Below are 72,089 nucleotides of genomic sequence, written 5' to 3' on the forward strand. Positions count from 1 at the left end.
ATAACATATTTATTATTTCCTGGTTTAGTCTGGGTAAACGGGCCAAGAATATCCAGACCACACTTCTCAAATGGGGATAGTGGTTCTATTGGTTGTAAGAGACCTTTATTACCACTATAGTCTCGTTTATTTATTTGACATATTTTGCAATTTTTAATAAATTGCTTAATTGCTTTATCTATTTTTGGAAAATAAAATCTATTTTTCATTTTAAACATTGTTTTCATTTCACCTAAATGACCTCCATAACTTGGGTCATTGTGAAAAGTTTCCAGTAATTGTCTTCTCATTTCAAATGGTATACATAATAACATTATAGGTCTATTCAAATTATTAAAAACTTTTTTGTATAATATTTCATTTTTTAATTCAAAATTTTTATTTTTATTAGTAGTATTTGATAAGGATTTTATTATTGCCTTACACCACGGGTCTGTTCTTTGTTGTTCCACAATATTTATATTTTCTATGTAATATATCTCGTCTCTGTTTGGCTTTTCTATTGGATTTCGAGATAATATATCGGCATTTTGATGTTTAATACCTGGTTTATATTTTATATACATCTCGTATTCTGACAATTGAATAGCCCATCTAATCAATCTACCATTAGGATTTTTAACATTCATTAGCCAAATTAGTGGATTATGATCTGTGAATAAACTGAATTTCCTACCGTATATAAAATTACGATATTTTTCTAATGCATACATTAGTGCACGACATTCCTTTTCAGTAACAGAATAATTCAATTCGGCCTTATTAAACAATTTACTGTTGTATGAAATGACAACATGTTTGCCACTTTGGATCTGTCCCAAGATTGCTGACATTCCATAATAACATGCATCAGTAAATATTTCGTTTTCACAATTTTCATCGAATTGTGCTAGTACCGGTTCACTTGTAAGTGATAGTTTTAGTGTTTCAAAGGCGCTGATGCAGTTACTATCAAAATCAAATTTTACATTTTTCTTTAATAAATTTGTCATAGGTGCGGCCACTAATGAAAAATTTGGAACAAAATCTCTGTAGTAACCACAAAGTCCGAGAAAACTCATAATTTCTTTTTTATTTTGTGGTATTTTGAATTGTTGTACAGAAGCGATTTTATCTGGATTCGGTTTAATTGTGTTTTGTGATATTACATGTCCTAAATATAGTACTTCATTGTAAGCAAATTTGCATTTTTCACTCTGTAATCGTAAATCATATTTTCTTATTTTATTTAAAACGATTTCCAGATGTTCCATGTGTATGTCAAAAGTTTGTGAGTAAATTATAATGTCATCTAAATAGACAGTTAAAAATTTGTATAACTCTTCCTTAAAAACTGTTTGCATATAGCGTTGAAACGTTAATGGAGCATTTTTCAGCCCAAATGGCATTGAAATATAGTTGTACAAACCATCGGCAGTTATAAAAGCTGTCTTATTTTTATCTTCTTCTTTGATTTTCACCTGATAATAACCACTTAAGAGGTCTAAAGTTGAATAAAATTTAGCACCTGATAGAGAATGTAAGGCGTCATTTATAAGTGGTAAAGGATGACTATCACTTATTGTGACTTTGTTAAGTTTTCGATAATCAACACACATTCTCTGTTTACCGTTTTTCTTTTTTACTAAAACAACAGGAAAAGAATACGGACTATAAGATTTTTCTATAACACCAGCACTAAGTTGTTCATCAATCATTTCTCTTATAAGTTTTTGTTCTTCAGGTGATCGTTGATAATAGCGTAATTTAATCGGTGTTTCTGTGGTCAACTTTATTTCATGTTCGACCCCGACAGCAGTTCCTATAGAGTCAATAGAGTTGCCAAATAAATCTTTATTTTTGAACAATAAATTTTGGCATCTGAGAAACTGATCAGTATTGTCAACGCCGATATCAAATGAATAATTTAAATTATTATTATCATTATTATCTTGAATTTCGACAAAGTTACACTCTTGTATTTCAATTAAATCATTAATAGTATATATCGTGCCAATAGTCATATCAGTGTATAAATAAATTTTAATTGAATTAGGATTAAATATTGGAATTACACAATTGGGGTCAATATTAATTATTTTATGAATTAATTTTAAATTGTATTCAGTCATTAAACTTTTATTAGGTTTAAAATAACCATATTGGATTGATTTTGAGGTATAAACATTGACAAACTTTATTGTTTTGGCGGGAATTTCAATATCATTTTGTAGTTTTACTTTAAATTTATTATCAATATTTAAATAATTTGGTGAAATAAGATCATCAATATTTACATCAAAATTGATTTGTATTTTTGCTTTTCGACAAAAATCTATTCCCAGTAATAAATCTCTTTTTGGCTTATCGATAACATAAAATTTTTGTAAATAAATTTCGTTTTCATAAGTAATTTCTAATTTAACAGACATGTTTAAATTTATTATTGATTTATCAATAAATGAAACTGGAGTTTTGTGTTTGTAGTTAGGAGTAACATTTAGTCTATCTACTATTTGTTTTGAAATCAAACTAAAAGTTGCTCCGGTATCGATTATTGCTTTTAATGGTATATTATTAATTTTGACAGGTATTTTTAATAGGCTTTGAGATTGAGGAGAGAGCGTTTGATCGGTTACGACGAAATTTAGCTCTCCTGATTTCGCCGGCTGTCGTTTCCCTGATTATTGGTAGTCTGTTTGACAGGACAATCTCTAATGAAGTGATTAGGATCTCCACACCGATAACATTTAAAAGCTTCTTTCTTGTACTTTCGTTCATAACTTTCCGAATTACTCTGTCTCTGATTATTGTTGTTTCGTTGATAATTATCTTGTTGGGTATTGATGCCATCGTTGTTTTTATTTAAAAACATTGATTTTAAATCCATTAGCGTTTTGTTAATAGTTTCTATTTCTGAGTCTCTTTTTTGACGATAGTTTTGGTCATAATTGTTTTGTCGATAATTTCTGTTATAATTTCTCTCATAACTGAAATTTTGTCGGTTGTGTTGTGATGTTTGATTGTTTTGTCCTTTATAAGTTTTGTTAACATTTGGAGTTTCAGTATATTTTTGCTTTTTATTGGCTTCAGTTGAATAGACGTGTAGATCATTAACACATTTTACGAGCTCTCTTAATTCTTCCCTATTAGTTGGTCGTTTTGTTATCATTAATTCCAGTGTTTTATTTTTTAATTCATCATTCAAACCATTAAATAAATGAGCCATTTTTTGATCTTCTTCTAAATCATCAGCCATTAAAGTAATAAACTTTTCCTTGTCTTCCCAATAAGTCATAAAATCTCTATTTCCTTGTTTATTTCTGTTTAATGCATTTTGAATCATTAAAGTGTCCAATGAGTTTGTAAATCGTCTTATTAGGGCATCCTGAAAAGTATCCCAGGTCATACTCTCGGTTGACACACTTAATGCCCAATCCAATGCGGGTCCTTCGAGTTCGCCAATGACTCTCAAAACTCTCATTTCATTGTCCCATAAATAAGCTGCTGCCGTCCTATTGAAATATCGAAGCCAGGCTCTAGGGTTTGAACGGCCGTCAAATTTCAATGATGGCATAAATGGGGTAAGAAATCGGGTATAATTTTCACGCGGCAGTGTTTGATATAGCGTAGAAGACTGAAATGGTTTAGTTTGAGATTGTATATCGTGTCTACCAACATCATCAACAGAACCAGCAAAATAACTGTTTGATCCCATATCTTCTAGATTTGGGTAAATCATTTTGTTGTCTTTATTTTCTGTCATTGGTTTACTAAACATTTTAATAAATAATTTAACTCTGATATTTGTTTTTTTTATGATTTTATTTTAAATTTTAATTCAAATAGTAGTACAGCATTGATTTATATTCATGATTCATAGAAAAACATTTATATAAAGGTATCTAAACTAAGTGTTTCTTCTTCAGCAATACTGCTTAGATTGGAGCGTGTACTTGGACCGGCTGGATAAGGTATGACTTGTAGGTAGGCTTTGTCATAATTATTAATTATTTTCAACGATTTTGGTGATTTATGTCCACTGTCCCAGTTGATGTTCTTTATGGGTACTTTCAATTCGTGATAGTTATCTCGTATTCGTTTTCCTTTATTATCGACACTAATTAATTTTAATTCTTTGATTCCTAAAAGAAGTGTTTGATTATCTTTTCTTATTGTATACATAATTTGTGGTGTGCTATCAACAATAATATGTGATACAGAATTGTTTTTAACTTTATTACTGATTGGTATACGGATGTATATATTTTCTATTGTTTTATGTGCAAAATATCTGGTTTTGTTTATTATGGTTAGTCTTAAATAAAATTTTACATTGTGTTCATTAGGATTATAGTTTATTTCGCCTGAGTGCACACTTATTACAACTTTACGGAAACATTTTGTAGTTAAGAACAAAACAAACAATATTGTAAAAATAATAACCATTACAATTTTCAATATCCATGAGATTGCCTGAACATCTTCGAGTACTTCAATTGTTACATCCGGAAAAATCTTTACATCAGGAATTAAATTAATAGCCCATGCATGTGCTGGTCTCGGTATTACAATAACACCGACACCCATAACGCCGAACATTCTAGTATAAGTGAAAGTACCAAATATAACTAATAAAGTAGTTGTTAATTGAAGAACATCAGTTACTAATGCAAACAAACTCCAAAAAGATGAGCCATACGAATATCTTTTTATTTTGCTTTCATGTTCTTTTAATTTTACTTGAATTAATTCAGTCATTTCTATTGTCTGTTTAGCAATTTTAGACAATTGGTCATTATTTAATTCTACTCTAAGATTTTCCCATTTCTTATTGTCTAATACAAAATTGTTTAATTTAAAATCTAATTGCATTGATTTTAAATATTTACTAATAGGTGTTATTATATTTGATTCATAAGAATATGTTTGTAGGTATGTATTATCGTTTTCTGGTCTTTTAAATGGTCCAAATAATTTTTGTTTCGTTGCTGGAACAAAAACTTCACATTCAGTTGGTATTGAAATAATTGTACACCATTCACTTAATAAGTGTTTTATTGCTTTATTTGTTTGGGGACATGTCTCATAATATTCCTTAGCTATACCTTTATGTATTGCGTATTGATGCGATGAGACTTGAATTACCTTATATTCTGAACTTTGTTTTTGTTTAAATTGACAATTTTTTATAATTTCATCTTTATTCCAGAGATGTATAGCATAAGTACATGCAGATGGTGCTTTTAAAACAGTAGATTTAAAAGTATAAAATAACTTAGCTTGTGATGTTTCATATACTGAGAAATGGCTTAGGTCACACTCATCAACGATCTCACCAGTGACAGTATTAACTAGCCATGAGTTGGCTGGTAGATCAAAAGAAATTAATCTACTATCGGAAGAACCGGAAATAAAACAGCTATCTGTTTCACAGGTAAATGGATGAGCTGTTGGTGTCATTATGTCATATATGTTCTGGTTATTTTTTCTAATTATTGGTACCTTTAGCTTAATAAATATTTCATATGTATTTTCTTTTTTTATTACAATATGTTCGACAAGTTTTAATTTATAAAATAAAACTCTTTGATTGTTAGGTATTCCAATATCGTAATCCACACCAATTGCAGCTTGAATTTTAGATATGATTTCATCTAATTGTTTTAGATCGATCAGGTCACGTGATAACTGGCCAGATGATAATTGAATTAATATTTGATCCCAAAACTGAATTTCTTCTATTTTTATGAATCCTATTGTTTGATAATAATCTAGAAGTTTCATGGCGTTTACATAGTCTCCAATTAAATTGAATCCTTTTTGTGTCTCTTTCTGTAGTTTATAAATTTCAGAATTCAAATAAGTTGACATTTTATCCAATGAATCCTTTGTTGTTTCTGTTATTAATTTTAATTTGTTATCAACTGCATCAAATCTCTGATTGTTTAGTTTTGCCAAACCCATTAAATAGTTAGATAGATATACAAATTTTTCGTTTGTAACTAACATCTGTTCTTCCAAAGCGGTGATTTTGTTTCTAATATTTTCATTATTTTTATTGCTAAAAAAATAACTTGTACCAACACTAACACCCAGGGCTATAAATGAACTAATCAAAACGGTAAATAATTCTCGTTTACCTCTACTGTGTTTTTCAATAAATGCCGTTAGTTTCTTTTTATAAAAAGTTTCAATGTGTTGTATTTGATCAGTGTACAATGTTTGGGTTTTCAAACACATATCAATTGTATTTGCATCATACTGGGGTTTACCATTGTCATTCGCTCTAAGACCCGATTCTTTACATAAATCTTCAAGTTCATTTTGAAAGTCATAAAATATACTTTCATCCATACTTGTTGAAAATTTTATAAACTGAGTAAAATAGTCATTTATAATTAATGCTTTTCCATTGTTTGTGAAATGTAATCCGTGACTTGCAAAGTTTACAACATTTGTATTGTTAGTAAATATTTCTATTGGTTTTTCATCGCTTTGTTTCCTAAAATACATAGAATAATCGTCGCCACTATCTCTTTTGTATCTTTTCAAAGGTAATAGCTGTGGTTTATCATTAATTTTTGATTGAATTTGTGTAATTTCATTAATAATTAACAGAAACAAAATAAACTTTTGTTTCAACATCTATTATAAAAAATAAAATAAATTAGATAAATAAATTTTTCAATAAATCATTTTTATTTAATATTAAATTCATGGGTAAGGGAATCTTTATATATAATAAATTTTGTGGTAATATTCTCGATGGACTCTGAAAGCGGCATTGGTTTTGGCTTCTCTATTGCTTTGTCCTATTCCGGTTACAGTGATATCGAGTGCGGTTATTGTTATGTTGTAATATTTCTTCCTACGTTTTTCAATCTTAGTTGATGTATAAGTAATATTATATGCTTCACATAAACGTTTGACAATATTCAAAGGATTAAATTTAAAGACATTTAGTTGACGTTGCCTGTTGTTTCTTATATATCGGAATTCATCTAATTCAAGCTCTTTTGGTGATATCCATGCAGGTGTTGGAATGCCATTTACACGTATGACTCGCATTCTGTAAGTATATTTTATTAGTATATTTTTATTAATTAACTTTTAATTTTATTCAGTATTGCTTTATTAAATTTTATGAGAACAGACATAAGATATCATATTGGGTTGTATATAATTATAAGGGAATTTTTCTTTAAACAGAGGTCGGCATCTGAAACAACAAGTACGGCCACTACGAGGAATTCTTCGAAGTGTAAGGTTTCCATTGCGATAACCGACTAACAGGTAGAGATGAAATTGGTGTGATTGAAGATAAGTGATTGCAGTAACCGGCTCGTCATTTGTTTGAATAATTGTCAACATCATAAGATCCAACTCACATGAGAAAAGTTGCACAAAACCATCAGTTTGAGTGATAACCAGGCAGCTATTAGATGTGTTTATGTCGGCAATAGTTCCTCCACGAATAGTTAAGAAGTCACGTTCCGGTGGTGTCAAATGCATTTTATCGATTTCAAACATAGTCACGTAATGTCGTAAATGAATGGAATCGAAAGTTCTTACTTTTGTGATGTATATATATTGAGATGTGTATGTTGACATCATTCCATAATTAGTATTAATCAGATACTCTTGTTTCCACAAAATTTGAATTTCCATATTGTTATGATTAAAGCGACTGACGTGAAATAATGCGCCATAATGTTCATTTGTCATATATAAATAGATGTGCCATCGATTATCAGGTACTGTTTGGTCGCCACAGAAGAAAAAACAACAATTTTCCACGGGTTCATTGAGAGTTATGCGTCGAATAAAATCAAAGCTGACACCAAATTGATGAGTCATTTCATAGATATTTCCCATGGTGTCAACAAATATTGCACCAATTGGTGTCTCCATAAGAGTAGATGCAATACGATTTGTGTGATGATACGTAAAATTGCGATCGTCATTATTCTCATGATAGGCGAGTCCACAAATGCTATAGTCGCTAACGGCAAAAAATATAATTTCACTTATATTAAAATCGCTTGTGACGTTCCACGGAAATTCGGCAGCCGGGCTCAGTGTTTTAGTATTGATGCCAATTATTGGTTCGTCGGTTGCGTTATATAAACGAAGCAAATCAAGTGTGACCCGGACGTAGACGGCAATTGATCCATTTTTGTAACCAACCACAAAGATTTCATTGGCGGGATATATGATAGAAACAGCAACTCCAAGAGAAAAAGTTTCCAAATCGGCTCTCGGCAGTTGTATTGGCGTCATGTTGTCCTCATTAATTGTCAGCGGCGTCCATTCGTCCTCAAAGATCTCTCCTATCTGCACTTCTGCCATCCACGCCATAAAGTCGTTTGTTGAATCAGCAAACGCGGTTGTGTTGTCGGCCATTTTCTGAAAAAATTTAAGCATTAATGCCACCCGCAAGATCACACTCGCAGTCGACACTAAAGCTAGCCATGGAGTGGGGTCGGGTCGTACTTCGATCCCTTTTTCCAGCCACCATTGTTATGGTTTGACGGAGCTTGGTTCTTTTTGGCACCATATATTGACACGTCTTGGTCCCAATCATCGCCACCAAACCATCCTTTTCGCCACCAGAGCCATCACAGGTTTATGTCTGCCGGTCCATCACATACACGTCCGAAGGGGGGAGGGGGGTTCACTATGCCGGTCTAACCGGGAGGGTGTCTATTGGCCCCCGTAGTCGGCTACCGCCGACTACGGTGGCCAATACCTACGGTACTACTACTTAAGAAAAACTTACGTTAATCAATCACGTCCAAAAATTACGTAAAGTATTAAAAGGTAAGTTTTATTAACAATTAAAAAGTTATTACAACTCTTCAAACTGAAGTGATTTTTACATACAACTGACTCCGACTTATATACCATTTTCACTTCCTGTGAAATGAGTTCATTTTAGATAATTATTAAAAATTACTTTTTTTGTAAAATTCATCAATTTTTTTTAATAACTAATTTAGTGCTAATTTTTTGTGAGGTAAGTATTTTTTAGTTTATTTTTGTTTTTTCGACAATATTTTTTTCTGTGTAAGTATTTTTTTACAAAATTTTAGATTTTAAGATAATAAATTATTTTAATTTTTTGTTTACTAATCATTTTTGTTTAGGTCAATTTCGGGTCATCTGGTCATCCTATATCTGTGGTCAGTATGTATAAAGTACAAGGTAAGTGTAACTTATTTGTATATTAATTTTTATTGTCATACTGTAAGTATTATTTATTTAGTGATGTTTTTATTATCTAATCAGTATTACTTATCTGTGATAGTGATCTGGTCAGTATATTCAGTTAGGCCTTATTTTTGTCTAACTAAATCTAAAGTTTTATTTAAATCTAGTCAGTGGTTGTCGGTCACTGATCAGATATCAATATTGTATATTTTTGTTATTATATTTGTTTCTAATGTTTTATAAATTGTGATATATTTTTTTTTGTGATAATTTATTTAATTTTAATTATTTATTTAAATACTAATATTTATTTATTATAATGTAATAATGTTAGGCCAATATTAGGCCTAATTTTTAAAATTATCCCGGTGAAAATCTGGTCACTAATGGCCAGACTATCACCGATTATGTGACACAAAAAAAATGTGATAATTGTTGTTATATATCTATATATTATACATTTTTTAATTGTTTATTTTTTTATCTTATCTGTGATATATCATTGTGATATTTTAAATCTTGATAACACTAATCAAGGCCTACGTAAATATATTTAATATGTGTTTTTCTAGTCAGTGGTGGTCCTAATTCAGGCTAACATATGTTAGCAAATTAGGCCACATATACAATTTTAGGTACATGTGTACCGGTGAGTTATATTTAATTTAATTTATTATTTGAAATTTTAATTATTATTATTAATAAATTTACTGTGATATAGTATCAGGTATTACAATATTATATATAAAATTTATATATATTATTTATCAAATTGTGCGCAACTGTAAAGTAATAATATTAGAAATTCAAGTAACGATAAAAAGGTTTACTATTAATATTTTTGTATTAGTATAGCCGGAGCTTATAAATACTTTACTAAAAATTTTACAAAATATAATATTATTATTATTATTATTATTATTATTATTATTACAAAATAATGTGTTATTTATAATAATTTTTTATACTTTAAAATCAATTAAAATCCAAGAAAAAAGACATAATAATTATATTATTTGTTGTATTTTATAAAAAAAAGTTTCTTATAATAACTTACTTTTTTGTTTTAAAATAAATAGATACTACTAATAATAATAATAACAAAAATGATAAAATATATTCAAATACCGTTTGGTTTGAACAGTGATTATAAAATATTGAAAATCATTTTCACTGGAATAGCATTGACAACACATTCAATGTTAATATTTTTAAACATTATGTCAATTGTTTTTCCACTAAAATCTGATGATTATATTCTAAAACTATTTTTTCTAATTACTTTGATTAGTATATTTATATCCTATATTTATGTACTATTAAATGCTCAACAAATTGATGAAATTAATTGTGAACTTGATGACATGTATTGTAAATATAAAATTAATCAAGCTAATATACCATCGTTGATCTATATAATAGCATCATGCTTGTTTTATCCATTAATTATTTACATAGCATTTATTGATAGATATATTAATGAATTATTTTTGACAAAATTGACATCAATTTTATTTACACATCACATAATGTTTTCAGTGTTTTATATATTCAATTGGTTAATATATATTCAAGTAATGAATTTGGAAATATACATGAAATATACGACAATATTACAGAAAATGTATCAACAATTAAATAATTTTGATAAAATACCGTCAAATTATTGGTTGAAAATTGCCGAATGTATCTACAATTTTGACCTGGACACTAAATGTATAAATAGATATTTATTTAAAATTCAATATATTGTTTATTGTTTATATTTAATTATGTTTACTGGCTGTTTAGCATTTTACTATTTTGTTAATAATAATAATATTGCTAAAACATTATTTTCAATTATTATTATATTTTTAGTATTATTTCCATTGATTATACGATTGTATATTAATTATAAATTAAAAATTAGAAATACAGTAATTAATAAACTTAATAATTTTATTCATAAATATTAAATATCTAAATATTTTCAGATGATATTTATTTATAATTATTTTTTCAATGCAATATTTATTTGATATTATTAATTTGATTGTAATTAAATAGATATATAGTATAGAACATTGTATATAATATATATATATATAAAGTGATTAATTAAATATAATCAATTATAACAACATTAATTTTATGATAATATTTGTATTTTTTAAAAACAAAATAATTTTTTAAAACTTTAAACAAATGATTGTTTTATAAATATATTTTTTAACAAATAAATTTAATTAATATAAAAGCTGTAAAAACTTAATAATATAATTAATTTTATAGATATTACAATAATATTACTAAATATAACTAAATTGTTTTTCACTTAAAATGATTTGTTAATAAAAAAATTAATAAAATAAAATTTTTATATAACAAAAATTGTTTTGCAAAAATATTATTCACTTATATTAAAATCTAATAAATAATCATTTAATTAACTTAACATTAAATTAAACTAGAATTGTATTCAATGTTATAAAATGTTAAAATAATATATAAATAAAAATGTTTACTATTATTATTATTATTATTATTGAAAATATCTAAATATTTTATAGCAATAAAACATTGAAATAATTTTTATTTTACTGTTCATTATTAGTTTTATTTTAGTATTTTTTGTACTATTAATATACTGTTATATTTGTAATTCAATAAATTATTGATAAAAATCAGAAACAATTTATTATTTATAAAAATCTAATTTATTTTTTTATTATCTGTTTATTATTAGTTTTATTATAATATATAAAATTATATCATATCTTAAAAGATATTTCGTTGTATTAGCTTTTATTAAAATGTACAATAAGTTTATTATATTTAATTTTAATTTATATATATATAAATAATAATAATAATAATTAAATAGATCTATAATCAAATGAAACTGTATAACTTTAATATAAATGTTTTATTTTGTGTGCCTATTAAGTATCAATGATAATATTGTATGATTTCAGATATATAATGTTATTATAATATTTTTATTATACAATTATTTCTAACATTGAAATATATAATATTCATTTATTTATTTACTATATATACAATATACATAAACTATATTTATAATTATTATAATAGATTAATAAAATAATTATATTTAGTATAATAGTTTATATTTAATAATATTGTTTTACAAAAATTAAATCATATTTTTTGTCTAAATGTTAAATATATTATTATACTGTTTTTAGTTAGTAAACTAAATAATTTTATTTTGATATTATAAATAAGTTGTTTTGCAATATTATTTTTTAATTGTAAATATATTTCTAAAATATCTTGCTTTAATAGCACAAAGAAAACTTTAATAATAAATTATTTAATACTGTATTTTAGTATTAGTATTATTAGTTAAGCTTATATATAAGTTATATAATTAAACATATTAAAAGCATATTATTATTACTGTATTTAAAATTGAAATTGCATTTTAAAACATTTATATTATATCTTTATAAACAAATCAAATTATAAAATATTTATTGTTTTAATATAAATAAATTTTATTTTATTTATTAAATATTTATATTATGTACTAATTTGTGTTAATTTTATTTAAATACTAAATATATTAGAATTATATATTTTTTTTAAAAATAACTAACAAAAATAGTTAAATAATAAAACAATAATAATTTATTTAAAAAATAATAATATTTATACAATAATAACTATAATTGCTATAATCTAATACAGTTATTACAATAATTAATAATATTAGTTGGCTATAGTGTTGGCAAAAAAGAGAAATTTATAAAATAATAGAGAAATTTCTAGAAAGTTTCTAAAAGAAATTTCTATCTATGGGATCCCCATGTTAATTTTGTTTTCTCGATATATGTTATTATGTAACAATACATTGGTTTTACAAGTAATAATTAAATATTAGTATTAATATTTTTATTATTAATTAAAGTAAAAATTAATTTATTTAATTATCTTAAATTCTTTTATATATAATAAAATGATTATTAAAATTTTAGAAAACTGATTATTATTTAATAATTATAATTATTTTATATATAGATATCGCATTTTGTATAGTAGTGTATAGTGTAATGTAATATGATTAGTAATATGTCTCATTATTTATAAATTTATATTATTTCAATAGCTATAGATATGGGGATCCCATAGTATAACAATAAAGTTAAATTTCTATAGAAATTTATTCCTGAGAAATTTTCTAGAAACTTTCTCAGGGAAATTTATTAGAAACTTTCTATTTGCCCATCTCTAGTTGGCTATCAAAAGTGTTAACTTGTATTCAAAGCTATATAAAATATATTTGTTAATATAATTCAATTGAAATTAAACTATTTGATAAAAATATATTTAATAGTTTATGTATAAATCAATCAATCATTTATTATTATTAATATTAATAAATACAATACAATATACGGTATATTTTGTTAAAATTAATTATATAAAATAAATATACTATTTGTTAAATACTTGCTTGACATTTAATTTGTTTGTATTTTGTAATAAATGAAAAAAAATATTTTTTATTTAAATAAAATTTTTCATTATTTATTCTATAAATATTTTTTTTGTATTTATGATAATAAGTTTATTATAGGCAATAATATATTAGCTAACAATAGTTATTATATATACTACTATATTATTATTAATAGTTTTATTATTCAAATAAACAGAATATTTACACAAATATTTCTATTAAATAAATTTATTATTTTTAGTTTACAAATTAATTTATTGTAAATATTTTGCACAATAAAAATACAAGATTTATATTTTATGTCAATTTAACGAATATATCATTTAATAATAATAATATTTATCAAATACATAATATTGATTTTGTTAGTAAATATTTTAATAGCAATACATATGTTTTAGCATTTTATTTGTAATAAAATAACGTAATAAACAGTATATTTATATTATATTTATATATTTAAAAAAATTATTTATTATAAGTATATATAAGTTTATTACTATTAAAAAAATTTATTATAGAGATAATACAATTGTAATATAGTATATGTTTTTTTAGTATTTTTTATAATAAATACTAACTATGATTAAAAATAGTGGATTTAAAATCTTAATTAATTATCACATAATTACTGGCAATACATACATATTGTTTGAATATATGAAAACTAAAGGCAAATCAATAGGAAAATTATTTTCACTATTTCTATGGAATCTATTATTATTGGCATTAATATTGCGAATCATTTATATAATGATTGCATTTACTATTAGTATGTATTATCAACAAAATAATGATTATAATTATTATAATAATAATATTAATAATCAATTTGTGGACAAAAAATCTAAAAATAAACATAATTTGATTAACGTATTACAATCGATAGCCTCTGTTAGCTATGTTATCGATGGTCTCATTGTTTGGTTAATATTGTTTGCAAAAAGTCGTCAATTATTGGAATTCAATGAAAATTTACTGAAATTTTTAGCTATTGATAGACAATGTGAACGGAAAATTGCGATTACTATTGTTGCGATACAATTGACAACAGTGTTATCAATTGGCGGACTATTTATTGGATTATTAACAATTAAGCAAGGTTATTTAATTAAAACAATCGATGTCTATTTAGATCAACTAAACTTCAGTATAGTATTCAATGCCAAACTAACTGTACTGTCGCTGATGGCATATACCAGTGCTTGTATGGCCCGGAAAGTCGATGAAACAACCGGTAATTTTAAATCGTTAAGACAATTGTATGATCTGTTCAAACAGTTAACAACACTAACCGTTTGGTGCAAACAATTTGATCTAACAATCAATTTCTATATACTATTTTCACTGTCGACTAATACAATAAATTGTATATCAAATATGTCGATACTGTTTCTGAATCCCGGATCAGCCTATTATCCTAATGTTGGCGTATTTTTTGAGTCACTATCAATAATTGTCGGCACATGTATGGCATCGGCACAGGTAGCTGTAAGTTATAGAAAATTATTGTCTAAATTAAATCTATTGGAGTCAATGAAAAAACATTATTATCATATTAATTGTGATAGTGTTGATGTTAACAATGATAATATAAATAATTATTATAATAATAAATTGTTAATTGAATTATTACTAATTAGTCGATTGAATAAATTAAAACATAAATTATATTATACGGCATTTAATTTATATGAAATCAATGAAACAACTATTATGTCACTATTGGCTCTAATGTTAACCTATTCTGTAATATTAATACAAACTTATTAAATAAATAAATTTGAAAAAAATAAGTTTTAATTATTTTTAATAAAAATGTATTTAATATTGTAATTATTTTTTACAAAATATTTTTTTCTAATTTATAATTTTTCTAAATTATTTGATAATTACAAATAAAGTAAATTAATTTTAACTTAAGTTTACAGTAATTACTTATAGAGTAAAAGTATAGAAAGTTTATATTAATACTATAATAGGTTTTTAAAAAAAACTAATTATTTTTATAATTCAATAATATTTTTATTAAAGTGTAAACAATGAATATTAAAAAACTATACTAAAATGCAACTAAAATTTTTTTAATTTCGGTGACTTTCAATCTCTAATGTAATGTAATTGAAATAATTTCAATTATTGAATTATTCATAATTATTACTATATTTTTTAATAAATTATTTTTTAAACATTTTTTAAAATTGTTAATGAAAATTAGAGTTAAAAATTAGAGTTATTTAACATAATCAATTTATTTATTATATATTTGAAATATATAATTTATTTAAAAAATATGAAACACTATAATATATAATAATATATTAACTTTTAAAAAAATTATTTGAATAAAAACTTAATTTTATTAGTTCTTATTATTATATTTTTAATACATAATTATTTAATATTATTTCATAATATAATTATTTTAATAAATGTAAACTTATTATTACAATTTGTAAAAAAATCATTAAAATTTTGTATTTTATTATTATTATTATTTAAAAAAAAATTATTTAAGTATTTATTAATTAATATTTTTTGTTAATTAAATAATTTTTCGGAAAATTTACTTCAAATTTCCCATTAATTTTATCAGTGATTAGTTGTCGTTGATTATCACCATTTGATAATACATTAGATGTTGTTTTTGTATTACCATTTAATTTAGCAAAACTTGTATTATTATTATTATTATTATTATTATTATTATTATTATTAGTGACATAATCGGCAATAATTTGCGGTAATTGTTGTAAACTATTATCCGATTGGATTCGTTGACCAATTTTCTGCAGTTTATCAGTCAGTGCGGTATCAGTCAAAAGTCTATCGATGGCTTCAAGCAGTTCATCGGCGGTACACTTGTAGACATCAAGTTTGATACCGAAACCTAAATCCTCGATTCGCTGCCCATTATCCCATTGGTCGCCAAACAGTGGCAACACAATCATCGGTTTACCGTAGTATAGGGTTTCGGTAACCGTATTGTTGCCGCCGTGAGTAATGACCAAATCGACCAGCGGTAACACTTGGGTCTGCGGTACCGACGACTGGCCCCACATATTATCCGTCGGCGGCAGTTCATACTCGTCGTGTTTCGGTCCCATCGATACGATAAACCTGTGCGACGATTGACTGAAAATCTGGACCAACCGTTTCATGTTAGCGACGTCTACACCGCCCATCGATCCCAACGAAAAGTATACCAGTTTTCCCGGTTTGTCCAGCAATTGTACCGGTAGTTCAAACGGCATACCATTTCCGGCTGGTGGTTCCTGACGCATAAAATTATCAAATCGGTACCAATTGTCGGCCAATGGCCGGACATCGACGTAGTCTAACTCTAGCGGATAGCCATAAATGTTGAGACAGTTTTGCGTATTTGTCAGACAATCGGTGGCCAACGGTTGACAGCCTTTAGAGACTACATACTGATTGAACTCTAGCCATACGTCATGGATGGCCTCACGCCAGGCGTTTCGGTAGTCTTTCCATTGGTTTTTGTCGCCATAAGCAGACATTCCTATTTGAATCGTAATATTTATTATAACAACTAATACTTTAATTAATAAGTTAATAGTAGACACACATACCTGAGCCGCACGGTGGCAGCCGATCGTCGCTCATCATTGTCATCATCAACGGGTTGGTACTCCACGACCACACATAGGGTATACCAGACTTTTCGATGGCCGGCAAATGCATGAACTGATCCAATATTATGATATCGGGTCTGAGCTCTGGTATCAGTCGTTCCAACTCACCATCCAATTCGATGGTCCGTTCCATCCAAACCCGAACTTTCGGACCGCTTCGTCGGGCCTTTTCTATCGGCGATATGTCGGCAATACTTCCCGCCTGTTTCATCATATCTCCGTGTTTTTTGACTCTATCCCTAACCGCTTGTTCACTGCCCGGCGCCTTAGCGCCCATAGCTTTGTCCGGTCGACTTTCCGACTCGATTATCACTTCATGGATACCGTATTTTACTAACAGTCCCGACCAGTCCTGATTGATGGTAAACGATACCCGATGTCCACTGGCGACCAACGGTTGGGCTAACCCGACGCAGGCATTGATGTGGCCGACACCGCCCAACGGTACAAATAATATGTTTAGTTGTTTAACCATTTTTTTCAACAACAAAAAAATAAAACAAAAAATATTAATTTTAAAAAAACTTTCAATAAACTAAAATAATAATAAATAGTAAAAGTTTTTTTTATAAAATAAATTTTTATTATTTTTTTATATAATAATAGTTTACTTAAATTTATATAAATATTTTGTAGTTTTTCTTACCTCACTATTTATATGATTTTATTTTGTACTTTAAGTACTTTATAATGTAATACAGTATATGGTATTAAAAATATTTTTTCAATGTTTAAAAAACATAGTGTTTTCAAATCTAATCAATTAGTAGTCTGTAATCAATTATTGTGATAATATATATATATAATTTATATATATATATTGTTTACTATACTACTGTATATAAGTTACAGTAATTTTTTTTAAAGGATATTTCAGTAATGATTATAATTATTATTAAATGTTAAAAGATAAAGAAACTTATGTTATTTATACTATAATATAATAGTAATAATAAATAATTTATACTCTTATCTATTTTTTTGAAACAATTATTTTTGTTTAGTCAATGTTTTTTCATTATTATAGTGTAATAATAATGTTTGATTAAAAAACATTTAATATTTGTTTTTTTTAAATAAATAACTTTATTACTAATACTGTACTATAGTTTTAAAAGTTTTAGTACATTAGTTTAATCTGTAATAATTCAATAATAATAAAAAAAAATTATGATAAATTGTTAATGAAAATTAGATTTATATATATATATATATAAGTTAAACGTTTTTTTAAATAAAAAAATTATTTTTATATATTTTAATGTTTTTTCATTAAGTAATAAAATTTAACAATTAATTATTTTGTTTTATTTTTGTGATAATCGAGACATACTGTACTTTAGATGAATAGACTTTATTATTACAATCATTGACATCACATTTTTGAATATTTTTGATGCCATTATGACTATTATTAGTATATCTTTTAAAAAAAAAGATTTGATTTAATGGCAATAACTGTTTGTTACAACCGTCCACTTCACACATAAATGGCTTAATTTTTTTTAAATTGGCAGAACTTTTAGGTTGATTTAGATTATTGATTGAAATAAAATAGTTTTTTTTTAAATTATAACTTTCATAATCACATAATCATAATTTTGTTTCAATTGAATGATCCCGTGGTATGTGTTGTCGTAAACAATGATTTGTTGTAAAAACACTTTTCAAACACTCATTTAACTGAACATTTAAATCGTTTTTTTTCGACAAATGTATTAATTTATGTCTATATAAATGGATTTTTGTTGTAAATGTTTGATCGCAATCATCGACATCACATTTAAATGGTTTGGAGTTTTAGATGTACAGCCAATTGATTTGATTTTTTAGATTTACTTTGAATGTGAAAATTTTTATTACAATTATTATAATTACAAACAAATGATTGATTATTATTATTATAATGAAAACGAGATTTATGTTTAATTAAGTATTAAGTTTTGTAGGAAATATTTTACGGCAATCGTTGACATCACAAATAAAACTTATATTATTTAAGTGTTTAATATTTCTATATAATATTTGTAGACTATTTGAATTAACAAATATTTTAATTGCAATCATTGACATCACATTTAAATTGTTTGTCACTTAAATGACTCGATTGATGTCAAATTAAATTAAATTTAGTTTTATACCGACATTTGGGCCAAAAGCACGTGAATCGCGTATTATCCACACGTGTGTTGTCATGAAGACAATTGTAATAATCCAACAATTTTTAATAAATTACAATTATTTGTTTCACTATTTATTTCACAATTAATTTGTTTACAAATTACATGAAATTTATCACTAATTTGTTGCAAACTATTAGCCGTTGATTTCAATTGAATTAATTGAATTAAATTCATATTCAAATGTGTTGTTTGAATGTCTTCACACAAAAATAATTGTTTAAAAAATGTCAATCAATTTCATCGCACATATAAATTAATAATATGTTTTGTATTTTATCATAAATTCAAAACATACTAAACAGTAAGCCATATAATAGAGTATTAATAAAGTATAGAAAAATAGGAAATATTTTAATCTCTAAACTTGTTTTTATTTGTTATAAATATAATATGATTAAGAAAAACTTAAATATATTAAAATTATTTTTCCATTATGTATTTCAATAATTTATAATTTTTTTTATAACTCCCATTATAAACTCACTATTAGTTTATATTGTTTACGATTAAAATTATAACTATAAATATTAACTATAACTAGTTTTATTTATAAATAATATATTTTTTTTAAATTATTATTTTAATTATATTATGTTTTTTATATACTGTGTAAGTATACTTTATATACATTTAATAATTATATATCATTTTATTAATATTATATTTTTTTAAATTGAAATAAATTTCATAATACAGCATAGATTTTAAACATTTAATATTATATTATTTATATATGTGATAATAATAATACTAAATACTAATACATTTACATTATACTGTTAATAAAATAATCCCAAATATTTTTTATTTTTTTCAATTGACTTGAATTTCTGGTTTGACAAAATTCAAGGACAGTTAGTTTTGTTTAATTAAAAAATATATATATAAATATAAATAAATTATATCCAATTATCTGATATCAAACATTATATAAATACTGCATTTATAAAAAACATTAATCAAACAGTTGGATATAAATTTCCAGTAAAAATACTTTGAATCTATTAGTCTATGAGTTAAATATAATTATATATATAACAGTTAATTAAATCTAATTAAATATAATATTTATTTCTAATTATAGTGTTTAATAAAATAAAAAATATTATTGATTAGTAGTTTATAATATAAACTTAATTATCAATTGATTGACTGATAGTGATACTGATAGTTGTAATTAAAAAATATATATAATATATTGATTTTATAAATTTAAGACATTATTTTCAACAGTTTTGTTAAACAGTATATTATATATATTAATAATTTAATATACAATATATATATTTTTTAAAAAATAATTACTTAATTAACTAATAATAATAATTATTATTATTAACACAAAAAATGTGTGATAACTTCAATGGCAAGCGAGCACTGGTTACCGGTGCCGGTAGAGGTATACACCATAAAAAATTAATTATTGTTATTAAATAAAAATAAATTAAAAATTTTTTAAAATAAATAATTTTATACTTAATTTTATTTTTCTGTAGGCATTGGCCGCGAAATTGTCAAACAGTTGGTTGCGGCCAACGCTCGGGTCGTAGCGTTGAGTAAAACACAAGAAAACTTGGATAGTCTTAAACAAGAGGTATATCTAATTAATTACAACTAATAATAATAATTAGTTTTAATTAATTAATTACTAATAAAAAAAATAAAAACAGTTGCCATCAATTGAGACGGTTTGCTGCGATATCGGTAACTGGGATGAGACCAAAACAAAAGTCGCTGCAATCGGTACCGTAGACCTGCTGGTCAACAATGCGGCCTACGCTGCACTCACACCATTGGGAACCATTGATGAGGCCATTGTCGACAAGTAATGTCATATTATTATTATATTTTTTTAATAAAAAATATTGTATTATTATTTTTTTATCAACAAAAAATAAAACAGACATTTCAACATAAATGTCAAATCGGTGATAAACATTACACAGATAGTGGCCACTGGTATGAAATCGCGGGGAACGGGCGGTTCAATAGTGAATATATCGTCGGTAGCCGGTATGATAGGCATACGCGACCATCTGGTATACGGTGCGACCAAAGGTGCACTGGATTTGATGACGAAAGTATGGGCACTGGAATTGGGCGCCGATAATATACGGGTCAATTCGCTGAACCCGACGGTAACACTGACAGAAATGGGTTTGGTTGGCTGGTCTGATCCGAAAGTCAGAGACCCGTGGCTGGCCCAGCATCCGATGCACCGATTTTGTAAACCACAGGACGTGGCCAATACTGTACTGTATTTGTTGTCCGATAGATCCGATATGATTACCGGCACTATATTGCCCATCGATGGCGGACTCACTTGTGTTTGATTGATAGATAGATTGAATTAATTAGTATTTTTTATATTAATTTAGTAAAATATAATATAATAAACCCAACAATTGACTCATAACTATATATTAATTTACTATTAATATATTATTATTAATATATAATATTAAATATTGATGTAATTTATGTGTCAATCAATAATATAATTGAATTTATTTTTAAAAAAGACATTTTATTAAATAATTAAAAAAATAATATTAACTATTAATTGCTATCAATATTATTTTTTTGATCAATAATTAGTTGATGGGGTTTTTTTTAACAAAAAAAAAGTTTTAAATTTATATATAGTATTAAAGAAAATAGAAAAGTTATAATTTATTTGCATATATATATATATATATAACATTTGTAAATGTATTGATACAAAACACATTAATAATAATTATTAAATAATAACTTTATTGATAATTATCACAGCCACTGGTAATTGACTGGTAGTAGACTGGGTATAAATCTATTGAGTTTAGGTCTATAGGTTATGCAAACATTGGTGACCATCGATTCAGCAGTAATCAGATTATCGATAATCAATTGGTCAGCAATAACACGGTTACAACAATTGGCTATTCGTACGGATTTCAAATTACGCAATCGGGACAGTGATTGCAGTGACCGGCGGCTGATGTCCGCATTATTAATGTCAATCAATTGAAGTCGCGGTAAATGTTTGGAAATATTGTGGAAAAATTGATCGCAAAAATTAATGTATCCTAAATTCAGCGACAAATGTGTCAATTGTTTCATTGGTATCAATGAATTACTCGTTAGTTTTAGTTTTTTTGCTGCAGTTTTAGTCAAAACATAACAATGAATGGCCAGTTGTTTCAATTGTTTAAGATCAGTGCACAATGTATTCATCAATTGATTGAATTGCCAAACATTGATGAATTGAAAGTTTGCAACAATTGATAAACTTTTCAATTTCAAACACCAACCGCTAAATCCATTAATTATTAAATTATAGTTAAGTATATCATAAAACATTATACATTTTAATCGTAATCGTCTTAATTGACAAAACTTTGATAATGACTTAACAAATAACGGGATAACTGTTTTGTTTGGAAAATTGACGACAATGTCCAGTGATGTCAATTGTTTGGCATAATTTGCGGCAAACTTATCAAACAGTGACTGACAATCAGATTTCAATTCAAATGCAACCGACTGTAGTCTAGTTGTCGACAAAATACAGTTTACTCCCGTGTCGTCAGTAAAATAGTGTCGAAAATCTATAAAATTATTGATATATCTATCGTTGATTACCAGTCTGTTGAGTTGCGGACAATACGACTGTACGACTTTGTTAATCATCACCCGATGATTGTCTACAATAATTTGATTCAACTCTAATGTCTTCAATTGTCGTCCAAATGCGGCCAATAATCGGTGGTCGATAATCAGGCTTTCCATACACTTTGATTGACCAGTCAAGTGACGCAAATACCGACAAAGTTTTACAAATAGGCCATTAATTCTATTGTTTTGCGGAACCAAATAATTGTGGTAAGAGATGAACACCGTTTCAATGTTTGGACACTTTAGGATAATCGCCGCAAACAACTTAACAGTTTGACTATAATTATGATAATATAAGTCAATCACGATATCTGTCTGTCCATTGAATATCAATCTTTGCCACTGTTTTGATACTAATTGTAATTTGAATTTGTCTTCAATTGTAATCTTCATCGACGACAGCAATAGTTCGACTAAATCATCGCCGAAACGATCAAACGAGTCCCTCATTGTTGTTGTTTTTGTCTTCAATTATTTATCTTCACATTCAAAGCACACATACTTTAACTGTAAGTCAGTTATCGATTGAATATATAAAAACGGAAATGCATTTTCAAAATATGTTTTTGAAAATTTCTAATCACTTAAACCTTGTAATCACTTGTAAACCTTAAATCACTTAATTATTGTATATTACAAAAGTTAGATGAAAAAAATAATAGTTTGAACCATACATACGATACAATTTATGAATTATGAATGAATGAGTTAAAGTTGAAATCAAATAAAACAATATATTGAATAATAGCTAATAAGCCGAAATAAACCACAAACTTTATATTAAATTATATTATTAAATAAAAATTACATAAAAAATATTTAAATACTCATGTAATTTTTATTATCGATTATAAATTAAAAAAATGAATATTAATATAATTTATGAAAATATAATTTATTTATTTATTTGGTCTCATTATCTAAAGCGATAATAGTTGCCTAACAATATTGTTATTATTAACCATAAAATGCTCCGGTTCTGTGGTTTGAACCAAATATTTATTTACATTAAATAAACTTTACATTGTTTTGTATTCAAAAACATACCTTAAAATAGTGTTTAAAATATTAATTATTAAAAACCAGTTGAGAATGCTAGAAAGCATTTCCACACGAATTCCTAATCATAATTAAAAATTAAATTCAGTATGATAAAATAAAATCAACTATAGTTATGTAGGGTATCAAACGATTTAGTATGACAAAATAAACAATTATAGTCATGTGGGGTATCAAATGATTCAGTATTACAAAATAAACTACTATTTTCCTAAAAAATAAACTTAAAAACAAAAAAAATAAAAAATCAATATTCAAAAAAATTCAAAAAAAATTCAAAATTTTTTTAATTAATTTTTGGACACCATTTTCTTCAATTTCCTAAAAAATAAACTTAAATAAGAAAAAAAACAAAAAAAAATTTAAAAAAAATTTGTAGCGGATAGTGGATTCGAACCTATGTCCTCGTGGGACAGACAGACAGACCGACAGACAGACCGACAGACAGACCGACTTATAGAATGCATATACGTATTCCTTTCAGGAGTTCGTGAAAATGTTTTATAAACTCAACAATCAATTAGTGTTAAACAAAATACAGATAATAATAATCATAATAAACTCCAACAATTGACTCATAACTGTATATTAATTTACTATAAAAATATATACAGTATTATATAATATTAAATATTCATGTAATTTATGTGTCAATCAATAGTGTAATTGAATTTACTTTTTTTAAAAAAAAAACATTTTATTAAATAATTAAAAAATAATATTAAGTATTAATTGCTATCATTTTTTTGGTCAATAATTATTTGATGGGCTTTTTTAATTTTTTTTTTAATTAAATCATATATAGTATTACAGAAAATAAAAAGTTATAATTTATATCATTTGTATATCTATTGATACAAAACATAATAATAATAATAATAATTACTGTTATCTTATCAAATCTCATTTTTAATTATGTTTTCAACTGGGAATTGACCCCGGATAAATTTATTTAAATTATTTCTATACGTTATACAAACATTGGTGACCATCGGTTGAGCCGAAATCAGAAAATAAAAAAGTTATAATTTATTTGCATATATATATATATATATATCTTTTGTATTGAAATGTATTGATACAAAAAAAACATTTACTAATAATTACTAAACCATCCTATTGTTAATTATGTTTGCCACTGGTAATTGACCCCGGATAAATATATCGGGCTGTTGTCTATACGTTATGCAAACATTGGTGACCATCGGTTGAGCCGAAATCAGATCATCGATAATCAATTGGTCAGCGATAACACGGTTACGACAACTGGCTATTCGCACGGATTTCAATTTACGCAATCGGGACAGTGATTGCAGTGACCGGCGGGTGATGTCCGCATGAAAAATGTCAACAAACTCAAGTCGCGGTAAATGTTGGACAATATTGTGGAAAAATTGATCGCAAAAATAAATTCTTCCTAAATTCAGCGACAAATGTGTCAATAGTTTCATTAGTATCAATGAATTACTCGTTAGTTTTGGTATTTTGCCGTATTTAGTCAAAGCATGAAAATCAATGGCCAGTCGTTTCAATTGTTTGAGATCTTTGCCCAATGAGTCCACCAATTGATTGCATTGATAATCACTGATCGTTTGATAGTTTGCAACAATTGATAAACTTTTCAATTTCAAACACCAACCGCTAAATCCATTAATTATTAAATTATCGATAAGTATGTCATAAAATAGTATACATTTTAATCGTAATCGTCTTAATTGACAGAACTGTGTTAAGGACTTAACAAATAACGGGATAACTGTTTCGTTATGAAAATTGACGACAATGTCCAGTGATGTCAATTGGTTGGCATATTTTGCGGCAAACTTATCAAACAGTGACTGACATTCAGTTGACAATTCAAATGCAATTGACTTTAGTCTAGTTGTCGACAAAATACAGTTTACTCCCGTTTCGTCGTCAGTAAAATAGTGTCGAAAATCTATAAAATTATCGATATTTCTAACGCCGACAACCAGTTTGTTGAGTTGTGGACAATAAGACTGTACGACTTTTTTAATCATCACCCGATGATTGTCTACTATAACATTATTCAACTTTAATGTCTTCAATTGTCGTCCAAATGCAGCCAATAATCGGTCGATACTCAGGCTTTCCATACACTTTGATTGAAGACTTAAGTGACGCAAATACCGACAAAGTGTTGCCAATAGACCAACAATTTTATTGTTTTGCGGAACCATATAATAATAGGTGTAAGAGATGGCCAGTGTTTGAATGTTTGGACACTTTAGGATAATCGCCGCAAACAACTTAACAGTTTGACTATAATTATGAGGATTTAAGTTAATATCGATTGCTGTCTGTGTATTGAATATCATTCTTTACCACTGTTTTGATACTAATTGTAGTTTCAGTTTGTCTTCAATTGTAATCTTCATCGACGACAGCAATAGTTGGACTAAATCATCGCCGAAGCGGTCAAAGGAGTCCCGCATTATTGTGGATGTCTTCAGTTAATTAAATCTTTACATTTAAAGCACACACACCTTAACTGTAAGTCAGTTATCGATTGAATATTAAAAAAAACGGAAACACTTTTTCAAATATGATTTTCAAAATAATTTCTAATCCTATAAACCTGTTTATTGTAATACAAAGTTAGTTGAAAAACAACTATCAATAAAACTATTTCTATTTATTTATTAGTACCGGTATTATTATTAATATTTAAAAATGAGAAAAATTATTATTAAATTATTATATATACAGGTATATAAACAATAAAAAAAAATATTTGAAAAAATAATTAGATTATAATATAAAAATATTGAAAAACTTATTACCGGTAAACTATATTATAAAAACTTAAGTTAATATTATAATAAAATAATATTATTTATAATACTGTATGTAATTTATGTGTCAATCAATAATATTATTGAATTTATTATAAAAACATTTTATTAAATAATTAAACATAATAATATTAACTATCAATATTTTTTTAATCAATAATTAGTTGATGGGCTTTTTAAAAAAAGTTTAAATTTATATACAGTATAGTATTAAAGAAAATATAAAGTTATAATTTATTTGCATATATATAACATTTGTAAATGTATTAATACAAAACACATTAAAAATAATTACTAAATAATATCTTATTGGTAATTATCTCAGTCACTGGTAATTGACCCCGGATAATAATCTAATGAGTTTAGTTATATACGTTATGCAAACATTGGTGACCATCGATTTAGCCGTAATCAGATCATCGATAATCAATTGGTCAGCGATAACACGGTTACGACAACTGGCTATTCGTACGGATTTCAATTTACGCAATCGGGACAGTGATTGCAGTGACCGGCGGGTGATGTCTGCATTAGTTATGTCAATCAATTGAAGTCGCGGTAAATGTTTGACAATATTGTGGAAAAATTGATCGCAAAAATAAATCTTTTCTAAATTCAGCGACAAATGTGTCAATTGTTTCATTTGTATTAATGAATTACTCGTTAGTTTTGGTATTTTGCCGTATTTAGTCAAAACATGACAATCAATGGCCAATCGTTTCAATTGTTTGAGATCTTTGCCCAATGAGTCCATCAATTGAATGCATTGATAATCACTGATCGTTTGAAAGTTTGCAACAATTGATAAACTTTTCAATTTCAAACACCAACCGCTAAATCCATTAATTATTAAATTATCGATAAGTATGTCATAAAATAGTATACATTTTAATCGTAATCGTCTTAATTGACAGAACTGTGTTAAGGACTTAACAAATAACGGGATAACTGTTTTGTTATGAAAATTGATGACAATGTCCAGTGATGTCAATTGGTTGGCATAATTTGCGGCAAACTTATCAAACAGTGACTGACATTCAGTTGACAATTCAAATGTAATCGACTTTAGTTTAATTGTCGACAAAATACAGTTTACTCCCGTGTCGTCAGTAAAATAGTGTCGAAAATCTATAAAATTATTGATATTTCTATCGTTGATAACAAGTTTGTTGAGTTGCGGACAATACTGTATGACATAGTTAATCATCACCCGATGATTGTCTACTATAAATTCATTCAACTTTAATGTCTTCAATTGACGTCCAAATGCGGCCAATAATCGGTCGATAATCAGGCTTTCCATACATTTTGATTGAAGACTTAAGTGACGCAAATACCGACAAAGTTTTACCAATAGGCTATCAATTCTATTGTTTTGCGAAACCATATTATAGTAGTGGTAAGAAATGGCCAGTGTTTTAATGTTTGGACACTTTAGGATAATCGCCGCAAACAACTTAACAGTTTGACTATAATTATGATAATATAAGTCAATCTGGATGTCTGTCTGTCCATTGAATATCAATCTTTGCCACTGTTTTGATACTAATTGTAATTTGAATTTGTCTTCAATTGTAGTCTTCATCGACGACAACAATAGTTCGACTAAATCATCGCCGAAGCGATCAAACGAGTCCCTCATTAGTGTTGTTGTTGTCTTCAGTTATTTATCTTCACATTCAAAGCACACATACCTTAACTGTAAGTCAGTTATCGATTGAATATATAAAAACGGAAATACATTTTCAAAATATGATTTTCAAAATTTCTAATCCCTTTAAACCTGTTTATTGTATTACAAAAGTTAGATGAAAAAAAATAATAGTTTGAACCAAATATTTATTTACATTAAATAAACTTTACATTGTTTTGTATTCAAAAACATACCTTAAAATAGTGTTTATTAAAATTAATTATTAAAAAATGTTTTATAAACTCAACAATTAAACAAATACAGCTAATAATAATAATCATAATAAACTCCAACAATTGACTCATAACTGTATATTAATTTACTATAAAAATATATACAGTATTATATAATATTAAATATTCATGTAATTTATGTGTCAATCAATAGTGTCATTGAATTTACTTTTTTTATAAAAAAAATCACTTTATTAAATAATTAAAAAATAATTTTAAGTATTAATTGCTATCATTTTTTTGGTCAATAATTATTTGATGGGCTTTTCTAATTTAATCATATATAGTATTAAAGAAATAAAAAAGTTATAAATTATTTGCATATATATATGATATATATATATCTTTTGTATTGAAATGTATTGATACAAAAAAAACATTTACTAATAATTACTAAACCATCCTATTGTTAATTATGTTTGCCACTGGTAATTGACCCCGGATAAATATATCGGGCTGTTGTCTATACGTTATGCAAACATTGGTGACCATCGGTTGAGCCGAAATCAGATCATCGATAATCAATTGGTCAGCTATAACACAGTTACGACAACTGGCTATTCGTACGGATTTCAATTTACGCAATCGGGACAGTGATTGCAGTGACCGGCGGGTGATGTCCGCATGAAAAATGTCAACAAACTCAAGTCGCGGTAAATGTTGGACAATATTGTGGAAAAATTGATCGCAAAAATAAATTCTTCCTAAATTCAGCGACAAATGTGTCAATTGTTTCATTAGTAACAATGAATTACTCGTTAGTTTTGGTATTTTGCCGTATTTAGTCAAAACATGACAATCAATGGCCAGTCGTTTCAATTGTTTGAGATTTTTGCCCAATGAGTCCACCAATTGATTGCATTGATAATCACTGATCGTTTGATAGTCTGAAACAATTGATAAACTTTTCAATTGATTAAACCAACCGCTAAATCCATTAAATAGTAAATTATCGATAAGTGTGTCATAAAATACTATATATTTTAATCGTAATTGTCTTAATTGACACAAATGTGTTAATGACTTAAGAAATAGCGGGATTTGTTTGTTTGGAAAATTGATGCCAATGTCCAGTGATGTCAATTGGTTGGCATAATTTGCGGCAAATTTATCAAACAGTGACAGACATTCAGATTTCAATTCAAATGCAATTGACTTTAGTCTAGTTGTCGACAAAATACAGTCTACTCCCGTGTCGTCGTCAGTAAAATAGTGTCGAAAATCTATAAAATTATCGATATTTCTAACGCCGACAACCAGTTTGTTGAGTTGTGGACAATACGACTGTACGACTTTTTTAATCATCACCCGATGATTGTCTTCTATAACATTATTTAACTTTAATGTCTTCAATTGTCGTCCAAATGCGGCCAATAATCGGTCGATACTCAGGCTTTCCATACACTTTGATTGATGACTTAAGTGACGCAAATACCGACAAAGTGTTGCCAATAGACCAACAATTTTGTTTTGCGGAAACATATAATAATAAGGGTAAGAGATGGACAGTGTTTGAATGTTTGGACACTTTAGGATAATCGCCGCAAACAACTTAACAATTTGACTATAATTATGAGGATATAAGTCAATATCGATTGCTGTTTGTGTATTGAATATCACTTTTTGCCACTGTTTTGATACTAATTGTAGTTTTAATTTGTCTTCAATTGTAATCTTCATCGACGACATCAATAGTTCGGCCAAATCATCGCCGAAGCGATCAAACGAGTCCCTCATTGTTGTTGTCTTCAGTTATTTATCTTCACATTCAAAGCACACACACCTTAACTGTAAGTCAGTTATCGTTTGAATATAAAAAACGGAAATACATTTTCAAAATATGATTTTCAAAATTACTAATCCCTTATAAACCTGTTTATTGTATTACAAAAGTTAGCTGAAAAACAACTATCAATAAAACTATTTCTATTTATTTATTATTATTATTATTAATATTTAAAAATGAGAAAAATTATTATTAAATTATTATATATATAAACAATCAAAACAAATAAAAAATATTACCGATAAACTATATTTAAAATTAAACAACAATTATACAAATTAATCATAATTGCCGCGGGCAAATTTATAGATATACTTATAATATGATATGTAGACATTGGCCAGATTCGGTTGGGCCAAAATCAGATCACCGATAACCAAGTAGTCAGCAATAAAATTGTTGCGGCAATCGGCTAATCGTACGGTATTTAAGTGACGCAATCGGGACATGGATTGCAATGACAAGCGTGTAATGTCTGCAAACATAATGTGAATATTTTGAAGTCGTGGTAAATGGCAGTCAATGTCTCGGAAAAACTGGTCACCAATGATACAGCCGTTCAAATTGAATGACAAATGTGTTAATTGTTTCATTTGTTTCAGTGATTCACTCGTTATTATTGGTTTTTCATCGCATTTGCTAACAACTGGACAACTAATTGCCAATCGTTTCAATTGTTTGAGATCTTTGCCGAATGAGTCCATCAATTGATTGAATAGACAATTACTGATCGATTGATTGCTTGATGTAAATGAAAAACTTTTAATTCTTCGACACTGACGACTAAATCCATTAGTTAATAGATTGACAATAATATCCGTACAAAACTTTTGTACAGTTAGTCTCAGTTGTCTTAATTGCGACAACAGTGACAATGAGCTAACAAATACTGGAACAACTGTTTGGTCATCAAAATCGATAACAATGTCCAGTGCTGTCAATCGGTTAGCATAGGCGGCAACAAACGGACCAAACAGTGACTGGCTTTTAGTTGTCAACTGAAACGACATCGACTGTAGACTTGTGGGCAACAAACAGCCGTCAGATCCGCTATCATCGGTAAAATAGTGGCCAAAATCTATTAATTCAATGAAAACATTTCGGCCGATAACTAGACGTTTAATTTGTGTCAAATATTTCGCAACTTTATCGACCACTTCTCTATGATTGTAAGCAATTACGGGTAACTCTAATGTCAGCAATTGTCGGCCAAATCCGGCCAATAATCGATCAAAACTATAGACATCTATACTGTTTGCGTACAGACATAAGTGACGCAAACTTAACTGACAATTGTTTAACAATAGGTCCACGAGTTTGTCGTTTGGATACAAATTGATTAAAACTAATCGTTGAATGTTTGGACACTTTTTGATAATCAATTCAAACATATGATCTGTTTGTATATAATTACAGAAATTTCTGTCAAACTCGATGACTGTCTGCCCATTGAATATCAATCGTTGCCATTGTTTTGATACTAATTGTAATCTCAGATTGTCTTTAGTTGTTATCTTCATCGACGACAGCAATAGTTCGGCCAAATCATCGCCGAACCGATCAAACGAATCCCTCGTTAGTCTTGTTGTTGTATTTGTGGTCATCTTTACCGATGTTGTGGTCATTGTTTGTGTCTTCAAAAATGTCTTCAAAAATGTCTTCAAAAAATGTCTTCAAAAATGTCTTCAAAAAATGTCTTCAAAAAATGTCTTCAAAAATGTCTTCAAAAAATGTCTTCAAAAATGTCTTCAAAAAATGTCTTCAAAAATGTCTTCAAAAAATGTCTTCAAAAATGTCTTCAAAAAATGTCTTCAAAAAATGTCTTCAAAAAATGTCTTCAAAAATGTCTTCAAAAAATGTCTTCAAAAATGTCTTCAAAAAATGTCTTCAAAAATGTCTTCAAAAAATGTCTTCAAAAATGTCTTCAAAAAATGTCTTCAAAAATGTCTTCAAAAATGTCTTCAAAAAATGTCTTCAAAAAATGTCTTCAAAAATGTCTTCAAAAAATGTCTTCAAAAATGTCTTCAAAAATGTCTTCAAAAAATGTCTTCAAAAATGTCTTCAAAAAATATCTTCAAAAATATCTTCAAAAATGTCTTCAAACGTGTGATAAATCACTTGATATTTACTGAAATAAAAATTCAATTATTATTTGTTTGAAACATATATTTATTTTAATTAATTAAATCTATTGTTTTGTATTCAAAAAAAAACATATCATAAAAATAGTGTTTAAAATATATTTTTATTGAAATTGTAATTCAAAAAAATGTTTTTTTTTAATAAACTAAACAATCAATTAGTGTTTTACAAACATTGAGAGTCAAAACATAACATAATTAAATAATAATAATAATAATTAACAAAACAATTGACTTATTATTATTGTATTACAATATAATATACAGTGATTTAATTGATGTGTCAATCAATAATGTTATTTAATTTATTTTTTTGAATTTTAAAAAACGTTTTTTTAATTATAAACTATAATATGATAATTAAGTTTAAACTAATTAAACCTAAAACTATAAACTAATAATAATAATTTTTCTAATAAATTTTTAATTAGTTTATTATAATTGTTATATTATTAGTATTATTATTTAGTAAAAAATATTTATTACAATTTTTATAATCACACATAAAAAAATTTCTTTAATTTTTATTGAATGATCTGGTATTGTGTGTGTAATAGACAGTGATTTGTTGTTAAAAAATTGTTTATTATTTACCGGTAAATGTTTTATAGTAATACACATACATAACACATTTAAACTTTTTATTTTATTTCTAATAAATTTATTTACATTAAAAAATAATAGATTAGTAGAAATAATAATATACAATAAAAATTAAGATTTAATGGACAAACGTTATGTAATGTAATTAATTAATTAATTAATTAGATAAACATTACATTAAACGGATCAGTACTTTACTATAATGTTTAATACATCAACAAAAATAAAATAATAATATTTAACACTTGAAATTAAAAAAAAATTGATTGTTTGTAATTATAATAGTTTTTATAAACTAATAGATTAATAATATCCAGATAATTGACTTTTAGTATCAATGTTACGGTAAATACTATATATAAAAAAAATTTTAATAAATGATTTGAGTTTTCTTCGATAAATTGTTTGCATCGCACCGGTGGTCGACAACAACGTCCAATCGTTTTGATGATAATGATGGCGACGACTGTCCGTTAATAATAGTGCCAATGATTGACTCTTCAGTGCTGAACACACTGTCACAGTGTATATACTGTAGTCGCGGAAGATTGCTGTGAATGTTACGGAAAAACTGGTCACCGATTATCCGAAACTTTCTATCAAAACATAGTGTCAAATGTGTTAATCCGTGCAATCGGTTTAACAAATCACAGGTTAGTACTAAATCCAAGTATTCTTCCTCCTCTTCATCGTCCACTACAACCATTACTTCTTCTTCTTGATAATAATTAGGCCAACAATACAGTGATAATCGTTTCAAGTGTTGTCCGGAAATATGTTTGTTGATTACGGCAAACATGCGTTCAATTATCACTATATTTGATTCAATTGATAGATAACTCAATTCCTTTAGTTGGCGACATTGGCGGCCAATTGTCGCAAATAAATCGCCGGTAAAATTGTTTAGTAAATATTTAAACAAAACAATTTTCAATCGTCTCAATCGTACCATTTGTCCCAAACCATCAATTAATGGCTGATAATTAACAATCAATTCATAAGACATGTTGTCGGTGTCGACGACGGATACTATCGTCAATGATGTCAATTGTTTGCCATAAATATCGGCAAAACTGGCAAACAATGGTACCGATGAGTCGTCCAGTTTTATGTTCAACGATTGCAACGATTTCGGTAAATCATAATACATGTCACCAATGATTATGTCATTCAATTGGACAGTACTTCTTCGGTGTTCGTAAGTGATGTCCAGTGTCTTCAGGTTAGGCATACCGTCGATAACTTCGTAAAACAATTGTTTATTATAATCAATACTATAGCCGTTAAATTTGAATGTTAACAATTGTTGGCCAAATTGCCGAAAAAAGCATTCAAATGCCCGATCAATGACCGACAAGTGGCCGTCGTAATCAAGTTTAAGACAAATGTGTCGCAATCGGTGACAGTATATCATTAATAAGTCAAGAAAACGGTCCAACAAACTGACTTCACTTATGATAACTGCGGTAATGTTCGGACACTTTCGGACAATCACTTGAAACAACTTAATTGTCTGATAATAGTCACGAATTGAGTCCAAAGACATTCTGTCCAATAGTTTTCTACAAAATACAAGATCTGTTTCCGTATTGAATATCAATGCCAACCACTGTTTGGACACCGATTGTAGTCTCAGTTTGTCATCGATTGACAGATTTGTTAGCAATAGTTGACACAAATCATCGCCGAAACGATCAAACGAGTCCTTCGGTGTCGTCATCATCGATGTCGCTGTCATTGTTGTCTTCAGTAATTGTCTTCACTTTTTGTCGCAACAAAAAAACTCGTTTCAATTGAATTGAATTCAAATCTATTGATAATAAAAACAAAAACATAAATCAAATTCATTAGTAAATTGTGTGAAACAATCAAACACTGCATTCAAATGACAATAACAACAACAACAACACTATTAATACTTACATTTGATTTTTTTTTTGCAATCAATTAATACATATATTTGTATTGAATTAATAAATAATTAATAAAAACCTTATAATTGAATATTTAAAAAAATAAAACATTTATATGTTTACTGATTGATTGATTGATTTTTTTATGATTACTACAGTAAAACATAATACACTGTAATATACTGTACATATAAATATATTTAACTGTATTTAATAGTACTATCAGTGCTATTAAACTTGTGATTGAATAATACAAACGCATGCGCTTTTCTGACACTACTATTGACAGTATAGTAAAAAAAATTCATGTTTCATTATAAACAAAACCAAAACAATTAGTGTCCGACACTCGCTATGATACCCTTATTTAACATTTTTTTTGTGACACTACACTTAAATTACGTTATCATATTTATTGCTTACTAAAAATAGCTTAATATACTAATAAATATGATTTAGCGTTAATTTAAGAGTAGTGTCAAAAAAAATTAGTTAAATAAGTGTATCATAGCGCGTGGCAATCATTATTGTTTTGGTTTTGCTTATAATGAAACAGTTTTTTTTTTAAGTAAACTACTAGTACAGTAGTATTGATAGCACTAATTGGTTGATAAAAAAAATAATAATTTTGAATTATAATTAATAATAATTATAATTATGATAATAATATCAATCAATTTATTTGATAATTATTGACATAAAATCAAATGTTTTTTTAAGCTATGATTTAGTTAATGTTTATTTTTTTGTGTGTAAATAAATACTTGTTACAATCATTATAATCACAAATAGTTTTTTTAAAAAAAATAATAATAATTGAATTTAATGTTTTAAAATTAAACAAATAATTATTATAATTAAATTAATAATAATAATACTGTTTAAAAATATATTTAAAAACTAATCAATTTATTTAAAAAATAAAATCAAATAAAAATAATTATAAATCAAATTTTTTTTAAAATAGCAAAAAAGTTAAATTCATAGCAACTGTTTGCATATACATTGGTCACTAAAAAAACTAATTAAAGTTAATTTTAAATAAAATTGCCCCTGATAAATTTATTTTCACAATAAACATTATTTAAATACGATATGTAAACATTGGTGACCATCGGTTGAGCCGAAATCAGATCATCGATAATCAAGTGGTCAGCGATAATATCGGTACTACAATAGGCTAATCGTACGGTTTTCAAGTGACACAATCGGGACAGGGATTGCAGTGCCCGGCGGGTAATGTCCGCATTAATTAAGTCAATAGATTGAAGTCGCGGTAAATGTTGGACAATATCAATGAAAAACTGATCGCTAAAATTAATGAATCCTAACTTTAGCGACAAATGTGTCAATTGTTTCATTGGTATCAACGAATCGGTGGATAGTTTTGGGTTTTCACCGAATTTAGTCAAAACACAACAATGAATGGCCAGTCGTTTCAATTGTTTAAGATTTTTGCCCAATGAGTCCGTCAATCGATTGAATAGATAGTCAGTAATCGGTTGAAAGTTTGATATAAAATCAAAACTTTTTAATTTCAAACACCGACGACCACTGAATCCATTAGTTATTAGATTATCGATAAAAACATCGGAAAACTGTTTAGTTTTTACCCGAAGTTTTGTCAGTTCAGACATCAGTGTCAATGTCTGGACAAATGATTGCATATCTGTTTTCGTATCCAAATCGACAACAATATCAAGTGATCGCAATTGTTGGCCATAATTATGAATAAAGCGTTTGAAAAATAATAGCGATTTGTTTTGCAATTTAAATGACACCGACTGTAAACTTGCGGGCAGTTTACAGACAACTCCCGATTCATAGAAATAATATCGTAAACCCATTAAATGTGTTTTATTATCACAGATAACCAATTTGTTGAGTTTCGGCAAATATTGGCTAACATTGTTGACCAACTCTTCATAGTTGTATTTTCTACCTTTCATTACCAATGTCTTCAATTTTGGTCCAATTGTGGCCATTAATCGATAAAAACTACTATTATCTCCGATACTGTTTGCATGAATACTCAGGTGTTGCAAACGTCTACAATGTATCACCAATTGATCCAAAAGTTTTTCATTCAATTCTACCGAATAATAGTCACTAATGATAACACTTTGAATGTTTGGACACTTTTGGACAATCGCCGCAAACAACTCCAAACTTTGTCTATAATTTTGATAATTGATAACAAACTCGATGTCTGTCTGTGTATTGAATAACAATCTTTGCCACTGTTTTGATAGTAATTGTAGTCTAAAATTATCTTCAATTGTAATCTTCATCGACGACATCAATAGTTCGGCCAAATCGTCGCCGAAACGATCAAACGAGTCCCTCATTGTTGTTATCGTTGTCTTCAGTTAATTAGATCTTTACATTTCAAACAACACATTAAAAACGGTTGAAAAGTTATATATGAAATGAAAATAAAAACGGAAATATTATTTTAATTTTCAAATTACTAATCCCTAAACCTGTTTATTTAATACACAAAGTTAACTTAAAAACAAATATAACAAAATAATTTTTTTCATTTTTATAATTTCAATAATATTAAATAAATAGAAATAGTTTTATTGATATTTAATAGTTGTTTTTCAACTAACTTTTGTTTATACAATAAACAGGTTTAAGTGATTAGAAATTTTCAAAAACATTTCAAAAAAAAAGTATTTCCGTTTTTATATTCAATCGATAACTGACTTACAGTTAAAGTATGTGTGCTTTGAATGTTAAGATAGATAATTGAAGACAACTGAATATCAATGACCAACAACATCGTCGTCGTCGGCGACAACAGCGGTAAAGATGTCCACAAATACAACAACAACAAGACTAACGAGGGATTCGTTTGATCGCTTCGGCGATGATTTGGCCGAACTATTGCTGTCGTCGATGAAGATTACAATCGAAGACAAACTGAAACTACAATTAGTATCAAAACAGTGGCAGAGATTGATATTCAATGGACAGACAGACATCGAGATTGACTTATATTATCATAATTATAGTCAAACTGTTAAGTTGTTTGCGGTGATTATCCTAAAGTGTCCAAACATTCAATCACTGGCCATCTCTTACCACTATAATTATTTGTTTCGGCAAAACATTATAATCAATTGCCTATTGGCGACACTTTATCGGTATTTGCGTCACTTAAGTCTTCAATCAAAGTCTATGGAAAGCCTGAGTATCGACCGATTATTGGCCGCATTTGGACGACAATTGAAGACATTAAAGTTGAATAATGTTATAGTAGACAATCATCGGGTGATGATTAACAAAGTCGTACAGTCGTATTGTCCGCAACTCAACAAACTGATTGTCTGCGTTAGAAATATCTTTAATTTTACAGATTTTCGACACTATTTTACTGACGAAACGGGAGTAAACTGTATTTTGTCGACAACTAGACTACAGTCGATTGCATTTGTATTGTCAACTGAATGTCAGTCACTGTTTGATAAGTTTGCAGCAAATTATGCCAACCAATTGACATCACTGGACATTGTCATCAATTTTCCTAACAAAACAGTTATCCCGTTATTTGTTAAGTCATTAACACAGTTCTGTCAATTAAGACGATTACGACTAAAATATATACAATTTCATGACATACTTATCGATAATTTAATAATTAATGGATTTAGCGGTTGGTGTTTGAAATTGAAAAGTATATCAATAGTTGCAAACATTCAAATGATCAGTGATTGTCAATGCAATAAATTGATGGACACATTGGGCAAAGATCTTAAACAATTGAAACGACTGGCCATTGATTGTTATGTTTTGACTAAATACGGCAAAATACCAAAACTAACGAGTAATTCATTGATACTAATGAAACAATTGACACATTTGTCGCTGAATTTGGGATCCATTTATTTTTGCGATCAATTTTTTCACAATATTGTCCAACATTTACCGCGACTTCAGTTTGTTGACATATTTCATGCGGACATCAGCCGCCAGTCATTGCAATCACTGTCCCGATTGCGTAAATTGAAATCAGTACGAATAGCCAGTTGTCGTAACCGTGTTATAGCTGACCAATTGATTATCGATGATCTGATTTCGGCTCAACCGATGGTCACCAATGTTTGTCTAACGTATAGAAATAATTTAAATAAATTTATCCGGGGTCAATTCCCAGTTGAAGACATAATTAAAAATGAGATTTGATAAGTTAACAGTAATTATTATTACGGTAATATATAACTTATATTATTATTTATACAATAAAAAGTATATAGATAGATAGATAGATAGATAGATAGATATATAGATAGATAAATAGGATTACTGGATATTTATAAAATAATTAATTTATCACAATTTTTATTGTTAATAATAGCATTAGTAGTAGTATTACTATCATAACAATAGATAAAATGTTTGATATTTCCATTACAATCACTACAGTTAATGTACAGATAGTTAATATGTTTGAGTTGTTCAGTGAGAAACTGTTTGGTTAACTGTTTGCTGAACTGACGATTCGGATCGCATATCAGGAAAACGGATCTCAAACGAGACAACTGTCCCAATGAACGGACGGTGTCGTCGCTGATCGACACTTGTTTACAGTGTATGGACTGTAGTCGCGGCAAATGTCGGTGAATATCATGGAAAAATCGATCGCCGATTACCGGCCATACGTTTATGCCGATAGATAAATGGGTCAGTAGTCGCAAACGGTTCAGTCGGCTGCTCGACAATCGTATATTACTATCGGTTCCCATGAAATACAAGTATACAGATAGTCGTTTCAACACCAATGGCGACAAACACTGATTGATTGTATCGAAGATATCGTCAATTGTTTTCTTCGACGAGACAACTGTTCGCAGCTTTAGACTAGAAAGTTGCCGACAATTGTAGCCAATTTGTGTCAACAAATCAATGGGAAATCTATCCGTAAATATCTCGTGAAAACCGATTGTCAATTGTCTTAACTGAGACATCAGTGATAAGCCGGACATTAATTGTAGACACAAATCACGTGTGGCTATCGGCTCGTCGACAGATATGTACAGTTCATGCATTTGTTGGCCATAAGTGGCGGCAAATTTACAAAATTTTGACATAAAAACTTTGTCCAACTTTATGGTCAACGAGTCCACGGATTTTGGCAATACTTTTGATGACTTGTTTTCATTGCCAACGAGAAGATTCATATCGATTGACGACTTGTTATTCAATGTAATGTGAAGTGTCTTCAAGTTTACCATACAGTCGGCAACTTTACGAAACAATTTCCTATTGATTTCCTGGTTATGTCCGTAAAACTTGAATGTTAGCAACTGTTGGCCAAATCGACTGCAAAACTGGTCAATCATTTGGTCGCCGGTAACCCATTGATAGTAATTACTGGGTTTTAAATATAAGTGTTTCAATTGGGAACAGTATTTCATTAGCCATTCAAACAAATTGTCCCAAAAGTAGACATCGCTTATAGTGACTGATGTAATGGTTGTACACTTCTTGACAATGACTTCAAACAAACGAATTGTTTGTCTGTAATCTTGAAATGAATTCAATGACATAGTCTTCAATAGTTTTGCATCAAATACCAGATGTTTTTCAGTCGTAAATATCAATGTCAGCCACTGTTTGGACACCGATCGCAGTCTTAGTCTGTCATCGATTGGCAGATATTGAAGCAATAGTTGACACAAATCATCGCCGAAACGATCAAACGAGTCCTTCATCGATGTCATTGTCTTCAAGTTTATAACAAACAAACAAAAAAAACTTTTCAAATCAACTAAAACTATTCAATGAAATAATTAATGAAAATAAATAAAATAAAATATATTAAAAAAAATAAATATTAATAGATTTATAAAATTTTAGTAATTATTATAACTATTAAATAATTATACTTACATTTGATATCATATTTCAAATTTGTAGTCAATTATTGTGTTATTAACTTTGATAAAACAATTAATCATTTTAATAATAATATCAACAATTAATCATTTTATAGTATTACTATTACTATTAAATAGTAATAATTATTTTTATAAAGCGGTAATTATTTTACAGTTTTTTTTTTTTAATAATAATATTGAAAAAGTAATTAAACGTATAATACTGTACTGTAAAAAATAGAGACATCCAATATATAGGTCACTCATAAAAACATATATTAAAACTGTATATCAAATTGACTAAAAAATACTATACAATGTCTTAGCCCTTTAGTATATCACTTGACTGTATAACAATAGTAAGCTATCAGAGTATTGTTTTGTAGTTAAATCATGTAGTTAGTATGTTAATCAGGGTTTTTAGTAATAATAAATGCCCGCCCTGGCTATGCCCAAATAGATGCCAATAAATGCCTGGCATTTTGGGTATCTATATTATTTGGATGACATTTTAAGCAAGCAAATAAGCAACTGTATTTACAAAAAAAATAATGTAATTTAGTAGTAAATAAGGTAATTACAATTTACAATTAATATACTTGATTTCCAATGATATTACATTTTTAATTAAAGTTAAATACAAAACAAAAATACAAAAGCAAATATATTATATGTTTTATAAATAAATTAATTAATATAAAATTAAACTAATAGGTGTCACCCCAACTGAAAATAGATGCCCAGGCCATGGCAGGCATTTATCAAAATTGACATCTATTGTTTATGCCTGCCATTTTTTAAAAACCCTGATTTTAATACAGTAAACATATATACAGTATAACTGTTTTCTAATTTTTCTAATTCATAAAATTAATAATTGATTTATGTTTTTTGTTTTGTTTAAATTTCTATAATTTATAGGATAAGTAATTCATATAAAAAATGTATTTTTTTATTTGTTTCATATGATTGACTTACAAGTAATTAATCATTAAAATTATTAACATTTTTTTAAAAGTTAAAAGTTATAAAAAATATATAATAGTTAATAAATAGTTGAATAATTAATATTTTCGAAGTTTTATATTATAAAGTTTTTTTTATTAATTAATATTACGGTACTATCTATTGATTAGAGAAATAATTATTTGAATAAAATATTGATTTTAATATATATATCGTAAATATTTACGAAAAACTTTAAATATATAAATAAAATAAAATCAATAATTTCATATATATATATATATATAATAAATTGTATATTTTATAATTAATGATTTTCATTATGAAAAAATATATTTATCGTCAATATTTAATATTTTTTAAAATAATAATAATATAAATTTAATTTTTATTATTTATAATATTTTCTCATGTAATGTATATAAATACTGTATTAAAAAATTTTATTTTAAATACTATATAACTGTATAATAATAATAATGAAAATTTAAAATCATTAAGTTATTAATAATATGTTATTCTGTGTAGAAAAAAATAAAGTTTTTAATTATTAATTAAATCATTAATTAAAACTATTGAATATTATTAAAATTTGTTTTACGGAAAACAAAGCTTAATTTTTTTTATTGAATACCATATATTTTCAACATTTTTTTAGTCAATATTATAAAATATTTATTTATTTATTTTGATTAAAAATGATACCAAAAATAAATTTTCAAAAATTAATATACAGTCTAATAAATTATTATTATTATTTATTTTATGAAAATTCAGTGGAAAACAATGAAAATATTTTTATTATTAAATATTTTCTATTTTTAACATTTTTGATAAACATTATAAAGTATGTCTTATTAAGTAATTTTGATAATAATAATAATAATAATAATATTTATATAAAAATATTACTCTACGATATTACTTATTTATTTGGTGGCTAGCTATCTATATCTGTATAATATAATAATAAATTTGTTGTCATTTATGTTTTTTGCTTATCTATTTAAAATTTTACATTTATCACGCAATCATATCTGGTATAAATCATTGCTAACAATTGATGGACAATTGAATATTAAAAAATTATTACCAAATTTCATAATTGATCATGATACATTAGTAAAAACGACAAACATTATTAATTATATTTATAAAATTGTTTGCAATTGTATAATACCTATTACATGTATGTATAATATAAATTATAATTCATTTAGCGATATATAGCGTTTTTTATTTTGTCTAATTAATTGTATTTATTTTTTTAAATTTTTTATTAAACAGTAACACAAGTATCAATATTATGGATTTTAGATTATATATAAAATCAATTCAATAATTATATGCAAACTAAATGCTAAATCATTTTACAAATGTGTTAATCAGTTTATTGATAGTCACAATAGTTTATGTCTAATAGTCAATGAATATAATAAATATTTTTCAAAAATTTATTTAGCATTTATAATAACATTAATGCCGATTAGTTTGTTACTTATTCATCAAGTTTTATTTGAACAATTAGTTTATTACGTAAAGATATTTTATGTTATATGTAGTTTTGGTATATGTTTTTTCATATTTATAATACAATATCGTTTTGCAAAATTGTCGGTTAATATCCATGGGATGTGTCTATTGTTGTCACGCATTCAATGGCGAGTCAATGGATACCCGTTTCGGATGCGATTCAAAGTCAAACTAATGTCTTATTTTGAACGACTGTCCAGTGATCGCAAAATCGGTGTAACTGTCGGACCAAATATGAATGCAATGACTTTAACATTGTTTTATCAGGTTTTTACAAAAATCAAATAAAAATGAATAAAATTATATTATTTTATTTTAAAAATATTTACTAAACATATTTTTTAGATAATCATAATATATTTTCGTTACTATTTATTGATCTATAAGTTTGCTGGAAAAATAAAATAATTTATTAAACAATAATAATTTTTTAATTGTAATAAATAGGCTGATAATCATAATTATTATGTTTACATTTACATTACATGGGTCAAATATATAAAAATATTGATTAGCTATTGATTACAATACATGTTTATTCACATTAAACCATTTAATATAATTATAGTTATTTTTAAATAAAATTATTTTATACTTATATATATATATTTAATTTTTGCAATTATATTATACAAGCTGTACTTAAATAAAATATATAATATTTTTATAAAGTATAAAAAACTATAAATCATTAACATAGATTTAATTAATTATTTGTAACAATTAAAATATATTATTTTGGTTTTTATAAAAAATAGACTGTACTTTACATAAGATTAATATAACATTTATATAAAATTAAAATTAAAGTACATTTAAATAACATTATTAAGTTTATTTATAACATGTTTTATAGCATATAATTTAAAATTTATGTAATATATAACAAATAATAAAAATAATAATAAATAAACTGCAAATAATATAAATAAACTTTTTGCAAATGGATTAATAATATAATTAACAATTATTAAACTGTTTATAATAAAAACAGAATATAAACAATAAATTATATATTGAAATTTTATAAAATATTTATTTAAACATTTAGTGTCCAGGTCAAAATTGTTGATACATTCGGCAATTTTAAAACAATAATTTGGCGCAATTTTGTCAAAATTATTTAATTGTAAATACATTTTCCGTAATATATTTGAATATTTTGAAATATTTTCCAAATTTATTGTTTGAACATAGATTAGCCAATTGATTGAATAAAACAAACTAAATATTATATGATGTGTAAATAATATCGGGGATAGTGTTGATTGAAATATTTTATTTAAATAATCATCAATAGGTATAATGTACATAAACATTGGATAAAATAAGCACGTAGCTAGTATATTATTATACGATAATTTATTATCCAGGTTAACTTTATATTTGCAACACATATCATCCAGTTCATAATTAATTTCATCAACAATTTTTGAATTCAATTTAACATAAATATATGATAGCAATAGACTAATACAACTCATTAATAAACAAATTTTTATGATATAAATACTTGGATTTAATGGGAAAACAATTGCCATTAATAACAACAATATTAACACTGTATATGTTGTCAGTGCTATTCCAGTAAATATAATGTTTAATGTTTTATAATTATTGTTTAAACCAAACGCTATTTGTAAAAATTTAATCATATTTTTAAAAGTTTTTTTAAAAAAGTAAAATATAATATTAAGCAAATATAAAATTTTTAATATTAATAGAATGATTAATGTATATTAATATTATCATTTTATCCTATAGTCAAATGAAATATTTAGTAAATGTTAAAAAACAATTCAATAAATTAACTAAAAAATTTATTGTATTATTTATTAAAACTCTTATTAGTTATTAAAATAATTATTATTTATTAAAACAATTATTAATTATTAAAACAATTATTAATTATTAAAACAATTATTATTTCTTAAAATTATTATTATTTTTAAAAATTATTATTTTTTAAAAACAATTATTATTTTTAAAAACAAGTATTATTTAATAAAACAATTATTAAATTATTATCTGAAACAATATTGTTAATTTTTATTAGAAATATTAATATTGATGTTAAACTACTGTTTATTTTACTGTATTTGAATATTTTAATTATACAGTACTAGAAATTACACTAAATATTAGATACAGAATAAATATATATAAATTTAAATATTTTTTTAAATAAATAATATTTTTATTGTTAGTGAAATATTTAAATATATAACTTAATATATTTATTTCAATTGCAATTTATATGATATTCAAAAGCAAATGTGCGCACAATTTCTAGTTTTACAAAATTAGTTTACTTTAAAAACATTAATATAATAATTACTAATAAAATTGTCGGTATCTTTAAAAGTAATTAAAAATATATATTTAATTATTAATAATTCTGAATTAATTTTTATAATCATTGATTTTAAATAGTTATTATAGATTAATTTTATTGTTTTTTTAATTAAAATATTTAAATTTGTTTTCAGTTGACATTTTAGAAAAAAATATCAAATAATATTTAAAACATTTAAACTTGTTTAGTAATTTTATACTAATTTGTAAAATTAATATATAACTGTATTAAATATAATATTAATTATTAAATAAAACATTTAGCATTTATGTCAGTTGTATTATTCACTTAAATATATTTTTCAGATTTTTATAATAATTATTTAAATCAGTAACAATTTTAAAATATAATTAATATTAAGTAAAAATTATCACTGTTTATTATATAGAAACAAACAATATTTAATTTATAACTATTAACAATATTACACATTAAACTAAATTTTAGTTTTCCAGAAAATAAATAATATTTTACTTGAAAAACTAGTACACAATAGTGTAATTTATTTTGTTTTTCTAATAAAATATAACAATATATTTATAAATAGTAATATGTGGACACAATTTTCTAACAAAAATTATTTATCAATTTTTACAAACAAAAAACTACAACAATAAGTGAATATATTAAATATTACTTAGCTTTTAAAAATAAAATATGCAATAAATTCAATAAAATAAACTAAATTATTCAATATCTTAAAACTTTTAAAATGATTGAATTTTGTTTGTTTGTTAATTTTATTATAAATTATTAATGTATTTCAAAATCATAGAGAAATAATAGCTATTATAATAAAATTAGTTTTTAATGTTTTTTATTTGTTATTATTTTATTTAAAAATAATAATTTTACAAACATTTCATATAATTAGAATTTAAAAGTAAAATTAATTATAAGAATTATTCATTTAAATAACATTTATCGATAATTAAAAATTAAAATATTTGTATATAGAATTTATTCACATTAAACTTATAGTTTTAATATAATTATAGTTATTATAAAATAAAAAAATAGATATTTTAAAATTCAATTTTTACAAGTATATTAATTTAGTTTATTATAATTGAATAGCAGATATTAGTGTTGGCAAAAAAGAGAAATTTATAAAATAATAGAGAAATTTCTAGAAAGTTTCTAAAAGAAATTTCTATTTATGGGATCCCCATAGTTAATTTTGTTTTCTCGATATTTGTTATCTTTAACATTGTTTTTATATGTAATATTAAATATTATTATTAGTATTTTAATTATTAATTAAAGTAAAAAATTAATTAATTTAATTATATTTAACTATGGTATAATAAAATGGTGAATAAAATTTTACAAAACTGATTATTATTAAATAATTATAATTATTTATATAGGTATCCCATTTGTATAATAGTATTATATAGTAATCTACATTATAATGATATAGTATAATATTATATGTATAGTAGTATTGTCTCATTAATATATCTATAGATATGGGGATCCCATAGTATAACAAAAAAGTTAAATTTCTATAGAAATTTATTACTGAGAAACTTTCTAGAAACTTTCTCAGGGAAATTTATTAGAAACTTTCTATTTGCCCATCTCTAGCAGATATATTTAAGAAATTTAAATATTTATATAAACTTATATATTAAATATTTAGTTTTTAATTGATATTTTATAGTCTATACAATCATAATTAATAAACGTTTTACATAATATAAATTAAAAATTTCTATATTAATGATGGATAATATACAATATATATATTAAATACATTAAAACTAACTCAATTATATAAAAATTATTTTATACTAATATATATTTATTATTAATTGTTGCAATTACATTATACATGTTTGTACACATATGAAATATATAATACTCTTATAAAGTATTAAGTTTATTGATAATATTTTTTATAATATATAATTTAAAATTTATATAATATTTAACAAACAATAAAAATAACAATAAATAAACTGCAAATAATATAAACAAACTTTTTGCAAATGGATTAATAATATAATAAACAATTGTTAAACTGTTTATAATAAAAACAGTATACAAATAATAAATAATATATTGAAATTTAATGAAATTTTTATTTATACATTTAGTATCCAGGTCAAAATTGTTGAAACATTCGACAATTTTAAAACAATAATTTGGCGTAATTTTGTCAAAATTATTTAATTTGAAATACATTTTCTGTAATATATTTGAATATTTTGTAATGTTTTCCAAATTTATTGTTTGAACATAGATTATACAATTGATTGAATAAAACAAACAAAACATTATATGATGTGTAAATAATATCGGGGATAGTGTTGACTGAAATATTTTATCTAAATAATCATTAGTAAGTATTATGTAGATAAACATTGGATAAAACAAACACGTAGCTATTATATTATGATAAGATAACTTATTATCTAGGTTAACTTTATATTTGTGACACATTTGATCAAGTTCAGAATTAATTTCATCAATAATTTTTGAATTTAATTTAACATAAATATATAATAACAATAGACTACTAAAACTCATTAATATAAAAATTTTTATTATATAAATACTTGGATTTATTGGGAAAACAATTGACATCAATAACAATAATATTAACACTGTATATGTTGTCAGTGGTATTCCAGTAAATATAATGTTTAAAGTTTTATAATTATTGTTTAAACCAAACGCTATTTGTAATAATTTAATCATTTTATCCAATAGTCATTTTATATCATTTTGCAAATATTAGTAAATAATAGAAAAAAAATTTAATAAATTAGCTGAAAACTTGTATTATTTATTAAAAAAATTATTATTTATTAGTAAATTATAATATGTGATGAAACAGTATCGTTAATTTTTATTAGAAATTTAAATATTAATGTTAAACTACTGTGTATTTTATTGTATATTTTAATTATATAGTACTTTAAATTACACTAAATATTAATACAGTTTATAAATATAAATACTACTTACTCTAAAAACTAGTACACAATAATGTAATATATTTTATTTTTCTAATAAAATATAACTATATATTTATATAAAATTATATATTGATAGTAATATGTGGACACAATTTTATAAACAAAAAACTACACCAAAAAGTGATTAAATTAAATATTACTTAGCTTTTAAAAATAAAATATGCAATAAATTTAAATAAAAAAAATTACTACTAAATTATTCGATATCTTAAAGCTTTTAAAATAATTGAAAATATATATATATATATTTATTATAAAATATTAATGAATTTCAAAACAAAAAGAGAAATAATAGCTATTATAAAATAATACTTTATATTTGTTAATATTTTATTTAAGAATAATATTTTTACAAACATTTCATAATTTTAAAAATAATTAGAATTTAAAAGTAAATTAATTTTAAGAATTATTCATTTAATTAACAATTTTGTTATAATAAATGTAAGATTAAAATATTGTATTTATACTGTTATTAGTGTACTTATAATTATTTTGTAATGTATAATAATTTTTAAACTAAAATAACTTTTAATTAAAAACTAGAATAATTTATTTTATTTATATATAGAATTTATTCACAATATTCACTAATAGTTAATATAATTATAGTTATTATAAAATGTTATTTTATTCATTAAGATATTTTAGATTAAACTATTACAATTTTATTACACTTAATGCACATAAACAAAATATATAATAATATTATACAATATATAATTAAATTATAAATAATTAATTTAATTTTTGAATTACATATTTGATACAATTGGTGTACATAAACAAAATATATAATAATATTACAGTATACGATATATAATTAAATTATAAATAATTAATATTATTTTTATTACATATTTGAAATAATTAAAATATATTATTTAGTTACTAAAAAATATAAATTATTATAACATAAACATTAAATTTTAATTACATTTAAATAACATTTAAATAATTATCTTACATATTATATCTAAGAGTATTAAGTTTATTAATGAAATGTTTTATAACATATAATTTAAAATTTATGTAATATTTAACAAACAATAAAAATAACAATAAATAAATTGCAAATAAAATAAATAAAATTTTTGCAAATGGATTAACAAAATAGTAAACAAATGCGAAACTGTTTATAATAAAAACAGTATATAAACAATAAATAATATATTGAAATTTAATGAAATATTTATTTATACATTTAGTGTCCAGGTCAAAATTGTTGATACATTCGGCAATTTTAAAACAATAATTTGGCTCAATATTGTCAAAATTATTTAATTGTAAATACATTTTCTGTAATATATTTGAATATTTTGAAATATTTTCCAAATTTATTGTTTGAATATAGATTAGCCAATTGATTGAATAAAACAAACTAAATATTATATGATGTTTAAATAATATTGGGGATAGTGTTGATTGAAATAGTTTATCTAAATTATCATCAGTAATTATTATGTAGATAAACATTGGATAAAACAGACACGTAGCTAATATATTATTATACAATGATTTATTATCCAGGTTAACTTTATATTTGCGACACATATCATCCAGTTCATAATTAATTTCATCAATAATTTTTGAATTTAATTTAACATAAATATATGACATTAATAAACTAAATGCACTTGTTAATATACAAATTTTTATTATATAAATACTTGGATTTATTGGGAAAACAATTGACATCATTAACAACAATATTAACACTGTATATGTTGTCAGTGCTATTCCAGTAAATATAATGTTTAAAGTTTTATAGTTATTGTTTAAACCAAACGCTATTTGTAATAATTTAATCATTTTATCCAATAGTCAAATACAAATTATTTTAGTAAATATAAAAAACAATTTAATAAATTAGCTGAAAAATTGCATTATTTATTAAAACAATTATGATTATGATTAATATTTATTAGTAAATTATTATATTAAACATTATTGTTAATTTTTATTAGAAATTAAAATATTGATGTTATTAAATAAAACTACTGTGTATTTTACTGTATTTTAATTATACAGTACTACAAATTACACTAAATATTAGATACAGTATAAATAAATATATTTATAATTATTAAATAAATGATATTTTTACTGTTAATATTAAACTCAATATATTTAATGCAATTTTAATTTATATTTGATTTTCTAATGCAATTATTATGCGCACATTTATTTAGTTATAAAAAATATTTATTTTTTAAAAAAATATTAGATTAGTTTTAACTACATTAATAAATAAAAAAATACTAATATTATTTTCGGTATCTTTAAAAGATATTAAAGTAATTAAAAATATACAAATTTTATTATTAATGATTCTTAATTTATTTTCAGTTAACATTTTAATAAAAAAGACAAATATTTATATTTTATATAAAATATGTATAATATATATATATACTGTATATAATGTAAACTTTATACTAATTTGCATATTAATACATAACTGTATTAAATATTAAACAAAATTTATTGCATTTATGTCAGTGCTATTCCCGTAAATATAATTTTCAGATTTTTATTATAATTATTCAAACCAATAACAATTTTTTTAGTAAAAAAATATAAGTTTACATTAAGTAAAAATATCATTGATTATTATATAGAAAATAACAATATTTTATTTATAACTATTTATAACAATATTATATATTAAACTAAATTTTAGAAACAGTTTTCCAGTAAATAAATAATATTTTACTAGAAATACTAGTACACAATAGTGTAATTTATTTTGTTTTTATAATAAAATATATGTTTATATATTATATATATACACACACAATTTTCTAAAAATTTATTAAATATTACTTAATTTTTAAAAATAAAATATGCAATAAATTCAATTTAATTATTATTACTAAATTAATCGATATCTTAAAGCTTATAAAGTGATTGAAAAAATATATTTAATTATAAATTAAAATTACACTTAAATTAACATTTTAATTACATTTTAATAGCATTTAAATAATTATCTTACATATTATATCTAAGAGTATTAAGTTTATTGATAACATGTTTTATAACATATAATTTAAAATTTATGTAATACTTAACAAATAATATAAATAAAAATAAATAAACTGCAAATAATATAAATAAACTTTTTGCAAATGGATTAATAATATAATAAACAATTGTTAAACTGTTTATAATAAAAACAGAATATAAACAATAAATATTATATATTGAAATTTTATAAAGTTTTTATTAATGAATTTAATGTCCAGGTCAAAATTGTTTATACATTCTCAAATTTTGAAACAATAATTTGGCGCTATTTTGTCAAAATTATTTAATTGTAAATACATTTTCTGTAATATATTTGAATATTTTGAAATATTTTCCAAATTTATTGTTTGAATATAGATTAGCCAATTGAGTGAATAAAACAAACTAAACATTATATGATGTGTAAATAATATCGGGGATAGTGTTGACTGAAATATTTTATTTAAATAATCATCAATAGGTATAATGTAGATAAACATTGGATAAAACAAACATGTAGCTAATATATTATTATATGATAATTTATTATCAAGGTTAACTTTATATTTGTGACACATATCATCCAGTTCACAATTAATTTCATCAATAACTTTTGAATTTAATTTAACATAAATATATGATATTAATAGACTAATACAACTCATTAATAAACAAATTTTAATGATATAAATACTTGGATTTAATGGGAAAATAATTGCCATCACTAACAACAATATTAACACTGTATATGTTGTCAGTGCTATTCCAGTAAATATAATGTTTAGTGTTTTATAATTATTGTTTAAACCAAACGCTATTTGTAATAATTTAATCATATTTTTAAAAGTATTTTTTTAGAAAAGTAAAATATTATATTAAGCAAATATAAAATTTTTAATATTAATAGAATGATTAATGTATATTAATATTATCATTTTATCCAATAGTTAAATGCAATATTTAGTAAATTTAAAAAAAAATTCAATAAATTAACTAGAAACTTATTGTATTATTTATTAAAACAAATATTAGTTATTAAAACAATTATTATTTTTAAAAACAATTATTAAATTATTATATGAAATATTTTTAATTTTTATTAGAAATATTAATATTGATGTTTAATTTCTGTGTATTTTACAGTATTTGAATATTTTAATTATACAGTATTAAAAATTACACTAAATATTAGATACAGAATAAATATATATAAAGTTAAATATTTTTTTAAATAAATAATATTTTTACTGTTAGTGAAGTAAATATCAAACTCAATATATTTATTTCAATTGCAATTTATATGATATTCAAATGCAATTTTGCGCACAATTTCTAGTTTTATAAAATATTTAGTTTTAATAATTAGTTTAATTTAACAACATTAATAAATAATATAATATTTACTACTAAAATTGTTGGTATATTTAAAAAGTTTTTAAAAGAAATAAAATATGTATATTATATTTTTAAGAATAAAAAAGCATAAATAATTATTATAATATAATTTTAGTTTTTATTTAATTAAATTACTTAAATTTATTTTTCAGTTGACAGCTTAGTACTAAACAAATAATATTATATAAAATATATGTACTTAACTTGCAAGTCATTATATATTATTTGCATATTATTTGCATATTAATTGATTAATTATATATTATATAATAGATAATTTAACATAAATATATGACATCAATAGACTGATAAAACTCATTAATATACAAATATTTATTATATAATTATTGGGATTTATTGAGAAAACAATTGACATCAATGACAACAATATTAACATTGTATGCTATTTCAGTGAATATAACTTTTAAAGTTTTATAATTATTGTTTAAACCAAACGCTATTTGTAATAATTTAATCATTTTATCCAATAGTCAAATACAATATTTTAGTAAAAATTAAAAAAACAATTTAATAAATTAGCTAATAAATTATATATTATTCATTTAAAACAATTATTATATGAAACAGTAATAATATGGATGTTAATAAATAATTTTTAATTTAAATAAGCTTTACTGAGTATTAGAATATTTTAATTATACAGTACTTAAAATTACACTAAATATTAGATAAAGTATAAGTAAATATATATTTATTTATCAAAATTTAATAATATTTTTACTGTTATTGAAATAAATATCAAACTCAATATATTTAATGCAATTGTGCGCACAACTAATATTAATTATAGAAAATTAGTATACTTTTAACAACATTAAAAAATAATATAAAAATTACTAATAAAATTGTCGGTATCTTTAAAAAGATAGTAAAGTAACTAAATATATATATATATATATTATTATTAATATTTTTTTAAATTTATTTTTAAGATCATTTTAAAAGCATAAATAATTATAATAATATAATTTTAGATTTTATTTAATTAAATTATTTAAATTTATTTTTCAGTTGACAGCTTAGTACTAAACAACTAATATTATATAAAATATTTGTACTTAACTTCTAAGTCATTATATATTATTTGCATATTAATAGTGTAATTTATTTTGTTTTTATAATAAAATATATATATATATATAAAACTAACAATATCAATAAGTGAATTTATTAAATATTACTTAGCTTTTAAAAATAAAATATGCAATAAATTCAATAAAATAAACTAAATTATTCAATAACTTAAAGCTTTTAAAATGAATGAATTTAAAAAAAAAATTAGTATAAATTATTAATGTATTTCAAAATCATAAAGAAATAATAGCTATTATATAAAAAAATTAGTTTTTTATGTTTTTTATTTGCTATTATTTTATTTGAGAATTTATTTTTATTTATATAAATATTTGTATATAGAATTTATTCACATTAAACTTATAGTTAATAATAATATTATAACTATAATAATAGATATTTTTAAATTCAATTTATACAATTATATTACACTTGATGTACATAAAGAATATAAAACTATATTATACAGTATATAATAAAATTAATAAATTTTTAATATAATTTTTAATACATATTTGAAACAATTAACACATTTACAAAAAATCTAAATAAATATAACATATACATCAAATAATAATAACATTTTAATAACATTTTAATAATTTCTTACTTATTATATCTAAGATTATTAAGTTTATTGATAACATTTTTTATAACATATAATTTAAAATTTATATAATATTTAACAAATAATAAAATTATCAATAAATAACTAACAAATAATATAAATATAATTATTTCAAATGGATTACCAATATAATAAATAATTGTTAATAAACTGATAATAATAAAAACAGTATATAAATAAAATTATTATTAAAATTTGCTTTAAGGAAAAAGTCCGACGAAAACAAAGAATAAAATTTTTATTGAATACCTTATATTTTCAACAATTTTTAGTCGATGTTATACTGTATGAAGTTTTGGTATATGTTTTTTCATATTTATAATACAATATCGTTTCGCAAAATTGTCAGTTAATATCCATAGGATGTGTCTATTGTTGTCACGCATTCAATGGCGAGTCAATGGATACCCGTTTCGGATGCGATTCAAAGTCAAACTAATGGCTTATTTTGAACGACTGTCCAGTGATCGCAAAATCGGTGCAATTATCGGACCAAATATGAATGCAATGACTTTTATATTGTTTTATCAGGTTTTTAAAAAATAAAAATTAATATTTATTAAACATATTTTTAGATAATCATAATATATTGTCGTTAATATTTATTATTCTATAAGTTTGCTGAAAAAATAAAATAATTTATTAAACAATAATAATTTATAATTGTAATAAATAGTCTGATAGTCATAATTTATTATTAGATATTTGTTACATATAGTTTTTAATAAAATATTTTTTATTAAAAAAGTCATATATTATAAATTTATTTGTTTTATATTTAATTTATATTTTTAATTTATTATAATTGAATTGAAGATAAATTTAACAAATTTAAATATTGTCATAAACTTTATATATATATATATATATATATATATTAATATATATTTATAATACAATGCAATAGAAATATTTTAAATTTTAAATATTTATTTTATAGTCTATACAATCATAATTAATACATGTTATATAATATTAATTGAAAATTTACAATATTAATGATGGATAAAAATTATTATTTAACTACATTAAAATTAACTAAATCATTAAAAAATTATTGTTTACAATACATGTATATTATCATAAAACCTGTTAATATAATTATAGTTATTTTTAAATAAAATTATTTTATACTAATATATTTATTTATAATTTTATTAAATATATTTTAAATATAAAAATATTTTATTTTACTTTATATTATATTATAACAATATAATATAGTTATAATTAATAAAATATTAAATTTAAACTAAGTTTTATGAATATATAATTATATTACATATTATATCTTAGAGTATTAAGTTTAACAATAAAATTTTTTATAACATAAAATTTGAAATTAATGTAATATTTAACAAATAATATAAATAACAATAAATAAATTGCAAATAATATAAATAAACTTTTGGCTAATGGATTAACAAAATAATAAACATATGCTAAACTGTTTATAATAAAAACAGTATATAAACAATAAATAATATATTGAAATTTTATAAAGTTTTTAATTATACACTTAGTATCTAGATCAAAATTGTTTAAACATTCAGCAATTTTGAAACAATAATTTGGCCGAATTTTGTCAAAATTATTTAATTTGAAATACATTTTTTGTAATATATTTGAATATTTAGTAATATTTTCCAAATTTATTGTTTGAATATAGATTAGCCAATTGAGTGAATAAAACAAACTAAATATTATATTATGTGTATATATTATTGGGGATAGTGTTGACTGAAATATTTTATCTAAATAATCATCAGTAAGTATTATGTAGATAAACATTGGATAAAACAAACAAGTAGCTAATATATTATTATACAATGATTTATTATCCAGGTTAACTTTATATTTGCGACACATATCATCCAGTTCATAATTAATTTCATCAATAATTTTTGAATTTAATTTAACATAAATATAAAAATAAGAATAATTAGATATTTATATATAGAATTTATTCAAATTAAACTTATAGTTAATATAATTATAGTTATTATAAAATTAAAAAAAAATAATTTATGCTTTAGATATTTTTAAATTACATTTTTTAAAATTTACAAATTTTACATTTGATGTACATAAACAAAATATATAATTATAATATACGGTATATAATAAAATTAATAAATTATTAACATAATTTTTATTACATATTTGAAACAATTAAAATATATTTACAAAAATCTAAATCAGTATAACATATAAATTACATCAAAAATTAATTACATTTTAACAATTTCTTACTTATTATATCTAAGATTATTAAGTTTTTTGACAACATTTTTTATAACATATAATTTAAATTTTATAAAATATTTAACAAATAATAAAATTATTAATAAATAACTAACAAATAATATAAATATAATTTTTTCAAAGGGATTAATAATATAATAAACAAATGCCAAACAGTTAATAATCAAAACAGTATAGAAGTAATAAATAATATAATGAAGTTTAATAAAGTTTTTATTTATGGAATTAGTGTCCAGGTCAAAATTGTTTATACATTCAGCAATTTTGAAACAATAATTTGACGGAATTTTGTCAAAATTATTTAATTTGAAATACATTTTCTGTAATACATTTGAATATTTTGAAATATTTTCCAAATTTATTGTTTGAATATAGATTAGCCAATTGATTGAATAAAACAAACTAAACATTATATGATGTGTAAATAATATCGGGGATAGTGTTGACTGAAATATTTCGTTAAAATAATAATCAGTAAATACTATGTAGATAAACATTGGATAAAACAAACAAATAGTTATTATAATAATAATATATGATGATTTATTATCCAGGTTAACTTTATATTTGCGACACATATCATCCAGTTCACAATTAATTTCATCAATAATTTTTGAATATAATTTTACATAAATATATGAAATTATTACACTAATTAAGCTCATTAGTATACAAATTTTTAATATTAAATTACTTGGATTTATTGGATAAACAATTGACATCAATAAAGTTAATAATAACATTATATATGTTGTCAGTGCTATTCCAGTAAATATAATGTTTAATGTTTTATAATTATTATTTAAACCAAATGCTATTTGTAATAATTTAATCATATTATCCAATAGTCAAATACAATATATTTTAGTAAATATAAAAAAACAATTTAATAAATTAGCTGAAAATTTGTATTATTTATTAAAACAATTAGTTAGTAACTTATTATATGAAACAGTATTGTTAATTTTTATTTGAAATATTAATATTGATGTTAATAAATAAAACTACTGTTTATTTTACTGTATTTGAATATTTTAATTATACAATACTACAAATTACACTAAATATTAGATACAGAATAAATAGATATATATTTAATAAATAAATAATATTTTTGCTGTTAGTGTAGTAAATATCAAACTCAATATATATTTAATGCAATTGTGCGCACATTTAGTTAGTTATACAAAATATTCATTTTAAAAATTAGTTTACATTAACAACATTAATAAATAATATATAAAAAATAAATTACTAATAAAATTATTGGTATCTTTTAAATATATTAAAGTAATTAAAAATATACACATTTTATTATTAATGATTCTTAATTTATTTTCATAATCAAATAGTTATTATAGATTTATTTTACTGTTTTTTGTTAATTAAAATATTTAAATTTATTTTTAGTTGACATTTTAATAAAAATAAATAAATAATATTTTATATAAAATATGTATAATATACCGGTGTATATACAGTATATGATGTAAACTTGTATAAGTTATAAAATATAAGTTAATATTAAGTAAAAATTATTACTGTTTATTGTATAGAAACAAACAATATTTAATTTAATATTTAACTATTAACAATATTACACATTAAACTAAATTTTAGATACAGTTTTCTAGCAAATAAATAATATTTTACTGGAAATATATTATTATATTTATAGTATTGATAATATGTGCACACAATTTTCTACAAAAAAAATATTTATCTATTTTTACAAAAAAAACTAACAACATCTATAAGTGAATTAATTAAATATTACTTAGCTTTTAAAAATAAAATATGCAATAAATTCAATATAAAAATTATTATCAAACTAATCGATATCTTAAAGCTTTTAAAGTGATTGAAAATAATAATAATAATGTATTTTAAAAACAAAGTGAAACTATAGATATTATAAAAGAATTACATTTTATTTTTTTTATTTGTTATTTTATTTAAGACATTTCATAACTTTAATTATTATCATAATCTAAAAAAATATATTACTTATTTGTATGAAAAATAACTTTTAATTAAATACAAGAATAATTTATTTTATTTATATATAGAATTTATACACATTATTCACATATAGTTAATATAATTATTTTTATTATAAAATAAAAATATTTTATGCATTAAGATATTTTAAATTCAATTATTACAATTATATTACATTTGATGTACATAAACAAAATATATAATAATATTATATGGTATATAGTTAAATTATAAATAATTACATATTTGAAACAATTAAAATATATTATTTTGTTTTTTACAAAAATATAAATCAATATAACATAAATATTAAATTTTAATTATATTTAAATATTATTTTACATTTTATATCTAAGTGTATTAAGTTTATTGATAACATTTTTTATAACATTTAATTTAAAATTTATGTAATATTTAACAAATAATAAAAATAACAATAAATATACAGCAAATAATATAAATAAACTTTTTGCAAATGGATTTACAACATAATAAACAAATGCTAAACTGTTTATAATCAAAACAGTATATAAACAATAAATTTTATATTGAAATTTAATAAAGTTTTTATTAATGCAATTAGTGTCCAGGTCAAAATTGTTTAAACATTCAACAATTTTGAAGCAATAATTTGGCCGAATTTTGTCAAAATTATTTAATAATAAATTCATTTTCTGTAATATATTTGAATATTTAGCAATATTTTCCAAATTTATTGTTTGAATAAAGATTAGCCAATTGAGTGAATAAAACAAACTAAACATTATATTATGTGTATATATTATTGATGATATTGTTGATTGAAATATATTATCTAAATAATCATCAGTAGGTATTATGTAGATAAACATTGGATAAAACAAACACGTTGCTAATATATTATTATACAATGATTTATTATCCAGGTTAACTTTATATTTGCGACACATATCATCCAGTTCATAATTAATTTCATCAATAATTTTTGAATTTAATTTAACATAAATATATGACATTAATAAACTAAATGCACTTGTTAATATACAAATTTTTATTATATAAATACTTGGATTTATTGGGAAAACAATTGACATCATTAACAACAATATTAACACTGTATATGTTGTCAGTGCTATTCCAGTAAATATAATGTTTAATGTTTTATTATTATTGTTTAAACCAAACGCTATTTGTAATAATTTAATCATTTTATTCAATAATCAAATACAATAATTAGTAAATATTTAAAAAACAATTTAATAAAATTGTATTAATTATTAAAACAATTATTATTTATTAGTAATTTATTATATGATGAAACAGTATTGTTAATTTTTATTAGAAATATTAATATTGATGTTAAACTACTGTGTATCTTAATTATTAATATATAGTACTATAAATAACACTTAATATTAGATACAGTATTAAATACAGTTTCTATATATTTAATAAATAAATTATATTTTTACTGTTAGTGAAGTAAATATCAAACTCAATATATTTAATTCAATTTTAATTTATATGATTTTCTAATGCAATTTTGCGCACAATTATTAGTTATAGAAAATATTTATTTTTAAAAATTAGTTTACTTTCACAACATTAATAAATACTAATAAAATTGTCGGCATATTTAAAAGATATTATAAAGTATCTAAAAATATATTTATATAATTATTAATAATTTTTAATTTATTTTCAAAATCAAAAATGTTAAATAGTTATTATTGATTAATTTTAATGTTTTTCTTAATTAAAATATTTAAATTTGCTTTCAGTTGACATATTAATAAAAAAACAAATAATATTTTATATAAAATATGTATAATTTTAAAAAATAATTAACAGTAACAATTTTTTATATATAAAAAATATAAGTTTATATTAAGTAAAAATTATCACTGTTTATTGTATAGAAAACAACAATATTTTATTTTTTAACCATTTATAACAATATTACAGATAAAAACCAGATACCTGAATAGTTATTATTGATTAATTTTACTGTTTTCTTAAATTAAAATATGCAAATTTTTTTTAGTTGACATTTTAATTAAAATTAATATCAAATAATATTTTATATAAAATATCTATAATATGTAAATTTGTTCAGTAATATTAAATAGCTAAAAAATTGGATAAAAACAATCACCGTAACTAATATATTATTAACATATGATTTATTATCCAGGTTAACTTTATATTTGCCACACATATCATCCAGTTCACAATTAATTTATAATAATTAATATTACGATTAAAAGCACATCTAATATGTTAGCTAAAAGTTTTCATTATTAAAATAAATTAATAATATAATATTAATTATTTAATTACTGAATTATTAGGAAACAGTATTATAAAAAGTATTATTATTATATTAGATATAATAATTTATATTATTATTATTCAATTTTTAATTTAAAAAAAAAATAAATATAACTGACTGTTCATTGTTTTGAAAAAAACATTATTAAACATTATTTTTAAAAAAACATATCTTAATTTAGATAATTTAATTTTTTTAGTCATAAGGTACTACAAATGACACTTAATATTAGATACTTTATATAATTTTGTTGTTGTTGTTGTAAATAAATAATATTTTTACTGTTAGTTAAGTAAACTGTAATTAATATATTTAATTCAATTGTAATTTATTTGATTAACTAATGCAATTATGCGCACAATTATTAAATAATATATATATATATATATATACTTAAAATCAGTTTACTTTAAAAACAAAAAATTACTAATCAGTATTATTTTAAAAATATATAAAAATAATTAAAGTTATAATATTTTTTTAAAAAATAATGTATTTTCAAGATCAAAAAAAGTATAAATATTTATTATAGACTATAAACTTACTGTTTTTACGAACTCTCCAGAAAAATAGTACTTTTATTTTATTTATTGAATTTTTACAACAAAAAAAACTAAAAACAAATTAATTAGCTTTTAAAAATAAATTATACAATAAATTCAATATAAAAATTAATATTAAATTAATCGACATCTTAAAGCTAAAATAAAAATATTTGATTATAAATTATTAATGTATTTTAAAACCAAAGAGTAATAATAGCTATTATAAAAAATTACTTTTTTTATGTTTAATGTATTTTTTATTTGTTATTATTTTATTTAAGAATAACTATTTTTAAACATTTCATAATTTTTAATATAATTAGAAGTTTAAAAATAAAATAAATTATAATAATTGTATTACATTTACAATTATATTACACGTGATGTTGTAATACTGTGCTGTACACAGCATATACAGTAATTAAATTATAAATAATTAATATAAATTTTATTACATATTTGTAACAATTAAAATATAGTATTTACAAAAATATAAATCAATAAAACATATACATTAAATTTTAAAAACATTTAAAATACGTTTTAATAATTATCTTACATATTATATCTAAGAGTATTAAGTTTATTGATAACATTATTTATAATATTTAATTTAAAATTTATATAATATTTAACAAATAATAAAAATAACAATAAATATACAGCAAATAATATAAATAAACTTTTTGCAAATGGATTTACAACATAATAAACAAATGCTAAACAGTTTATAATCAAAACAGTATATAAACAATAAATAATATATTGAAATTTAATAAAGTTTTTATTAATGCAATTAGTGTCCAGGTCAAAATTGTTTAAACATTCAGCAATTTTGAAACAATAATTTGGCCGAATTTTTTCAAAATTATTTAATTTGAAATACATTTTTTGTAATATATTTGAATATTTAGTAATATTTTCCAAATTTATTGTTTGAATATATATTAGCCAATTGAGTGAATAAAACAAACTAAATATTATATTATGTGTATATATTATTGGGGATAGTGTTGACTGAAATATTTTATCTAAATAATCATCAGTAAGTATTATGTAGATAAACATTGGATAAAACAAACATGTAGCTAATATATTATTATACAATGATTTATTATCCAGGTTAACTTTATATTTGCGACACATATCATCTAGTTCATAATTAATTTCATCAATAATTTTTGAATTTAATTTAACATAAATATATGACATTAATAAACTAATTGTACTTGTTAATATACAAATTTTTAGGATATAAATACTTGGATTTATTGGGAAAACAGTTGATATCAATAACAGAAATATTAACACTGTATATGTTGTCAGTGCTATTCCAGTAAATATAATGTTCAAAGTTTTATAGTTATTATTTAAACCAAACGCTATTTGTATTAATTTAATCATTTTATTCAATAGTCAAATACAATATTTAGTAAATATTAAAAAAAAACAATTTAATAAATTAGCTAAAAAAATTATTAAAGCAATTTTTATTGCTTTAGTAAATTATTATATGATGAAACAGTATTGTTAATTTTTATTAGAAATATTAATATTGATGTTAAACTACTTTGTATTTTACTGTATATTTTAATTATTAATATATAATACTATAAATTACACTAAATATTAGATATAATATTTACATATATTTAATAAATAAATTATATTTTTACTGTTAGTGAAGTAAATATCAAACTCAATATATTTAATTCAATTTTAATTTATATGATTTTCTAATGCAATTTTGCGCACAATTATTAGTTATAGAAAATATTTATTTTTAAAAATTAGTTTACTTTCACAACATTAATAAATAATTATAAAAAAAATTGTCGGTATATTTAAAAGATATTATAAAGTAATATATTTATATAATTATTAATAATTCTTAATTTATTTTCAAAATCAAAAAATGTTAAATAGTTATTATTAATTAATTTTAATGTTTTTCTTAATAAAAATATTTAAATTTGTTTTCAGTTGACATTTTTATAAAAATAAATAAATAATATTTTATATAAAATATGTATAATATATATAATGTAAACTTGTTTAGCGATTGTATACTAATTTGCATATTAATACATAACTGTATTAAATATATTATTAAATATTAAACACAAACACATAATGCAGTGCTATTTCCGTAAATATATGTCGTGGCGTGAAATTGGTATGAATTATAAAAACAATTGAAATGATGTGCAGTCGATATGATTGGATTGAAAAAAAATGAAAAAACTTTATTTAAAACTTTATGATTGAAAATTACATTTGATATGAGATACTTATATCTCATATATGATGTGATGTCTATAAGCATAGACTATGGTATACAATGCATACGTATCTATTGTTTGACATACATTTATATAGGGTTTTAACATATAATAAAATGTATTCAATGGTTGGCCACTGGAAGGTCAGTTTGACCCACATTTCAAAGTGTGGTCTTATTTTTAGAAATATGAAATATGTATGATATCTGTGTATAAGATATAATTGAAATGAATGTATGTGTGTTTGTGTATGTGTGTGACAATAGTTTTAATTGATATTTTAAGGTATAAACTGTGATAAAAGTGGTACATAGGGTTGGGTTCAAAGGGTTGTTCGAGAGATACCGACAATAGGTTTCTAGGAATAGATAGTCAAAAGTATGGGAACATTGATTGAAATTTAGTTATATTTACTTTTATTAGTTTTTCCCATTAAAATAACTTTTCTATATTTACATATAATTTTCAGATTTTTTAAAATAATTATTTAAAACAGTAACAATTTTTTTATATAAAAAATATAAGTTTATATTAAGTAAAAATTATAAAATTAATAATTTAATAAATTGTAAAATTAACAATATTACACATTAAACCAGATGCTGAATAGTTATTATTGATTAATTTTACTGTTTTTTAATTAAAATATTTAAATTTGTTTTCAGTTGACATTTTAATTAAAAAATATAATTAATGTTAATTATTCAGTAATGTAAAATAGCTAAAAATTGTATCAAAACAAGCACCGTAGATAATATATTATTAACATATTATTTATTATCCAGGTTAACTTTATATTTGCCACACATATTATTATCATCCAGTTCACAATTAATTTATAATAATTAATATTACGATTAAAAGCACATATAATATGTTAGCTAAAAGTTTTCATTATTAAAATAAATTAATAAAATATTATTAATTATTTAATTACTGAAATATTAGGAAACAGTATTATAAAAAGTATTTTTATTATATTAGATACAATAAATTATATTATTATAATATTATTAAATTTTTAATTTTAAAAAAATAAATATAACTGACTGTTTATTGTTTTGAAAAATAATTATTATACTTTATTAAAAAAAACATAAAAAACATATCTTAATTTAGATAATTTAATTTTGAATTTATAAAGTACTACAAATAACACTTAATATTATATACTTAATATTATTTTTGTTGTAAATAAATGATATTTTTATTGCTAGAACAGTAAACTGTAAAAAAGTAAATAAATTTATTTAATTTTCTAATGCAATTATGCGCACAATTATTAGATAATATATATATATATATACTTAAAATCAGTTTAAATTAAGAACAAAAAATTACTATTAAACTAATCGGTATTATTTAAAAAATATATAAATTTAATTAAAGTTAAAATATATTTTTTTAAAAATAATTTATTTTCAAGATCAAAAAAAAAGTATAAATATTTATTGTAAATATTTATTATAGACTATAAACTTACTGTTTTTTACGAACTCTCCAGAAAAATAGTACTTTTATTTTATTTATCAAATTTTTACAACAAAAAAACTAAAAACAAATTAATTAGCTTTTAAAAATAAATAATGCAATAAATTCAATATAAAAATTAATATTAAATTAATATTAAATTAATATTAAATTAATCGACATCTTAAAGCTATTAAAGTGATTATAAATTAGTAATGTATTTTAAAACCAAAGAGTAATAATAGCTATTATAAAAAAATTACTATTTTATGTTTAATGTATTTTTTATTTGTTATTATTTTATTTAAGAATAACTATATATTTTTAAACATTTCATAATTTTTAATATAATTAGATTTTTAAAAATAAAATAAATTATAAGAATTATATTACATTTACAATTAATTATATTAAACTTGATGTACATAAACAAAATATATAATAATATTATACAGTATATACAGTAATTAAAATATAAATAATTAATATAAATTTTATTACATATTTGTAACAATTAAAATATAGTATTTACAAAAATATATGTAAATATAACATATACATTAAATTTTAAAAACATTTAAAATACATTTTAATAATTATCTTACATATTATATCTAAGAGTATTAAGTTTATTGATAACATATTTTATAATATATAATTTAAAATTTATGTAATATTTAACAAATAATAAAAATAACAATAAATAAATTGCAAATAATATAAATAAACTTTTCGCAAATGGATTAACAACATAATAAACAAATGCTAAACTGTTTATAATAAAAACAGTATATAAACAATATATAATATATTGAAATTTAATGAAATATTTATTAATACATTTAGTATCCAGGTCAAAATTATTGACACATTCGACAATTTTGAAACAATAATTTGGCCGAATTTTGTCAAAATTATTTAATTTGAAATACATTTTCTGTAATATATTTGAATATTTTGTAATATTTTCCAAATTTATTGTTTGAATATAGATTAGCCAATTGATTGAATAAAACATACAAAATATTATATGATGTTTAAATAATATTGGGGATAATGTTGACTGAAATATTTTATCTAAATAATCATCAGTAAGTATTATGTAGATAAACATTGGATAAAACAAACATGTAGCTAATATATTATTATACAATGATTTATTATCCAGGTTAACTTTATATTTGCAACACATATGATCCAGTTCACAATTAAGTTCATCAATAATTTTTGAATTTAATTTAACATAAATATATGACATCAATAAACTAATTGTACTTGTTAATATACAAATTTTTATAATATAAATACTTGGATTTATTGGAAAAACAATTGACATCATTAACAATAATATTAACACTGTATATGTTGTCAGTGCTATTCCAGTGAATATAATGTTTAAAGTTTTATTATTAATGTTTAAACCAAAAGCTATTTGTAATGATTTTAACATTTTTTATAATACAGAATATATATACATATCTATATATATTATTAATAAAATATAAATTTAGTTATTATTTGAAGGAATAATATTTCAATAATAATATTATACGTAATATAATTTTTTTTTTAAATTATTAAATCACTTACAAGTATACAGTATATATAAAATAATTAACTGTTATATTAATTTAATAATTAGATACATGTAAAGTTAATTATACACAATTAGTAATACCGAAACTTTTTTTTAAAAATATAAATATTATCACATTTTATAGAAATAATACTTTAATTATAATTTTAAACAGTGTTACACATAAAACAAAAATTTTAGATACAGTTTACTAGTAGAAATTAAATAATATTTTACTTGTTTTTTTTAAAAAAAAGTAAATCACAATACTGTAGATTTTTTAGATTTCCAAATAAAATATAACTGTATATTTCAAAAAAAACTTATTTAAATAAAATAAATAAATTATTACATCAATTACTTTAAAACTTAAAACTTACAACAATAATTAAATTTATTAAATAAATAATGTGGATTTTAAAATTTGAAATAAAATTAAATTAAAAAAAATTACTACTAAAATAGTCATTTATCTAAAAGCTTTTTAAAAAAAGATTTTTTTTATTATCTATTATTAATCTATTTTATGTTACTACATCTATTACTAAAATATATTAATGTAATAATTTAAATTAATATAAAATAATTAATAAAAATTTTGAACTAATAATTTATAATAAATTAAAATATTATTCTTATTGTAATGTGTTGTTTTGTACTAAAACTAATATTTATTAATAATTAAAAGCTTTAATCTTTATATTTTTAATTATAACAACAACAACAACAAAATGATAAAAATAATAAATCTTGAAAATTTAATTAATATTTTAATTAATTATAACTTTAATTTGTTTTATCAGAAATCCGTTCAAAACAATTATTATTAATATATTATTATTTAATATATTAAGTTAAGTATATATATTTGTAATAATATTCAACTGTAAAAATATTTAAATAATTTAATTTAAAAAAGTATATTCAATTTATAATAATTATTTATGCTTTTTGATTTTGAAAATACATTAATATTAATAAATTTATTTATATATATAGTTTTAATTACATTAAATCTTTTTAAAAATACCGACAATTTTAGTAGTAATGTTTTTAAAATAAATATTTTGTATAACTAATAAATGTGCGCAAAATTGTATTAAATATATTGAATTTGATAGTTACTTGAGTAGCAGTAAAAATATTATTTTATTTATATATTAAGATATATATTTAATATTTAGTATCTTATAATTAATATTAAAATGTCTTTTTCTATAAATTGCTATAAATAGCATTTGATTTAAATAATAATAATATAACTATAAAAATATGTTTTACATAAACATTTAGTGAATTAATTAAAAACTATAATATTTAAAGTGTTATTATTATAATAATAGTTTTAACTTTATTATTAATTGATTTAATATTTGTTAAATATAGGCTTATCGTAATAATTTTTTTTTGAAACATGATAAAAATAATACAAATAGCATTTGGATTAAATAATAACTATAAAACTTTAAACATTATATTTACAGGAATAGCACTGACAACATATATAATGTTAATATTGTTAATATTAATGTCAATTATTTTTCCAAAAAATCCAATTAATTGTATATTAAAAATTTGTATATTTGTAAGTTTTATTAGTCTATTTGTATCATATATTTATGTTAAATTAAATTCAAAAATTATTGATGAAATTAATTGTGAACTAGATGATATGTGTCGCAAATATAAAATTAACCTGGATAATAAATCATCATATATTAATATATTAACCACATGTTTGTTTTATCCAATGTTTATCTACATAATAGTTACTGATGATTATTTAGATAAATTATTTCAGTCAACAATAACTTCAATATTATTCAAACATCATTCAATGTTTAGTTTGTTTTATTCAATCAATTGGCTAATCTATATTCAAACAATGAATTTGGAAATTATTTCAAAATATTCAACATTAATACAAAAAATGTCTATAAAATTATATAGTTTTAACAAAATTAAGCCAAATTATTGTTTTAAAATTGTCGAATGTATCGATAATTTTGACCTGGATACTAAATGTATAAATAAAAATTTTATTAATTTACAATATATTATTTATTGCTTATATACTATTTATATTGTTAATAGTGGAATATTTGTGTATTATCTTGCTAATCTAATTGCTAAAATTATATTTATAATATTTGTAATTTATTTATTAGTATTTGTATTATTTGTAAAATATTATATAAATCTTAAATTTTATGTTATAAAAAATTTTATTAATAAACTTGATACTATAAGATATAATATCTAATATTAATAATATTATTATAATTATAAAATTAATCTAGGTTTAATATTTTAATTATTATAACTATTTACGTTAAATTGATATAAAATAAAGTAAAAAATACAACATATTTATGTATTAAAAAATTAGATGTATAAAAATAAACTATGTTAATTATTTAAAATTTTATTATTTATATTATAAATATATTGTGTATTATTACTGTATAATTTAAAATATTTTTGAATTATAATAAAATAAATAAAACTATTGATAATTAATATAATAAATATTGTACTAAACTTAAATTATTTCATTAATGACTATTGTATTAATAAATAAAAAGTATTAAATTATTATCATTATTGTATTATTTAATGTATTTTTGAATTATAATAAAAACTAATTTTAGTAAATATTACTTAATTTTAAACTTAAAATTTTGTTATTTCATTAATTCAAACTAAAAAATTCAATACTATTTAAATCTATTGGTTTAATCAATTAGTTAATGTAAAACTACAATTAAATTAATTTTTATAATCTAAAAAAAATTGAAATTAAATTATTTATTTTTTTGGCAAAATATAAGCGATTTTGTGACTTATAAACTATATATTATTATAAGAAAAAAAATCAAATTTAATTTTCCGATTTATATCCCTGTTTTAAAGCTGTCTGAAAATTAAAAAAAAATATTAATAAAATTAGTTTTTTTCCTGCTTTTTGATCTTGAAAATAAATTATATGAATTTATAATAGGATTCATATAATTTTGAATATATTTTTAATTGCATTAATATTATTATTTTCAAAAAGATGCCGACAATTTTTAATAGTTATTTTTTATTAACTAATATATTAATGTTTGTTAAAGTAAAATTGCATTAAATATAGTGATTTTTAATATTTATTTAACTAACAGTGAAAATTTATTATTACATTACTGCTAACTAAAAATAAAGTAGCTAAAAACTTTTATATTTTAATTAATTTAATTATATTTAAAATATAGTTGTCTAATCTAATTAAAACTTAAAGCTTAGATATAAATATAAATTTTTATAAAATTATTATAATAATAAAAAATTACTTTGATCAAAAAAACTAATGTAATAAACAAAATTATATATAATAAAATTCATCATAATAATAACTTTATTTTATCAAACATAAATGTAATATGTTTTGTTAAATATTAATTAATACAGTTATCTATTAATATGCAAATAATATATATAATGACTTACAAGTTAAGTAAATATATTTTATATAATATTATTTGTTTAGTACTAAGCTGTCAACTGAAAACTAAATTTAAATAATTTAATTAAATAAAAAATAAAATTATATTATAATAATTATTTATGCTTTTTGATCTTAAAATTAAATTAAAAAAGCATTAAAAATAAAATATATATTTTTAGTTACATTACTATCTTTTAAAGACAATTTTATTAGTAATTTTTATATTATTTATTAATGTTGTTAAAAGTAAACTAATTTTCTATAACTAATATTAGTTGTGCGCAAAATTGCATTAAATATATATATTGAGTTTGATATTTATTTCACTAACAGTAAAAATATTATTAAATTTAATAAATAAATATATATTTATTGTATCTAATATTTAGTGTAATTTTAAGTACAGTATAATTAAAATATTCTAATACACAGTAAAATATACAGTAGTTTTAATTATTAACTTAAACATTAATATTTTTAATAACAATTAAAAATACTGTATAATAATTTACTACTAAATAATAATTGATTTAATAAATAATATATTTTTTCAGCTAATTTATTAAATTGTTTTTTATATTTACTAAAATATATTGTATTTGTCTATTGGATAAAATGATTAAATTATTACAAATAGCTTTTGGTTTAAACAATAATTATAAAACTTTAAACATTATATTCACTGGAATAGCACTGACAACATATACAATGTTAATATTGTTGTCATTCATGTCAATTGTTTTCTCGATAAATCCCAGTAATTATATAATAAATATTTTTATGTTAATAAGTTTTATCAGTCTATTAATTTCATATATTTATGTTAAATTAAATTCAAAAATTATTGATGAAATTAATTGTGAACTGGATGATTTGTGTCGCAAATATAAAGTTA

General features: G+C 22.2%; 4 protein-coding genes across 4 annotated transcripts; 1 reads left to right on the plus strand and 3 right to left on the minus strand.

The window, feature by feature from the left end:
- Positions 1–15,377: 15,377 nt before the first annotated feature.
- LOC128954421 (NDP-glycosyltransferase YjiC-like) lies at positions 15,378–17,823 on the minus strand. Its single transcript, XM_054299999.1, has 3 exons — positions 17,257–17,823; positions 16,234–17,186; positions 15,378–15,410 (listed from the first exon to the last, which is right to left on the minus strand). The coding sequence occupies exons 1-3, from the start codon at positions 17,792–17,794 to the stop codon at positions 15,378–15,380; spliced, it is 1,524 nt and encodes a 507-aa protein (XP_054155974.1). The 5' UTR covers positions 17,795–17,823.
- A 3,023-nt stretch (positions 17,824–20,846) lies between these two features.
- LOC128954441 (L-xylulose reductase-like) lies at positions 20,847–21,906 on the plus strand. Its single transcript, XM_054300021.1, has 4 exons — positions 20,847–20,901; positions 20,999–21,096; positions 21,173–21,327; positions 21,406–21,906. Exons 1-4 carry the CDS (start codon positions 20,850–20,852, stop codon positions 21,833–21,835), a joined length of 735 nt encoding a protein of 244 aa, XP_054155996.1. The 5' UTR covers positions 20,847–20,849; the 3' UTR covers positions 21,836–21,906.
- A 5,453-nt stretch (positions 21,907–27,359) lies between these two features.
- Positions 27,360–28,987, minus strand: LOC128954422 (uncharacterized). Its single transcript, XM_054300001.1, has 2 exons — positions 28,922–28,987; positions 27,360–28,817 (listed from the first exon to the last, which is right to left on the minus strand). Exon 2 carries the CDS (start codon positions 28,674–28,676, stop codon positions 27,360–27,362), a length of 1,317 nt encoding a protein of 438 aa, XP_054155976.1. The 5' UTR covers positions 28,677–28,817; positions 28,922–28,987.
- Positions 28,988–33,860: 4,873 nt separating this feature from the next.
- Positions 33,861–35,462, minus strand: LOC128954423 (uncharacterized). Its single transcript, XM_054300002.1, has 2 exons — positions 35,414–35,462; positions 33,861–35,300 (listed from the first exon to the last, which is right to left on the minus strand). The coding sequence occupies exon 2, from the start codon at positions 35,226–35,228 to the stop codon at positions 33,861–33,863; it is 1,368 nt and encodes a 455-aa protein (XP_054155977.1). The 5' UTR covers positions 35,229–35,300; positions 35,414–35,462.
- Positions 35,463–72,089: the final 36,627 nt, after the last annotated feature.

This window comes from Oppia nitens, unplaced genomic scaffold, assembly GCF_028296485.1.
Source record: "Oppia nitens isolate AA-2021 unplaced genomic scaffold, nextdenovo-longstitch-racon4-pilon3 scaffold27_pilon_pilon_pilon, whole genome shotgun sequence".
NCBI classification, from domain to species: domain Eukaryota; kingdom Metazoa; phylum Arthropoda; class Arachnida; order Sarcoptiformes; family Oppiidae; genus Oppia; species Oppia nitens.

What these genes read in the sequence shown, in the direction of transcription:
- LOC128954422 (XM_054300001.1), bottom strand. Translation starts at nt 28,676, where the DNA reads ATGAGGGACTCGTTTGATCGCTTCGGCGATGATTTAGTCGAACTATTG.
- LOC128954423 (XM_054300002.1), bottom strand. Translation starts at nt 35,228, where the DNA reads ATGACAGCGACATCGATGATGACGACACCGAAGGACTCGTTTGATCGT.
- LOC128954421 (XM_054299999.1), bottom strand. Translation starts at nt 17,794, where the DNA reads ATGGTTAAACAACTAAACATATTATTTGTACCGTTGGGCGGTGTCGGC. An exon ending in GCTGCCACCGTGCGGCTCAG is followed by an intron (nt 17,187 to 17,256) that starts GTATGTGTGTCT and finishes CGATTCAAATAG; the next exon opens with GAATGTCTGCTTATGGCGAC. An exon ending in AAATTAATGGGAAATTTGAA is followed by an intron (nt 15,411 to 16,233) that starts GTAAATTTTCCG and finishes TTAATATTACAG; the next exon opens with AATAGGTTAACATTAGAGCC.
- LOC128954441 (XM_054300021.1), top strand. Translation starts at nt 20,850, where the DNA reads ATGTGTGATAACTTCAATGGCAAGCGAGCACTGGTTACCGGTGCCGGT. An exon ending in GGTTACCGGTGCCGGTAGAG is followed by an intron (nt 20,902 to 20,998) that starts GTATACACCATA and finishes ATTTTTCTGTAG; the next exon opens with GCATTGGCCGCGAAATTGTC. An exon ending in TGGATAGTCTTAAACAAGAG is followed by an intron (nt 21,097 to 21,172) that starts GTATATCTAATT and finishes AAATAAAAACAG; the next exon opens with TTGCCATCAATTGAGACGGT.